Here is a 71,788-nt window from a genome sequence, read left to right as displayed (position 1 = left end):
TTGCTTGTGCTTTCTGCCCTCCAATAGACGTGTAAACTCCGACACAAGTCAGGGCTTAGAGATATGTCTGTTGTTCCCATGGCCAAGCATGCCCTTGTTGCCTCTTGTTTGGACCATAGCAATGCAGCCCAAGCCCCTTGGCTATTAGACTTGGGCTTTAATCGAGTTGCATCATTAGCAATAGGCAACAGCGCTCTTCATACTTGTCCTTTGATCTCTCCCAGTGGCTCGTTGAGTGCCTTCTGACCTGGAAGTTTCATCTCCTGGCACTAACTCTTGTCTCATTTTGGATTGCTTCACCATAGGGTCACCAAGGTAAGAAATATTCCGAAGTGGGTTAGGACTAACCAGAAGGAGTTTGAGCATCACATTCCACCACTGGTCGCCTCCACCGGTGCCACCTTCAACTCTCACTGCTGCCCAATAGCTGTCCCTCAGAAGTTCCACCACCTTTTTTCACCATTAGTGAAGCTCATCCCCTTGTGCACGTGTGACTGTTATTCCCGGAGGGTTGTTACTCCTAGATGCATCTTAACCTGGTGCATCTTGACCATGCCGCCTGGGGTGGCCCTGCTAGGAGACCGGTCTAGTGAGTGTCCCTGTCTTCCTGATGGCTTTGATACTTTCAAAGCCCCTCGCCACGTGGAAGTGTGCATCTCGGAGGGTGATGCAAGGGGCAAGGTGGCCTGCCCATCTTAACTGTTTGAAACAGTCCTGACAGAGTTCTCTGAATGCTTTTTTAAAGATTTGCCCTGAGAAAGGCCCTAAGTAATATAATCAGCCAAAATGTAATGGCCTTCCCAAGGCTAGGGTTTTGAGGGAGGCGGGAGGAATGCAGCCATGGGAACCCAGTGAGCAGTGATTTGTCATCAGGCTCTCACTTGGTTAACAGATAATTCAAATTCTGTGCTGGGATTGTCCAAACTTTCAAATGGAAATGAATTTCATTTCAGATTGAATCCCATCCTGTTGCCACTTGGACCTGCTCCGTTCGCTATTACCTTTTCGCCACCATTTCCCCCACTAGTAGCATGGAGTCCCTTTCTCTTCATGCATTGCTACCCTTTGTTCCCGGTTCACTGTGCACAGGGAAGGGCCATCACTCGCTCGGTGACAGAGCACATGCAGCTGGAAACAATAGTGGGCTAGATGGACCATTGGCTTGACTTGGTGTGTGTCTGCTTCCTACATCCCTTAGAAGTTAAGGTTTCAAAGTTTAGGTTTCATGTTTCAAGCATCCTGGTGGGTCCAGGAAATATTTCCAGAAGGCCAATGAAAGTTCAGCTTTTGGGGGAACACTCCAGAGAGCATGGACATAAGTGTTTTCCTTCTCTCTACATGTGTAATGTCTGGGGTGGATTGAATTCGGGTTCAGAGGCTATCTCGGCTATTGTGCTTCTTGCAGGTGCTGACATAAGAGCCCCAAGACTTCCTCAGAAAGAGCAGCACAATCACCCACACCTACTCTGGCCTGGGGTGGACTCAGCACAAATCATGTTTCTCATTGACTGCCTTGGCAACCTTAGCATTGGGGGGCTTTTGACAGAGAGTGCAGTCATTAAACTGGTGCCATCAATGTCTGCAGCTAGGAAATGTGGTGGTGTGGAGTTTTTCTTTACTGCCATTATCGTCAGGACTGCCCGGATGCGTGCAGCCTCCCTCCCCACGCGAATGTTCCACATAAATCATCGTATTAAACAGCGCAGAGGGCCTGTCAAGCCTTCCTTCCAATGAGCCACTTTCTCAGGGGCAACAGGAAACAAACCCTTGTAGCCCCTCATCTGACTACAGGTAAGATGGGTTGCCTCTGACCTAGACACTCCCTGGCCAAACTGTGCCCAGGAATGACATACGAGCAGGTGGTGGTGGTGGTGGTGGTTCTTGTTCTTCTTCTTGTTGTTGTTATGTTTATTTATATCCTGCCTATTCCAGAGAGTGGAACTCTAGGTGGTCAGGTTCTTCCCTCCCATTTGATGATGCTGATAAGCCCTTGGCGATGCATAAGGCCCACAGAACCAGTTCCCCCCTCCTGGCTGCCCCCCAGATCAGTTGGACTACCCTTGCATCATGCCCAGACAGCAGAGGCGTTGCAGTGTGCATGTGCGGGCTGGACACTAGTTTGTCACCAAAATGCCCTTCCAAAGGCTGCATTCCAGACAACCCGCATGGCAGCCACCGGGCAAGTTCTGGTGAGTTTCATCCCATTCCCATTCCCAGTGTGATGGCCTGAAATTGGTATGCAAAATGAGGGGAGGGCATTAGGTGAGCCTGAAGTCCTCCTCTTCCCTGAGGGAGTGTGTAGAAGGCTCGATGGTTGTGCCTTCTCACCAGCTGTAGCCCAAAATGTCCAGCAAGACCGTAGCGACTTGGCAGCAATTGCAGCTCCTTCCTTCCGCGAGATATAAGCTGCAAGGATCACATCGCTTTGCGCTCTTCTCAAGGGCAGCATGTGAACGAGCCTGGCAGCACAGGGTAGGCCGCGGAGAGCCGAATGGCTGGGGCAGGAGCAGCAAGGCCTGATGTGGCTGCGAGCCACTTTGGCTGAGCCGGAGGCAAGAGCCAGGCTCCGCCTAATCCAGCCATTTCTATTGGGGGAAACTTCACTGAACAAAATATTTGGGGAAAGTGGACATTTTAGTGTAAGGGATGATGTCAGTCCCTAGCTTTTCAGGACAGCTTCCAGGGACCCCTGCCCCTCCTGATGGCTTTTTGTTTTCCCGGAAAACCATGCTCTGTGGCTGGATCTAGTCGCCTTTTCAATCTCCCGCCATGCTCCTGGCCTGGCATCACCTGGGGCGATTGGGGGAATTAAAAAGGTGCCAAGACCCATTTGCCCATCCTGCTCAGAGGGCTGCCGCCACAACCAGGAGAGCCCACCAAGAGAGGGGCCCACCTGAGGACACTCTGCCCAGAGCCCCTTCAGAACTGGATCCTGGGGCTGCTTCAGCGCATCGCAGTGCCCTGTTGCTGGAGAGAGCAGGTTCCAGGTCTTCTAAGTCCAGTAAGTAAACCACGCACACACAGGACCTGGCATTTTTCCTGATTCAGTGCAGGGCAGCTGAGTAGGACTCACAGGGCTTGGCCTTGGGAGCACGTGCCCCTTTGTGAGCAGTACTGCACGCGTACACACACACACACACACACACACACACTCTTGCTCACACAAGGCCTATTTCAAGGGGAAAAGAGGTCGCCACTGCTCAGCGAATGTCCTTCACCATGACTGACAGCCATGCCAAGAGGAAACCCCAGTGACCATGGATCCAGGGGACACGTTTTGGAGCAACTGACTTTAATTAGCACAGGTTTTGAAGTCTGGATCAACTCGGGCTGTTCCATGTCAGCAAGAACTCCGATGCAGATCTGGGTTCTAGCCCTTTCCGTGGCTGAATGTCTGCACCGTAAGCAGGGGGTCTCAACAGCAGTGCTCGAGCAAGGCTGATCTGCTGCTCCCCCAGTGGCTGAGAGGAGGGAAAGGAGGCGGGGGGAATGGGGTATCAGAGGAGCGGGGTGGCTGCGCCCACTTCCCTGGTGCCACCTGCCCATCTCTGGCCCCATCCGCCACAGAGGACCTGAAGCAAACAGAGTCCCCATGGGAAGACGTTTCTCCTCCCCTTCCAGACATAGAGGAATGCCATACCTTCCTTCCAGCCAATGCATGGCAAAAGGAGGTGCCGTTCCGGACTCTGCAGAAGGAGGTCCCTTGGGGTGGCTTCCGGCACCCATCGCAAGGATGCTTTCCCACACCCTCCCCCAAATAGCGTTTCTTCCCAGGCATCCTCCTTCGCTTGAGCGAACCATGCTTCCTTTTCCTTTTCCTACAAATCTGGGGCACAGAGAAATTGGTAGCTTGTGTGAACCACTGATATCTAAAACCCTTTGCGCTTCAAAGAGCCTATCCTCACACCTGAGCGCACCCATCTTCAGACCTGGAAAGGTGCGTTGCCTTAGCCTGGTTCCAGGGCCAGGTGGCGGGAAGGGGACCCAGGGCAGCTGGAGGAACAAAGCTTTCTGCTGCACGAAGCCTTCTAAGTCTCTCTGTGCTGGCACAGGATCGTGCTTTGTTTTTGTTTGGCTTATACCACAAGCTCCCCATTTTATTCTGATTTTATTTTATTACTCTCCACCCTTTCCACTGGGAGGGAAAAGTCCCCAAGCCGCCCAGGATTAGGGCATTTTATGGGACTGTCTTGCCCTGCTATTGCCCCTGGAGGACTTTATTAACACCATTTACAGCTCCAGTAATAACTAAGCCCCAGTGTTCTCTGCAGAAAGAGGCTGTGGAAGAGCCATTAGTCTAGTATTCACACAGCATGGCCTAATTTTGACTGGCTACTTGCTGGCAAAGTCCAGAGGAGCAGTGCACACCCTGCCTCCTGGCAGTAAAATCCAATTAAATTAGAGATCCCACTTCACCAAAAGGCCTAAGTCTAATTTGTGTAAAGTTTCCATTAAACAATGCTGTCTGCAGAAAACATACAGTACAGCTCCCTGCTGGCACTTTAATGGGAAGAGAATTCTAACAGGAACATTATTAGATTTCCCCATTAATGCCGTGTATACATGCACACCGTCTTATAGACATGAAACATATTAGTGAGTCTGCAAACACAGTTCTTCTAAAAGCCGAGCATTACTCATGGAGACATGATTCAGGCCTCGCACTTTCGGAGATGCACAAACAACACATCCGGACAAAAACGGCATAGTGGTGGCAGTAGCGGAGTTCTACCGCTCTATCCTTAGCAGCGATCCTAAAACTTGGGCAGGATACAACATCATTTGATTATGGAAGTCTCCAGGAAATCCTTCATTGTTACAGTTTATGATGGTGATAATGCCTTGCACTTTTAAAGAAATACATACCACCAGGCAAAAAATAATACCTGGAACTTTTTCTGGCTAGACGTATGTAGATTGCGCCTTATCTGGCTTAACTGTGTGGAACAGTCAACTCTGTTACATGAAACTTAAGTGCTGCGATCTAGTAGTTGCAGAACATGCACAAAGCTTGAGAAATGCCAGGAAAGAACCTTTATTTTCTGCTGGGGAGGAATATTTTGCAGGCACAATGCAGCATCCACATTGGTCCATTGATCAGCTTTCCCTGCATTTTATTAACTACACAGACTTATGCTAGTGAGTCATATTGCATTTAATACAATTTTGGAAAGAACTGGCATGTTCTTCTTCCACCCAAGTGATGCTGAAGCCCAATCCACAAGGCAAAGGCCAAGGATACCGCTCTGGCCCTCCAGGGATCCCTCGAAGGCTGTGTCCCTTTCCCCTTTCATTCATTGGTTGGTTGGTGGTTTGCTTCTAGGATCTTGCAGTTCATTTCCCATTTTTAAAAGGCTGTAATGCCTTGGTTTCTGGCAGTCTGGGCTTTAAGCTAAAATGTCTGATATTTTTGTTATTTTGGCTGTTCTTTTTTGCCCCACCCTGTAGTGGAATGTAGCCCCCAAGACCTTCTCTGAAAGCGAATCTGGCCCTCGGGAATACAAGAAGTTTGAGGATCCTGCTGTGTTGGGGATGCGTGCGTGTGGGGATGTATCTTTATTTTTATTATTATTATTTATTAAAACATTTTTATGCCGCCCCATTCGCCGAAGCCTCGGGGCGGCTTACAACAATAAGTTAAAAAATAATTATAACATTAAATTAAAAAATATAAACATTAAATTAAAAATACAAAAATACCAATACAAAATAAGCTGCCCTGGCCAGATAAAATCCAATAATATTGACAATTAAAATGCCGCTTAAATAAAAAGGTCTTCGCCTGGCGCCGAAAAACAAATAACAAATATCTTGGGACAGCCTCCAGAGCTGTAGCCTCATGACATGACGGAGACTGGCAGAGCCACCAGAATATCATACTGGAAGGCAACAGTGAGAGTAACCTAGAAAAATGCGGATTATGCCAACGGATTCCTAACCCTTAACATGCCTGCATCTCCCTTGAAAGTAAAGGAATCTACCAGTGCTTTGCATTCATCCTTCCGACATGGCATGTATAGTATAAGCTGCATGGAAGGAGAGCTCCTGAAATGTAAGACCCTAACGTGGCCCAAGGAGATAGATGTGAAACGCTTTCAGATGTAACTTAATGGCTTCCCTAATTGTGCAACGCAGAGAACACATGGCTAATCAAGTCCATTGCGTGCCTGCTTGTGTACCTGCTGACATTATTGTTGGTGCATAGGCATGTATTACAGACTTCAAAGAGTTAATTAGCAATACTGTACATTAAATTAAGTAGCTGTCAGATGGCTCAGTCCTTGCCAGTCGGTAGCTTTAATCCTTTTAACAGTCTAAACTCCAAATGTAGTTTGCAGTTTAAATATATCCCTAAATCTTATCCTAATCCTTCCCCTTTGTCTAAGCCAAAATTTATTCTACCAGATGCGATGGATTCTTAATTAAGATATTTGCAGGGAATGATTATGGATAAATACTCCTATTTGGAAACTAAGTCAACAACAGGGCCAGAGATTACAGATAACAGAAACACAAATAACTGATGCTTTGATCAAAGTCATGACTTTATTTTATTTTTATAAGTAGAATTCCTATTCCTATTCATCCATCTGGCTCTTGGAGAGACCACTGGCATCAAATGAAACCAGCAGTCCAAGGTGCAATCCAAGGTGGGTTCAGAGAGTAAGAAAAGCTTTACAGCTCCCAGCAGTCACCGTCCCGTCCCCTCCGGCCCATCCTCACAATGCCACAGAACAACATGAGGCCCAGGATGCTGGAAAGGATGTGATGCTACAGTCAGGCTACAAACACAGTTACTGCTGCAGTTACTCACAGTGCCAGAAAGCAAACCCAACCTAGGAAAAAAGGGGAAGAGTTTCCCCTTGGAGACATTTGGTGGAAAGGTTCCCCCACTCCATTTTTCTACCCACAAATGGGCTGCAGCCACTTGGGGGGGCCATTTGTGCCCTGCTCTATTTAGAGTTTAACCGTGCAGCCCTAAATATGTCTGTTTTGACCCTGGAGGAGCCAAAGAAAGGGAGAACCACCAGCTGAAATCTGCTGTCAATCATTTGATGGGGTGGGGGGCAAGAGAAACATCCACCACTGCAGGAGAGCAATCTGTCTCCCTCAGCAGTGGTGGCAGGCACTTTTTAAAGAGGAAGCCCCTTGTTAACAACCTAAGTGTTGCATTTTGGCCTGAACGTCGTCCAAACCTTTGGTGACCTCCGGGTCAAAGGTTCCAGCTCCCATTCATCAGGCCCTTTCAGGTTAGGTGCAGTGACTGGATACAAATGGCTGCTTCCCTTTCTGCAGGCAGGACAGATGGTGCAAGATCCTGTTTGTGTGGAAACGCGATCTCTTCTCTGTTAACTTTTCAGCCTCAGAGACAAAACCGAAAACTGTTTGATGGCTGCCTGGCTCCGTAAGTAAATATTCACACTGTCCTTCTTGGCTCAGGTACTACTTAACCTAAGTGGGCCTATGGAATGCTTCCCAAGTCTGCTTTCCCAACACTCCCACTCATTTTCTTCATTCCTCTGCAAAGCACGATGGCTCCAAATCGTTCCGCTGCAACAGCATCAATATCTGCATTGTGTTGCTCATATTCGCCCATGTGCTGTAGTGGTTAGAAAGCTGGAGATTCGGCTTCGGAGATTCAAGTTCTGGTCCCCAGCCAGCATGAAGCTCACTGGGTAACACGTTGCTGGTTACTGCCATGCAGGGTTGTTGTGAGATGAAATGGAGCGGAGGAAGGTCACCTTGGGTTCCCTGCAGGAATTTAAAAAAGGCAAAATAAAGATTTTTAAAAATCAAAAATAATGAACAGAGATATTTCCACTCTTTGAAGGTCACACTTCTCGGCATGTTTCCACATAAAGCTGATCTTTCCTGTCCAAGTGAAGCCTGCACAGAAAGAACTTGTGTTTGCTCCATCTCCCACCTCTTGCTCGCTATAACTGGGTTCGCAAAAGGAGGGCCCTAGAAAGGCTGGTACCTGAGATCCTTCCTGGAGACTCGGAGGGGATCTGTTGGCAACATACAGGTATGTGAGGGGATGTCACATGGAGGTGGGTAGAGACCTGCTCTCCCCTGCAGAGGAAGGCAGGACGCGCTCCAGCGGAGCAAAGCTCAGGGAGCCAAGGTTCCATTTGGATACCAGGAAGCACTTCCTGACAGTCAGAACCCCGAGGGCGTGGAATGGGCTTCCCCGGGAGGTGGTTGAGGCCCCATCAGTGCGGGTGTTCAAGGATAGGCTGGACATGCACATGGTGGGCATGTCGTGAGCGGAGCCAGCTGGTGCTGGAGGTCAGACTAGATGGCCCGGGAGGCCCCTTCTGACGTGCTCTGTATCTATGTTTCTATGTTTCCACCACAGTACAGGATAATGGCCTAGATCAGAGGCAGTCAATTGGGTGCTCCCCAGATATTTTGGACTATCATGTCCATCAGCCAGGTCAGTGGTTTGGGATTATAGGAGTCATAGCCCAAAACATCTGGAAGAAATCAGGCTGCAAACTGGTGGGTTGGATGAACTGGCGATCTGGGACAACTTCAGTATTTTATGGGTTAGAATCAACTATCCATATTACGAAGAAGAGTGTAAGAAGAAGAAAATGTGTGTGTGTGTGTGTGTGTGTGTGTGCGCGCGCGCGGTCTTTGTGAAAACTCCTGTGGGGTGCCATCGGATACTTTTATATCCACAGACAATGATCAAGTTACCACTTTTGCATGCCTTACTCTCCGCAAAAGATCAGTTTGATAGCAGGTCGCATTTTCGCATGTTCCAAAAGGAAGATAGCCAAGAGAGTGTTGGAGCCTGAGGTGAGAGGGATGCGCTTCCAGAGCCCCCCGACATTATTCCTGCCTGGTGGCCACACACTGCCAGGAAATGCAACAAATATATCAGTCATAAATCTTTTCAACGGCCAACTGCAATGCTTGCTCGTATCCCTCCAAAGATAATTGTGAAAGGACAGAGAGATGCTTCCAGGAAGCCAACTGTGCGGCATCCAAGCAGAATGTGTGCTCCAGTGGGCTCATTAGCCCAGGCGACGCTCCGAACCTAATTAATTGCTGTGTGAATGTGCCTGAGGTTCATGTGCCTCTCTGCCCATTTTGCTTCTTCTATTGCAGCCATGCAGAGTACAGAAGCATATCTTTTGCTCTAGCTAACCACAGTTTGCCCCAGGACAAACTTTGGATAGTTTTACATATGGCTGGTCCAGACAAGCCAGCTTCAAACTGTGGTTGATCCCTGGTCCTTTGGGGAAAGCCATGCTGTTTATCCTTTCTGCATGCACATTCAGTGCAGTATTTTGGAGAATTCCAAGCTTCAGTGCCCAACATGGGTGATTTCAGGCATCATTCTACGGTTTTCAATCCATGTTAATGCACTGCCAAAGCCACTGTCAAGCTGGAATAAAGAGAGCCAGCGCTTGAAGTTGGAAACCTTCTCTCCAGCCCCCACTGATCCTTTAAGGCAAAGTCTTATACCTGCCTCAGCGAAAGAAAGGCCTACAACTTTTTTTGTAAGCCGTCCAGAGACTTTTAGTATTGGGACAGCATATAAAAACTCTAGATAAATAAAATAAATACACAAACTCTCAGCACATCACAGCCAGGGAGGCTTCTGAGGGATGCCGGGTGTGTAGGACATAATACTGTCCAAACATGCATAGGATGTACCCTTATGCGCAATAAACTCCTGTGTCTAAGAAAGAGAATGCTTCATTCCTGGACATGTCTGCTCAGAAACATTTCTACTTCCCCATGAAAATACCAGTACAATTCTATACACATCTACTCTGGAGTTCCATTAAGTTTAATGGGGCTTACTTCCAAGCAAACAGATACAAAACTGCAGCCTCAGGTTCTTCTCACTCACCCTACATAAAGTTTCCTAACATCTATTATCTCTCTGCCTGTGACATTTTCTTATCATGTAGTAGAGAATCCTGACAGCTGCATATATTTTTGAAACCTGCTTTTGTTGAAGGACATCAAAAAGGCACTTTGAGATGGCTGTGGCTCGGGGCGCTCTTTGTGTTTCACAGCCCTGCCTTCACAATGCACACATCGCAAGGGCGCCTTCTGCAATTTGTCACCCAATAAATATATGGAAATATGTAACTTGGGCCATGCAGAATGTTATCTGGACAGACAGGATCCCCGGTGGTATGTGTCTCTTACACAGGGCAGCTTCTAACATTTCAAACGTATTCCGTTTGTGACGTCCATCCCCTGCTTACCAGCCTTGTTCTACTCAGCCTGAACAGGTACGTCGTAAGTTACAGCGAACAACTCCCAGATGTTGAGAATCTGCACCTTTCTCTCCATCCAAGCACTGACCCAGCATGACCTTGCTTAGCATACACGATTGCAGCCCAGAGCCGCCGGGCTGCAGGCCAGCAGAAAAACAGATGTCAGCTACAGACACCACTCATTGATACTTTATTATTCCCATTTATTATTTATCCGGTACTTGCTCTCTGGGTCAACCAATGTTACATTACGGCGAACTCTCCAGCCATACTTCTTTTAACAAAGGCTTCTCCTAAGCATAACTATGCTTGCAGGAACCTGAAAAAGAGAATTACTCCTCCCTGCATGTCAGGCTTGGGCTTTAACTTGTTGTATTAATCAGCAACAAGATCTTTTCATTAAACTGACATTGCGAATTTATCAGGAGTCAGGGACTGCCTCTTGGGGAGGCAAGCTGATTTCTGGAATGCCCATTTCTCAAGCTTGGAATGCTTCCCTTGCAAGTTTTCCTACTGATCATGAACTGCGTTTCATCACATCACAAAATATTTTTGCGATGCCGCAATAGGGTTGTTCAGGTCCCCCGTTACTGTCCTTACAATGGAAGCCGCGGATGTTCAACGTGCTGCTTGTGGGCAAGATGTAGCAAAATGCTGAAAGTAACATCTAGCCCACAATAGCGGCATACTGAGAAAGCAGAAAGGCATGCAAGAAGACTTGTCTGTGTATGTTTTAAAAATCTTGATTAGAAGCAGTTCTTATTTCTTGGCTTGTTTTATGGGCTATTTCATGACATCGGAAATTTGGAGGTAGCAGATGCTGGTTTGTATTGGCCTCTTCTGATGGCTGGGAGATGCAGTTGTCAAGAACTGTATTATGAAGATGAAGTGGCACACAGAAGGCCCAGAGTCAAAAGATTCATGGCTTGGAGGGCATCAGCAGAGAAATGCTTCATGTTCATTAGCTATGGTTTAGTACCCACCACATTCATCCAAATTATACGTGCATAAAAATGCAAATTAAGCACGGCCCTCCAGTTCATTATGCATTTTCAAAATGGCCCATGTTATTAAAGAAGCTACTCACCTGTTCTGTGAAAAGGCAAGATGTGGCAAGGCCTGAAGAACTGAGCGAAAGTGGCTCAGCTGATTTGGAAGGAAGGTATTTCCTTTTGTTGCGCCAATGGTATCAGTGTGCACCTCCAGACAGTTTGGGTTTCAACTCCCATCAGCCCCAGTCAACATGGCCAATGCTCAGGAACAAATCATCTAGTGGTTACCAGGTTTGGAGAGGCTGCGATGGCCCAGCTTGACAGAAGGGACCCGTGTGAGAGGCAGCAGCCAGCGCTGGGCCCCTGCTCTGAGACTGCACACGTGCTCTGCATGCAGGGGGCCTCTGGCTCTGTCCCTGGCAAAGCAGTGGGCAGCAGGTGACAGGACTGGCTTCTTCAAGGGAGAGCTGCTGCCAGTCAGAGCCAGGGATAGGGCCCCAGATGGGCAAAGTCAGCTTTCAATGTACGTAACTAAGGAAGCATTTCTTCATGATTTATGGTAAGATTAGTAAAAGGAATTTTCACTATCTTTGAAAAAGTGATGGTGGAGACATGGAGTGAATCTTCTTGCGTTCGGAAGTAGGCTTCGCCCAAATTTCTTCTGCAACATAAGAGTGAAGACCATTTATCTACATCTATATCTACATGGGAGAAAACAAACAGAGCTCATCTCAAAGACACTGAAGACTAACCCAGGCCCTTGCTGAATTGCATGCACTAAAATGTTAATAGCGTGTATGAACTATGAAAACTGTAGTGTGTAAAAGTAGAAGTAGAAAAACAGAAATCCAAAAGTTTTGCACAAATGATCCTGCCACACATGGCTGTGCAAGTTGTTTTATAGCCACAGAAGTTATATCATGAGCAAGCTGCTCATAGGTGGTGGTGGTGGTTGTTGTTGTTGTTTAATAGGAAGTGATATAAACATGGATATGGAATATTTTAGTTTTTCACTTTAGAAGGAGAAACTAACCTTTAAATGCTTTTCATTGAAAGTTATGCTGCAGAAAATGCACTATTCCACTGCATTTATACCCTACCTTTTTCCTTCTTTGCAAAGAACCAAGCATGGCTTCCACAATCCCCCACTCAGCGTTATCATCATAAAAACAACCCTGTGGGTGAAGAGTGCATGATGGGCCCAAAAGTCAGCCAGTTGAGCTTCGTGGCCAAGTGGGGTCCAGAGCCCAGATCTCTCAAGTCCCAGTCCCGCAGGCTAACCACTGTGGGAGTCTTGCCAATGACCTTTGAACCCCACCTCTCCTCCAAGAAACTCCAGTCAGCATAATGGTTGTCCCTGCCCACCAGATACCACTCTGGCGAGATGTGCTGCATTTCCCTTCGCACTGTAGCAATTGTTTCTGAATTTGCATCGCTGCCTCCCAGCTGAGCACATCCAACATTTCTGCAACGTGTTCAGTGATACAACATTTTTGGTGATGCACCTCTGCTCTGTCCTGTCTTCTTCATTTTGCAATGCAGACATGGCTGAGGTTAGACTGAAAGGAAGTGACCGGCCCAAGATCACCCCCTGAGCTTTCTGAGTGACGCTGTGAAGTCAGCTTTCTCGAAAACTACCCTGACACTCCAGCCAGCTAGTGGCTGTCCGTTCAACTTGATGCTGCGGAATATCCACACTGGCGCTGCAAAGGTGTTATTCTGCATGAACTCCCGCTGTGTCCCTGGACTAGGAGTTATGCAGATTGAACATCGATAGCGGCACTCAGCAGTAAAAATGTTCCATAAATGTGATCTATGCAAGGGGACCTTAATGCCCTAATCGCCGGGCTGCGCAACAGGTTTGCTGGGCAGAGCTGTCTGCCACAGATGTCATCAAGCTAACAAACTACCTGCAATTAAGCGTTTAGAAAGATCTGCTCTGAGGTGAGCCGGGGAGAAATATGGCCCATGTGGAGATAATAGAGGTCTGTGACACGCGAGTGGTGTCAGGAGTGCTGTGCCTGAAACAGCTTTCAGCTTTCTCCACGGTGCGCCTGCCTCAAGGTACGGCAGCCACTTTCTCCGGAGGCAGATCCAGGTCTGACCCTTGCCCGTTGCTGTAAGTGCTGGCAAGCCGTTCTGGCATCAATGAAGTGCTCTTTCTCGGTCATGTAGTGCTTTTTTCAATTAACTACATTATATATTTTATTATGATTTACAGGCATGGCATTCTGTGACAAACGCTGGACTCTCTCATTTATCCTCTTTTCTGTTCACAAATCAAAGCCAACTCTAGCTGTGATGTTCTATTATAATAAGATCAGGCACAAATAGAATGTTAAAAATAAATCATTGCAGTTGGAAAAGGGAAGACTTGCTCCTTTCTGTGAATGCAAAAAGCTGCTAGAGACAGCATTGCGATGAGTTAGGGTGTCCCTCTGGGCAACATTTACCTGGACATGTGGGCCCTGCTTCAGCTGGAGAGACGGGGGCAAGAGCTAATGGCTCCAGAAGCTTTAGTCTGGTTTTATTGGTGGTTGGTAGGCAGCTCTTTGCATGGATATTTCTGTCTGGTGACCAGTGGCTGAGACAAATAGAACATTACGCCAGTGGAACTACTGGCTCTGGAATGGAATAGGCAGAGCAAGATGGGAAAAGCAGCAGGGCAAGTGTGAGCCAGAGCACAGCTGTGCCTGCCCACAGCAGCAGTGATGACGGAAGTTCAGATTCTCTCCGAAGCATTTGAGGAATCACCCTCTCCCCCTGCCCTCTGACTTTTACTGAAATCTTTCCCTCTGTCTCATCCTGTGGCATCTGGAAGTTCACAGGGGAAGCAGTCAGAACATGGCAAGAAGGAAACAGGACCTTGGACAGCTCCACATGGGCCCTGTTGGCTGGAGCTCTCTCTTACCACACCCACAGGAGGAGATTGTTCCAACTGGAGGCAAAAACCAGCTGAAGCCTCACGTCGGCTGGTGAGACCTTCTGTGTGGTCAGCTCCGCTCCTCCTGGAAGAACTAACTGGACCACTAAAGGATTCTCACCTGAGTTAGGAATTTGAGACTTCTCTGAGGCTGGGGAGATGGAGATTCTGCCCAGGACTCAGCCTCTCAGCCAAAGGAGCATGGCAGGGCTGGGCATCTGGGCAAGGAAGCCATGAATAAGGCACTGATTCTCCAACTGCTGAGGAAGTAGTCTGTGCCTTCCTCACTAGAATCCTCTGCTGGGCACTGGAAGGTCGGAGGGCTGGGGGAAACACTATGTCAGTGATCCCACCACCACCAGAACACAGATTTAATTTAGATTTGGCACAGGCAACTGCACTAAGGGACATGGACTTACTTGCTCTCAGCACCCTGTTTCCCCAGTCAGGCCCTCCAGACCACTGAAAAGGCTAGACAGTTGCGGGAGACTAAACATCAGGCAGAGACAGTTTCAATGAGAGGAGCCTTCTGTCAGCAGAAAGCAGCTCCTGGATCTGACTCAGGACCAGCATCAAAGGTAGGCTTTGCTGGGCACTTGCCAAGGCCCACACCCCTGCTGGGGACCCACTGCCAACACTTGGAGCACCTTGGCCCTGCTCTCCCTTATTTCCATTGTCTTGTTCCCGTGCAGATGGCCAACATGCAAGCATTGGGCACAAGAAGGCAGAGCAGCATCCTGCACTGGCTTTGTACTCTCCCTCTGGGCAGTTGTACAAAGTAGGTCCAGAAGGAGAAGGCCAGTGAATGGGCAGCAAGAAGGAGAAGGGAGTGCACTGAAGGCATCTTGCCCAAGGCCTTCTTCCCAAAACCTGGTGCTGGCACTTGACCCCCTGCCTTCTTTCCCAAGGACTTGGTTTTTAATTGGATAGGCAATATTTACACAAAATATGGAGAAAAGATTGGTGAGTCCTATGTTGGTGGAGCAACTCACCTATTGCAGTTTTTCTTTCCAGCTTTGTAGATACTGAACTTGATCCTCAAAGTAGGGTCACCACCATGGAGCATCGTGGATGGCTCCTGTAAAACTGAAAAGAAAGCTGCAGTGAATTAGGAGCCCACTAACACAGCCTCCCCTGCTTAGAGAGAGAGGAAGACCAGTGTTAGAAGGGATGGCGCCAGGGCAGATGTTCATAGAATCACAGAACAGCAGAGTTGGAAGGGGCCATGAAGGCCATTGGGTCCAACCCCTGCTGTTGCAGGACACCTTGTTACACCATCCCACTCAGGTGGCTGTCCAGTTTCGCTTTGAATGTCTCTAGCGTGCGAGAGCCCCCCACCTCTCGAGGCAGCTGGTTCCACTCCTATTACTCTGACAGTGAGGAAGCTTCTGATATCCCACCTGAATCTGGGTTGTTGCAGGTTGAATTGATTATTCCGTGTCCTACACTCCAGAATCAGCAAGAAGTGACCTTGACCTTCCTCTTTGTGACACCCTTTGAGGTACTTATAGGGGGATATCATGTCACCCTTCAGGCTACTCTTCTCAAGGCTGCACATGCCCAGTTCTCAGTCTCTCCTCACTGAGAACCCTGGATCATGTTTGTTGCCCTCCTCTGGCTCCTTTCTAATTTTTCTGCATCTTTTCTGCTGATGAAGACCATTTCCAGGAGCTGCAGGCCAGTGGTAGAGCACCTTTCTTGTATGTGGAAGGTCCTGAATTGAGCCCCTGGAAGTCCATGTCCAGTACCGTGTTAGCAAAAGGACGTTCGTCTGAGAGCCCTGGTAAGCCACTGCCACTCGAGTCAGGCAATGTCACACTCGGCGGGCCAACTGACTCACTCTCTGTATCAGGCACCTTGTTTGTCTTCTCAGACTTGAAACCATCTGGAGCTCAGGCAGAATCTCACAATCAAATAGGAACATTCATAGTGTATTCACAAGGAGTGGAAACGGCAAGGTGAACACTTTTCAATAGGGCAATTAATGGGTCACTTCCAACGTGTGGGATATTAGTTGGCTGTGTTTATTGCATTTAGGCTCTTCTGCCTTGTTGAGGGAGGCAGGGAGGGAGGACGGATGGAAGGGAGGGAGGATATTTTAGTGGTGTTCAGAAGAAAGACTTTCGCATTATGCATACAGCTGTTTGTAAACAGACATTTGCATCTGTATGTTTTAAACTTATATATAAAACTTGTTAAACTTACATGATAAGTAAAGTGAAATTCAAGAAATATGCTTGAATTCAGAGAGCTTCTACCAGAGAGTCTGATTGGCATATCTGTGTGAGCAGCCCTCAAGGAGGCTGGCCAGGTCAAACTGCTCTTTGACTGAAGGAGGGGTATTGTGTCAAACCACAGAAACAGAGCTGGGCTTTGACTTCCATCATTCAGCTGTGCTACAGAATTACCTTAGGCTTTTTTACCCTTTTGGGTGCCAAAAAATTGCTTTGATTTGCTTTCATGCCAAAAAGATATATTAAAAATAATTCACAGCCAGATTAATGATGGGAGGGAAAGTCATTAGAAATCAAAAAATGAGATAATTCTGCTGTAGACATGACTGATGGCAGTAAATAAATCATATTTGGCTGACATGACTTAATTAGTTGGAAATATAGTGCTTTTTTAAAGTTGCTTAGGTTAAGCTTTTAAGCTTTTGACACATAAATTCTGAGCTAAGTATCCCAGATGTCAAAGCAGGCAACTATAGCTCTTCACTTGTGTCATTTAAACATGCACACACACAATTCTGAAATCTGATTTAATCTCTGGCTGGGTGCTTTCCACAGTTTTATGGGTTATTTCAAAGCGCACCAGAGCTAGGAAGTCTAGGAACCAGGTCTTCATACCTATCAGCTGTTTACCAGCTCTTGGTAGCTCTTGTCTCAACAATGAATACACATACCATGCTCCCCTTTCTGAAGCATGAAACTTGCAAGCGCATGGATGCCTATCCTTGCAGCATCCTCTATCACAGTGGTGCAGAACCTGCAACCCATGGGCCTAATCTAGCTCAGGGATGCGCCATCTCCAGCAGGCAGAAGCTTGTCTCCGACCACTGGCCCTACCACCTTAGGCCTGCGTGCCCGCCCCTCTGCAAGCCCATATGTAAAGTTACAGTTCATAGAGCTAATAGAGAGTTAAATAATGGCTTTTGGGAAATATCGGTCCTCTTAGCAGTGTTTGAAAACATGGGCCTCTTACACTTATATTACACAACTGGCACAACTTGCACCTGTTGCCAAGTTTACTTGTCTCACTCCCAGCCCCTGCTTACAGCACACTTCACTGAATGGAAACAAGGGCATGTAGGACTGGCCAAGACTATTGACAGATTGGATGGGCTGCAAAAAAGCAGCATTGCGAGTACAGCTCAGATGCTCTGCTCGGCCTAAATCAGGAATGGACAGCTTTGGGAGGTGGCTCCCTGCCCCGGGTGACAATCAAGTTCATCTTTACCCGTTTGATGTTCTGTAGCCATGGCAGATGCTGCTCTTCCCTCAGTGTATTACTGGATTATGGCAATTCAGAGGACCACGTCAAGCCTCTCTGTTAAGTAGGGGGCCTTATGATGGTATGCTTCTGCCCACAAGTCGAGTTTTGGTATTGCATATCCCCGATTATGTCCCTCTATTTCAGTTTTTCCGAACAGATGGGTGAATGAATGGCACCTTTTCTAGAGTCGCAAGAGGCTGGAAATGACATGTGCATTTGCAAGTTCTCCCACCCACATGCAGAGTGTGGAGTATGAGTGGGACATACAGGAATAAGACCTCCTTAGGTAACCCATACACCATTTTTGTACAGTAGGATGCCCCACATGTGGGGGACTTGCTGGCATAGGAAATTCTTCTCCAAGGCTTAGCTCTCATTGCTTCATAATGCGTAGAACAAGGTGGCTGAAATGATCAGGGGCAAGATGACCACCTGCCAGGAATAGCTACAAGGCTTGGATGGGTTTTTTTTTTTTTTTTCGGTTTAGAGAAAAGGTGACTGGGAGGGGGAGACGATGGCAGAAGTTTACAAAATTTTGCACATTGTAGAGTGAGAGAAGCTTTGCTTTCTCCCTCCTAAGAAAAGAAATGAGCGCCAGCCAGCGAGGCTGATGGACACGCGATTCAGGGCTGACAAAAGGACAAACATATTCACAGTGGAAGCTGGAACTCAGTACCATAAAATGTAGAGACATACCACCAATTGGTATGGCTTTCAAAGGGGATGGGACCCAGTCATGGAGGAGAAGACAAGCAGGAGTCGCTGGCTGAGATGGCCATAGGCAGTGCCCGCCTTCAGAGATGCCATGCCACTGCATATGTCCTTATGCTTTGAGTCAAGGCCCTCCCTCTCTCTTTCTCCTAGCTGGCCACCTACACAACAGGGTCATGCTTGAACCGGCAATGAGTTAGGTTTTGCCCTGTGGAATGACAATAGCTTAGAACTGAAGGTAGCTCAGTGACTCTCCTTCAGTCAAGGGACATTTGCTTGAGCCTTCCTAGGATGATGCAATCAAAGAGAAAAGAAGACGTTCACACTAGCAGCAGGACTGAAAAATACGATTTGTTTCCCGTTAGTACCCAGAATAATTTAACTCTGAACACCAGTCGCAAGTATTACAGAGGTGCTTTCTTTGTCGGCTTCCCATAGGCACCTGGTGGGTTAATGTGGGAACAGAATGCTGGACTGAATAGACCTAATAAGTCCCTTTGAATAAGTGCAACAGCTGCACAAATGGAATATGGGGGGAAGCCGGTGACTCCTGTCTGGGCGGATCAAGTTCAGCATCATGGACAGCTCCTATAAAGCCCAAAATGAAAGCCGCAGTGGATCAGGCACCCCACTGACAAGGGCACCAGCTGCCTCCCCTGGGAATACATGCGACGATGACAAACAACCAGTTGTGTGAGATGCGGAACTGAACTGCCGCTTCACCTTTGTGTGGATCGCTGTGCCTCTGCTCCCGCAGTCCACGGAGCCCACCCAGGGGAGGGCAGCGTCGCCACCTCCCTGTGCATGGGAAGGCCCTCCAAAGCCGGCCGTGCGCTTGCAGCCGCCCTCGCGCACTTCAGCTTGTGGAGTTCCTTGAAGCTATCAATTGTACATTCCAACTGAAAGGCAATTCCGAAGCAAATCTCTTTAGTGAGGAAAATAGACTATTAACCTGCTTGTGACTTCCTGCATTAATTTACAAATCTAATGGCTGTTCATTTTTTTAAAAGGAATAATACATGAGCAGTTACTGGCCTTTGGAAAGCTATGCCAAAAGAACACTTCGGGCAGCCACTGCCTGCCTCCCAGCCTCCACGAGCACACGCAATTATGAGAGTGCCAAAGCACCTCTGCCAGCTCAGACTCTGCTCCCAGCACCATTCTTCCCCAAAACAGCCCTGGGGAGTAATCTTTGGACATTTACCCAAGCACCTTCACTGCCTGCAGAACAAGCTTGAAGACAAAACTGCTTTTTTTCAAAATATTAAAAGTGCCCATGTCGGAAGCAGCTGAATTCTTACATACCGTTAAGCAGATGATCTCCTACTAATAACAGTGGGGTAACTGCTAAAAGCAAAGTCGCTGCTGTGTCTTAATATGCTGCCAATGAGCAGTGTTTGTTTTGGGCCAAACAGTATCACCTTCCTGGGGTGAAGCAGAGAGTATATTTTATGGTGCCGGGTGGGGGTGGGGGTGGGGGGGATCATGTTCTCAGCTGCCACTGAGGGCAGGAGTAGATCTAGTGGGTTTAGAATAGATCGCATGAGGATGGACTTTGGTCGTCTAGTAGGAGAAACGTATTGATTGCAAGAATAATTCAACATTGGGACCCATTACATAGAGGGTGGTGTGGTCTCTCCCACTGGCCATCTTCAGGGTAGAGAAACTTGTAAACCATGTTGGGTTCCTTGCAAGAGGAAGAAAAGTGTGATATCAGTGCAATGCAATTGGTGATTATTGTGATGGCGATGGTGATCATGAGCTAAATAGCCAGCTGTTGGGAACACCCTTGCCCCGGATTTCCTGCATCAAGTAAGGACTCCAGGCCTGCTCCAACTCTACAGTTCTATACCAGCCATGGAAAATAGTCTTCCTTTACCCATGGCTGAAAAGTAGTTGGAAGGTATTTTAGAATGTCTCCCTACAGGCCCAGTGCCAGCCCTTCTTTTGACACTACACAGTCACTTTGATGGCTGACAGGATCTGCACTGAATTAAGTTGTCTTTGGGGATATCTGGGAAATTCGAGCGACACAAAATGTCTTGGAAGTTGCTAAGATGTTTTATGACTCTTCCCCACAACATTATTTGCACAGAGGTAGCTTGTTATTTATGAATCATCAAAAAGAGGAAATGCATCACAACAAAAGGGGGCAGTGAAAATTATATATGCTGATCTATATGCAAATCTAGACATTATTGACACGATTAAACAGAAAGAGGACATATCTCCCTGTAGTGTGGAAGGCTATGCCCAGGTGAGCTGTGTGCCTTGCTCAGTGCAGGTGCGGTTGATGGACAACCTCAAGGTCCATGTGCCCTCTTTTAAAATAGCCTTGGTTTGAACAGCGCTTCAGGTAAAGAGCATCTTCAAAACAGAGGAGTCCTGCATAGGTGAAAGTATGTGACCATCCTGTTTGCATCCGACTCAGTCAGGATTTTGTCCATGATACAGGAAGAATAAGATCATCTACTCCACTAGCCACTGTTTGCCAAACACACGTTAAGAGTGCAAGCGAGCCCGTTCTGCCCAGGACAGGTGCTGCATGGCCTACACGCAGATCACACAGACACAGTGCCAGGCCATCCTCCCACGACTCCTCGTGTTTCAGACCAACGGAGGATTATTCCCTCAAAATACCTGTAATAGTAGTTCAAAGTCTAAAGGTGGCATGTGCTCTTGGGCTTCAGAAGGGGTGGAGGTTGTGTTGACCGGTTGTGGCAAATAGAACAAAGCTGTACAGTAGCTTTTAACCTTTGATTTATCAAACAAGGCTTTGAAAATACTATGCAATCTCTCTCTCTCTCTCTCTCTCTCTCTCTCTCTCTCTCTCTCTCTCTCTCTCTCTCACACACACACACACACACACACACACACACACACACACACACGGGAACTGTTGCCTCAGACATGCACATTTCTCCTTTTGTGAAATTTCATTTTCAGCGTAGTCGCATCATCAGCTAGGGGAGGGCCAAACTAGTCGAGGGGCTTGACATGTGGCCAACCCCAGATGCCCAAACATGACACGCCAGAGACTGCGGCACAGCAATGGTCCCTGCCGGGATCGCCCCACCTCTGCGCACAGGAGGCACTGCAGGCAACACCAGAGCTGGGCCAAAGGGTTAAAACCCCTCTGCCCCCATGCCGTGGCCTAGCTCTGCCGCCTTCACATCTTGCAGGCTATTTATTTGCATGATTTTTTAAAAAACGGTCTCACACAGCAGGGCTAACTGCTGACCAGCCTCACAACTCGCTCAGCCCTAAATCTGCTTGAATACCGCCACGTGCAAGACGCAGCGTGTGTCAGTGATAGAGCTGGAGTATCTCCTTCACAGTTCCCCTGCCGTATATATTTTCATACATGTATGAATGAGCAGGGTGCTCAAATCTTACATTTCACAGCTTGAAAGTCCGTTCCAAGTTTGTGTTCCCCACTCCTTCCCCCCGCTTTCTGGATTCATCTTTATGCAAAAGGCTTCAGCTGAGAAACAGCATCCGGCATATCTTCGTGTAACAGCCGGCAGTGATGCACGGTCAAGTCGCTCAGGCGGGAGCCTGCCGGAATGCAAATGGGCGGTGGGAGTGAGCGGGCCCAGACTCCTTGCTCACAGGCTGGGGTAGCTCAGGGACCTTGCTTGGGAAAGGCACCCAGGCAATGAGTGTCCTGTCCCAAGTATCTGCCTATCGGAAAGGCAGGCGTGGGTGTCCTGTTTAAGCCAGAATTTGGTAACTGCCGATCAGGATGCACTGCAGCCAAGCAAGAAAGACTGGGCTGGGACCAAACATTACTCCCAAAATCCTTCAGGTGGATTCCATCCTCAACGTGGTTTGACTATTAAATTGGCAATGACCCAGGCCTGATCGAAACCATTGTTTTGTCATTGCAGTTATTCCTGCCACAACACACGATGCACCCTGGTTTCCATTTGCCCTATGGTTTCTGGGGTGTTTTAATCTGGAATGTGCGTAAAGATTTTTCTCCTTATTACAGTTCCCATGTGGAGTCCATGGGCACGTGTGTGCTGTCTTGAGGATAGGTTGAACAGTCCAGGAACACGGGAGGTAGTCAATTATTTTGTGGGGGTGGGAGATAATGTGCATGGCACTCCAAGGAAGTGGCCCTTTGGGGTGATGAAGAAGCTCTCCACCATTTTTATTCGTGCTCTCTGTGTATCTGCCTCCCCACCAAAGACACACGCACTCAGTCCCTCTCGTGTGTGTGTGTGTGTGTGTGTCCTTTCTGCACATCCTTGCAGTAGCAAAGAGCTGCATAAGGGCTGTGACAGGAACACTGCACATGGCACCTCCACTTTACCACTGCTTGAGCCATAAATATTCTTGCACTGGCAAAATAAATAAAATTTAGAGCAACAGCAATGCTGTGGCTGCAGGGCACCGTTTAGCAAGTCATGCTGGTGGCTCTGGGAGCCAAGCAGACATTGCTCAAAAAGGCATGTCCAGCAGCTCTTCCCATTTGTTCTCCAGAGAAGAGGCTCAAACTAAAATGGCCACATCTGGACCTTAAATGCCCCTGACACTAAAGACTTGATCCAGATCTGCGGGACCCTCTAACTTATCCTGGTGTAAAAATGTGGGACAGACATTTCACAAAACAGCAGGCTTGGCTCCTAGGCTCCTTAAAGGAAAGGTAACATTGCAGGGTAGCCTCTAATGAACTTCAAGGGGTAGCAGGTTGGAGAGGGAAAAGGATGGATGGGAAATCCCAGCATTGGCCCCTGCATTTGCACATGCCTAAGCAATCCTTGGGAACCCACTCTGTTACTGCAGAGTTGTCACACAGGAATACCCACACACATGGGTTGTTTGCGTGATCTGTGCTATTGGCACAGAGGTAATTTCTTTAGGCACATAAGACCCAAACTTAGCTGAGCAGCAGGTAGAGGGTGCAAAAGCTGGAGTACAATTGGCCAGAATGGCCATTTATTCAAAAACAGCCATGCAAAAAGAAAAAGAAAAAAAGAGGAAAAAGAAACAGAAAAAAATGTGCATTCAAGAAACTTGGGGGGAATATTTTACAACTGCAACGCAATCAGTATTTCACTATTATGGTTCATGATTCATGGTCCAAACCCATCCAAAATAGAAAGAAACGGCAACTTTCAGGTGAACCAAAGCATCCAAACTCACCAGTGATACCTTGCTGCACGGCCAGGAGGCAGTAAGCCACAGGATGTCTGCAGCAACCGCATTTTGGTACCCATTCTGGAAAATGGCCTGGAATGGCAACTTCCAAGTCAGTCAGATTCACCAGTCATACTGAACTACAATGAACTGTCAGTCTTGGATTGGTTGATCTGTGTACATTTGTCGGGGTGGGAGGAGCTGCAAGCATTGTTGTCACAGGAAACTGAAATACAAAGTAAGTATGGAGAATGAGAACTGCTTTGGCAGATGTTCTTCTCGAAAGCTGTTGCGTGATACATACAATCAATTTGTTAGCGTGTGCCACACTCTCAAAGACTTACCTTTGTGGAAGCCATATGGTCTCTTTTGAAGTAGGGCTTGTCCTCCTATATGCTTATTAATTTTATCTTTAATTATGCTTTCAACCAATTTATCTTGAGCAGCTATTAAGCTAAGCCGCCTGTAATTTCCCAAATTGGCTCTGTCTGGTTCAGAGGGTGATCTTAGGGGCATGGCACATATTCTTGCTAGATAAGTGATTTCAGATTTGAGTTCTTTAGGAATTCAATGAACACTATCTGGGCTGGGTAATGTATACACTTCTAGTTTGTCAAGAAGACTTCTGCAGAATTTCTGTGGTTTGGCGCCTCAGTCCCATCCAGGCAGATGGGATTGCTGAGTTAGGTTGATTTGGCTAGCTTGGAAGTTGGTTCACTGATTGTTCCCCTCCCCCCCAAATTCAGATTATTCCTCCAATATGGATCTGAAAAGGGAACCGTTTCTCTAACATTTGCATGACATAGAGCATCAATGCCATACGCATGACTGCTGAAATTAGTTGGCTTTGCTATTTCAGATGTACATGTTCCCCTGGAAGCTTGAACATTACTTGTATTTCTGTGTAAATATTTTGGACTTTTGCATCGGCCTTATATGGCTAGCTGTGACTGGTGAAGTTGGTTAGTTTGATTGATGGGGAAGTGTGTGCTTCATGCATTTTCTAAAATGTAGATTATGGTCCAGAACTGGTGGTGTAATATCTAGACCTTTCTCAGGTTGCTTCATAAGTCCCATCTGTCCCCTTATCAGTGGTGAATTCAGCTGAATTGGTTCACTCAGAAGCTGACATTCCAGATTACTGTCCTGAAACAGAGTATCTTACCTGGTGCTGGGGCTGGGGCTGGAGCTAGGATGTGGATTCTGTAGACGTATCATGGCTTGTTGCAGCCACTCCATCCAGTTCTGCATCACTTATAAATTTGATTAATATGGGTCACTTGGAATTTGCCTTCTGGGCTATTTTCCAAAATACAGACTATTGCCCAGAACAGGTTCCAAAACAGTGTTCTGTGGGGGTATTGTGGGTTATTGCATCCCTCCCATGTACTCATGATAGACTGGTGAATTTGGCTTTTTTTGGCTTACTCTGAAGTTGCCACTGGACTGTTGCTCAGAACAGGTATCTGAATGTGGTTTCTGTTGAAGGTTTGTGGTTCATCATAACCATACCATGCAGTTGTATGTGACTGGTTAGGTTGGCTGACTCAGAAGTTGCCAATCTGAGTGACTTAATGTACTTTTCTCCACTGCCCAGAATAACTGCTAGCATGGACCGTTCCATTCTGTTGTGCAGTATTTTGGAGCATTACAGGAATACTAATATAATTGTGCAAAAGTTTTGATCCTAAAGCATTGTTTCCAGGACTCTAACATATGCCAATGGCTTTAAAAAAATAAATAAAGGGATCATTCCGGCTTTTGCACCACCCCAGCTGCAGACTGACTCATACTTTTTGCAGGGGCTACCATGTTCTTTAGAGTTTGGACAATTTTATTTATTTATATATATATCCTGCCTTTTCCTACAAAGGGCTCAAGGCAGCTTACATCATTCTCCTCCTCCATCTTATTATATTATCCCCACAACAACCCTGTGAGGTAGGTTGGGCTGAGAGGCTGTGACCTGCCCAGTCACCCAGCTGGCTCCATGGCCGAGTGAGGACTAGAACCCGGATCGCCTGAGTCCCAGTCCCAGGCTCTTAACCACTGCACCACACTGGCTCGGGGGGAAGGACAATGGGGGTTAACAATGTCCCGATCCATTTCCTTAGGCAAAAAGTTACTGATCATCTTTCTGTAGAGGGATCTTTGAACACTACACAAGGTCTTACTTCAGTTTTCTTCTCCTTTCTTCTTACACATGCACACAATCACGTATCCTAGAAGGAAAGATGTTGGGCACGAGTCCAGAGAAGGAAAATCTACAGCAGAGGAACTGACAAATCCCAAATGCTGCTAGGTCCAGTGCTCACATACATTCCTCTTTGGGGAGGAGAGATTAGGGGAACAGGAGGCTCCCCTCGATCTGCAGAATGTTTTTAGCCTTTTGTTGTTAGTGGAGGAGCAACAGCTTCTAAAGGTTGAAACCGCATCCAGAACTCCTTCTGTGTGGGCAGAAGGCTGTTTTCAGAGCCAGACAGTCATCACGTCAAATCCATGCATACTAGCTATGTCTGGTTTGTATTCTTTTCCAGAGTAAGAGCAAGTCACTTGACTGGGACCCAAACACAGAGTGCTATGAGGCCTTTGAGATCCAGGAACCATCTAAGATGAAATACCTCTTCTGGCAGGAGCCTACCTGGACCCCTCAGTGGGCATTTGAGGTCTTCATCCAAGGGGTTCCTCTAAGGGATGCTCAGACGCCGCCAACCAGTGAGAGGGTCGTCTCAGGACTCCCCACCTTGCCAACTATGTACTTTGCCCACGGAGGTCTGGCACCAACCGTGCACTCTTCCCCGGTTGAGAGAGCCCCGTATTCACCATACTGGGACATGGATATATATTTATTTTATTTATTATTTATTAAAATACTTTTATGCCGCCCCATTCACTGAAGCCTATATCAGCTGCTTCTATCAAGCCTGGTATCTTCCCGAAACTGCTTTAGCTGCTTAAATTTTGTATCTTACAGATGTTCTATTCTGGTTATTATCTGTGATGTACAGTTTTTATGACCCATCAACAGTGTTTCAACTATTAGTCAGCACCGAAATGAAATACAGAACACGTGATGTGCCATGCTTAGCTTGTGCAACAGCCGCGCACTCTAATCTTCGCGAAACTGACAACTTCTCCTCAACGTGTGTGGGAAGAAGGCTGCTCTCTAAGCTGGAAGCTATTACAAAGCCTGAAGTTCAGGACGGCAACAGCTTTTATTTACTAAGACACTGAGAAAGAAAATGAAGTAAGCTCCATGGTTTTGGTAAAATATATTTTATTTCTTCAAAGAAATAGTATGAATCAGAATTCCATTTTCCTAGAAACCTCTGTGTAAAATTAATTTGTGTTGTACATACCACAAAATAATTCAATTTACAGTTTTTGCTTGCCATTTGTTTTCCTTTACAAGTATACTAGCCTAAGATGTACCATGTTACAGCAAACACACTCACACAAAATATTGCTAATATCTGGACATACTGCATTGCTGAATGGAACTCAGCCATAAATTAATGTCACAATGTGAAAAAAGGTCTAGCCACACCTCTCAGTTTTGACAGGGTACCCTCTAGTGAACCAACAGAATAGTGAAAGCATCGTATTGAGGTTTGAGTCAGCACTTTCTGTATCATATGATATGGTGCCCTTCATGGCTACCATAAGGTAAGGCCTTTTCAATGAATTGGTTTCATAAGACTTCCATCACATGGGCCGCTCGGCCCCGATCAGCAGCTCGCTCAAAAGTTTAGCGCTGGGACATGTTGCTCAGCTGTCTTGTTTCCCAAACGAACAGGGCTGGTAGAGACACAATGCAAATAAGGTCTGTGCAGCCGGAGGCATCAGGAGCCGAGCCCGGTCCGAGGAGGGGTGTGTGTGTGGGGGGGGGGGGGGCTTTCTGAAGTATGGAGTCTTACAGGGCACCCCTCACAGCCACACCCCCAAGGGCACTCCAAATGGGCAGGCGGGCGGGCGGGCAGCAGCGTGGCCCCGTATCAACAACCCAGCCCTAGCCATCTCCCCCTCCACCAGGAGCAGCCCATCTGCAAAGCTCGGGGTCTTTAACCAAGCCCCCTCCCAGTGCTTTGCCTGATGACAGGCATGGCTCACAGCAATATGGTGCTGCCAGCCCAACCTGCTCCTCCCCTCACGCCCACCCGCTACCGTGCGGGCTGCAGCCGCTTCCAGGGGGAGCAGGAAATTCCGGGGGGGGGGAACGTGGCTCAGCCCATCAACGGGGCACCCTGTGAGCTCTGCCTTCACTGCACCACTGACTCAGGGCAGAAGGCCACTCGGCCAAGCACCAGGCTCAGCGCTCTGCTATGGAAGCGGAGAAACCCCGCAAGGAAGCGCAGGCGAGCCAGGAAGGGGAGGCCCCATCTGGAGCAGGTGCCGTTCAGGGATGGACAATGCCAGAAAGCAGTGTGGCCGGAGCGACCCAAGGGAGCGACGTGCAGGTTCCAGTGGCTTTTCCTAGCACGCGGCTTCACCAGCAGGTGCTGCAGGAAACACCACAAGTCCCAGGATGCACCTCTGAAATTCCACACACACGTGTACACACAGTTTACACATGCACGTGCGCACACATGCGCGCACACACACACAGGGTTTGCATATAGCCCTCTGATAAACCTTGCCTTTAATCAGTTAGTAATTGATTACTTCTCAGCATAAAAAGAAATCTGACATCTACTCCAGAGCAATTCACTGTATGTATGAATTCAGAGTACTTGTGAATCTGTGCTATGCGCACACCCCAGAATTTTGACAGAGAAAGATGCAGTCCAGTTCTGTGGCACATCACCTGTTTCGGGGCAGGCGTAACCAACCCTCGTGCTCCGTCATGGGCTTGCCACAAGAAAGTGGGTGGGCAGTTTGTTCTTCTTGTTAAATGTGCCAAACTTTGGGATGTGGTGAACAACTGCAGGATGCCCAGGAGACATTTCGGCATCCCTCAGGACCCATCTGCATGGGCTGTATTGGGTATGGGGAAAAAAGCTGGTTTGCCACGAAAATTTAGCAGCAAACTTCAGCAGGACTCAGTAGCACTAAAGCAGATATACTTAGCACGTTTGCAGACAGTTTCAATTTGTCCGTTTTAGAATTCTGTATTTGCTACAGAGCACCATTAAAAAAAACCAATTTGGGGAACAGCAGAGGCAGCCGAGTTTGTCACCCCCTCCTTTAAGATATGGCACTCTTTTCATCCCAAGACAGCGTGAGGGGGGAAAATAAGAGGATTGATAGTCTGCTGCAGAATTGGTGGAATTCTTTGGTGAGCTTTGGAAAAGGGATGATACTTGCATCAACACCCAGGCTTCTCGCAATGTGACTCACTTAATGGGCTTCATCAACTGTGTGCATGTACGCACGCATACACACTCGCACACACAGTACAATGTAACACATACGCTTTCAGCTCAGTGCCAACAGCCAATTCACAGCACTGTACTTTGGGCCTAAATTCAGAGCCACTTAAGAAAGCCAAGCTCAAAAGAAAAAGAAAAAAAAGAGGGGGGTGGAAAGAGAGAGAGAGAGAGAAGGAGGTGTGACATTTAATTGTTCCAAGTAAACACTTCACATTTTTCTACAGGGCCAAGTTAAAGCCGGACAAAATATGCATAGTTCTCAGCCCAGGAAATCTGTTTACAGGGAAAGGAGATAAGAGAAACTGTAGGCATCCAGGCAGTAAACCTCAGCTTGTACAAAAGTCTCTGCAAGGAGGAAGAGCTCTAGACACCAAGGCAAACACGTCTCATATCTGGAGAGCCGGCAGCGGCAGCTGTATGGCTGGCGAGCGCATCCCTCGACACATGGGCGCCCCCACCACACCCACCGGTAGAGGCAGCTGCTACATGAAGCCGGCTCTGCACGTGTGAGTTCCATAAAACCCTTCGTAAAACCTACTTGATTACAGAGTCAATGAAAACTGGACTGTGAGTGGATTGACCTCGGAAGAGAAAGAGATGGGAGGTGCTGCCTGAAGGGCCTCGCACAAAAGAAATTTCAATATGCCTAGTACCCGTATTGGAAAAAAAATTGTGCTTTTCTCATTCTCCCTTACCCACCTGCCTTAAAAAGAAATAGCATTCCTCTTGGGAAAGCACCTGGAGGCACTTTCCAGCACAAACTGAACCAGGCAACCAAAGAACACGAGCACAGCGAGATTCAGCACTGTGGAATGTTAAGGACGACAACACAGCTATGAGCTACAGTGTGGTTAGGCAGCTTAGTGAATTAATTGCTTAGGAATTAAAAATAAATTATTATAAAATAGATTTCTGTACATTTTACATATAGACCTATCTACATATATAGGGAGAAGCAAGCGGAAAGACAGGATGAACTCTGGCAAGTGCTGCTGCGTCAGCCTCAATCCCAGCCGAAGTCGTGCCCAGTCATCTGGTAGAACTTCATGTTGAAGGGCCGGTAGAACTCGCGCAGCCGCTGCACCACCCTCTGGTCGATGTTGGGGTGGGTCCGCCCCTTCGTTTTGCCCAGGCAGTGGGGCTTGCTGCTGCCCTCGGCCTTCTTCAGGCAGGGGAAGCCCTTGGTCTTGTTGAAGTAGAAGTGCTTGTCCGTGATGATCCGCTTGAGGCCCAGGAAGTCCTGCACGCGGCCCAGCTCCCCGGCGGGGTCGCTGATGAGCCTCTCGCCGCTGACGAACAGGATCTGCCCGATGGGGAAGTACAGGAGCCAGTTCTCCAGGTGCTTGGCGTAAATGCCGATCTGGATGGCACTCCAGGAGGTGTCAATCAGGCCTGTAGTCCTGTTTTTGAAGGTCAGGCTCTCGAAGGTGGGGATGTCCGGCTTCTTGGACAGCGTCTGCGTGTAGTCCGAGATGGCTCTGGTGACCGGATCCCTCACCACCACAATGAGCTTGGTGCCCTTCGACATGGCAGAGATCCGAGCCGGGGCTTCCTTGGTGACAAAGTAGCTGGGCGTCTTCTCCATGGTGATCTGCCCATCCAGAGTTCTTGGCATCAATTCTCTGCCAAACAAGAAGAAGAAATGGCAGACTAATTAGAAAACAGAGAGGCATTAATTGCAGCAGTCTTGAACCACTCTTGGCGCTGAAAGATCTCTGACTCAGCCAAGGAGCAACAGAGCATCATTTCAGACCAAGCATACAATGAACCAAAAGGCCAAACTGTACCCCAGGGTGTGTTTTGTAATGGCATAAATTGACCTTGCTCAGATAATGTATGAGCTCCGGAAGGATGGGTACCTTCATTAATTTGTGGAAGAACTAAAAGGAGCCATTAAAGATGGTTAATACTGAAATGGAAGGTGCAGGGGGGATGTGCACAAGCCTAGTTTGTGGTTTCAAGGAAGCTGAGCTACCTCTATATTTGAGTTCTCACAGAGTGCCCAGAACCTTGGCCCTTTCGGTCAAGTTCTCTAGATCAAGAACCTATAAGATATTAAGAGATGTTATGTACCGTACATACGATGCCAAGGGAATTCTCAGATCCTCTCTCTCAATGTAATGTCTCTTTTCCCTATGAAGATAATTCTTTAGTGGTTGGATATTAAATGCTGCCACAACCACCCCCCTGCCCCAGTCTTTTATGACTGAGCTCTAAAATGTACTCAGAAGTGACCCACTGGATAATGTTGATCCGAACTGCAGGATGAGAGGATCTCATTGGTGTTGAGTGGGAGACAGGGACAGAGGGACAAGCAATGGGCTGAGAGACATGAAGATATTCTAATCAGAGCAAAGAAGTGCGGAACAGTCATCAAACTGAGCTCTTCCCCTTGGACATATACAACTCTTGCCGTGGGTTCCTATAATCACAATAATTCAGGAGAACTCTTTAACTCTTGGATTTCTACTTAACCAGAAGACTTTATTAGAACTGTGCCAGGTAAAATTTGTCCATGTTTTGGTGAAATCAGGCCCCCAGCCTAATTTCATGCAGCCCTCAGCAAAAGACCCTTCAGATGTGTGACAAAAGGGATTTGTTCTTCCCCTAGCAGCCCCACTGCAGAGGAAGAGAACAAGAAAGAGATGCCAGACCCTGGGGCCTGGCCAGTCACTGCCAGCATGCAGCCCTCACATTACTGCAAGGGAATGTGCTCTCTCTGGAGAAACAGTGCAAGTACTTTGGCCATAATTACCCACACCTACCAAGGAACTGCCATGTATTCCAAGCAAAGTGTGTGCAAAGAAGACAGGGAAGAGAAGGTCCAAGCCTGAGGCTTAGCACAGCTCATCTGCAGTTTCTTTCCTAATCCTGTTGCGTTTCATGTCATAGAAGTGGAGAATCACGCACCTGGAAGGAGCCTAGAAAGCCACTGGGTCCAACCCCCTGCTCAATGCAGTACTCAAGCCTTCCATTCTAACTCAGGGCTGGCCCTCAACTCTCTTCCGAAGGTCCCATCCTCACACCCCACCACCCCATGCATGTGAATGGAGAAAACGTACAGGGGGAGGAAGCAGCTTGTCAGGTGCCTCGGCTTGGCCTTGCAGTGGTTCCTGCCACTTTGGAGGCTCCGTATTGAGGTGACCACCTGGTCCACACTACTTCTGAAATGACGCAGGAACCCTACCCAAGTGGTGCTGTTTTCTAATTGGGGAAGCGGCTGCAGAAGGACAGCCCAGGAGTGCTTTTTGCAGGAGCACAGCACATGCCTCTTAGACCTTATCGCATTAGAGTTCCGGCTCATACAGTTCTAATCTCCCCCAAGTTCTTTTGTCTCCGAAACAGAGCCCTTAGATGCAGGAAGCAGAAGAGGTGGTTTAGTAGCACATGTTCCTTGAGAAACACCACCTCAGGCTTCTAATGTGAAAAACAGCTCAAAGACAGATACATTTACCAAGTCGGTTGACAGGTGGCCACGTGGTAATCCAATAGCTGAAAGCCCTAATGCCTTTGTGGCAGCTTTTTGTCTGCACAGAGGGATTCTCCACTAATCTGTTGACACTTCCCAATAAAGAAAATTGTGGTGTGGGGGAACTCTTGCTAGTGGAAGTGGGATGGGCAGGGAGGAGAGGCAGGGAGACGTTCTACCTGCTGCTGCTGAGTTGGGCTTACCGCCACAAGCTGCTGGGTCCCAAAATTGTGCTCTTTCTGCACCTCCTGCAAGGCCACAAGCTGCAGCAGCACAAGTGCCAGGTATCAGCACGGCAGCGATAATGCCGTTCTCGCAAGGTCGGTTTCAGCTCCGGGGCCTGGAGAGCCCCAGGGCAGGCCAGCGCTCATCAGGCCCCTCTTTCAAGGAGCCACCTCTCCACCACTGCCACCAGTTGCTCTCGCTCCTCCTCCGCCTCCTCCCTGCTACCATTTGCTTGTCCAACGGGCAGAGGGCCAGCGAGCGAGTACAGCAGGGTCGTGCACTGCCTCTCTTTCTCACCCCTACCAGTGCCTGGGCCAGGTGAAGCAGCAGCAGAAATGCCCAGGCAATCTTCCATTTAAAAAGGAAGTGGCCACAGACATCTGCATGTGGGATCTAGTAATATTTCTCCTAGTACCACAATCAAGAGTTGTTCTGTTTCATCCACACTGGAACTGCAAATTTTAAATTGCTGTCAATCATGGCACATTGAGTTGCCATATTTGCTTTTTGAAAGGGGAGACGATAGGCTCTCCATGGCAAAGAAGCTACTCTAAGTAGAGCGATGGAAGTCAAATAAATTGTATTTTAGGATTTAAAGCTGAAGATACTAAAAGAGTCTCCCTTCCTAGTTCTGTTCCCAGCAGCTTTGTACTCCCATATGCTCGCTGAGCTGGAGTGAAGGCAGAACAAACGAAATGTCTTGGATGGCATCTCCAGCTATTCCAAGAAGGGAAGAGCAGGATTTTAGGACAAATGCACAGGAGAAATAGAACCCAAGATGGCAAGATCTGAGAACTGGGCACCAGTAAGAAGCCAGTTCCTGGGGCAATATTATCTTTGTGTGGAGGGGGAAGGTCCTATGGAGGACCAGCCTTAGCTCTGCAAGCTTGTGGTGGATAGGGCAAGATAACTATTATTTCCCCTGTCATTGAGACACTTGGGGGGTTACGGCATCTCCAGGGCTGGCATAGCTCTGCACCAATTTTGTGTGAGAGGAAAATGAGGGAGGCTTGGATCCAGCAGCTTCATCACTGCCCCTGAACAACCCCTCCCCTCAAATGGCTCGTCTTGCCCACCACCACAAGCAGGACATCACACTCGGGAAGCTTCTGGTGGCAGTGCAGATGTCATCCTGGCCACGGACACCGTGACAACGGAACGGCACCTGCACAGCTTCCTGAGGCCCCTCAGTAGGCCTTTGACCGGCTGTGGAATTGCAGCCCTTGTTCTTATTTTCTCTTGAACACTAAAGACAAAATTCTGACAGATCCTGATGAAACCACCCAAGGAAAAAAGACAGTATTCTCTCAGTCACGGATCACTAGCCAAGGTACCAGCCTAGAAGGTCCATAGCAGCACTATCATCTACACAAAACTCTTACTTATGATGCGGCAGAAACTCCTATTTGTCTTCACACTCACTTGATGAGCTGCATCCTTGGTGTTCCAATTAAGGAATCGGAAAAGTGGTATCAAAGATCTCTGCCCATTGAGTCCACGAGTGGAACCAGAACTCAAAGAACTCACTCTGGCAAAAAACCAGTCGTCCAATATATTCAGTACAGTCCTGCTACCACTCTAGTCCTTGCTACAAATTGAAAGATAAAAAAAGCCAATGCTGCTGTCACCACTGCGGCCATGTCACTCGCCTTGCCTTGAAATAAGATCTTTGGATAAGTATTCACAAGAACTCAGCTAATCAATATTCTGCCTGTCAGACTGTGACTGGGAAGCAGCTAACTGGGAGTAATTATTTAATGTATGCTAGAGAAAATGGTAAGGCCCCAATTCAGGTCTGGACCACCGGACTCCAGGAGGAGGATTAAATCTCCCTGGAATTTGCTTCCCAAAATTCTGCCTTCCATTCTACACTGGGGTTTAAAGACTAGCCTCTGCTGGAATCAATGGCACCTCTTTTGCTCCAACTCTGCAGGGTGCAGCAGGGGACAGCAGCCTGGGAAGTGAACGGCTGGGAGAGGTTTCATCCTTCCCTTCCAGTGTGTGCTGGTTCTGACCTGGATGGTGCTGTGTGCAGCTACACTAATGAGAGGAAAAGCAGCGGGCGCAGTTACCTATGACACAATTCAGTCGTGTGCAGTTTGAGCCTAAAATGTTGACATTCCCCAAGATCCTTCAGAGGCAAGTAAAAGCAAGGGCCATTCTACTGCATATTAAGAACTGGGCTTTAAAGGGGAGCTCTCCATTAAATGGGGTTGAGTAGTGGGGGAGGGGGAGAGGCGGCAGCAGGGGATGATGGTGGAACCTCTGGAGGTTCAGGTCTTTAAGCGTAACTGAAATTAATGCCATGTAAATGACAGTGAGCAAAGTTGCATTTCTTCCTGCCACTTTCTAAGTGGCTGGGGAATAAAGAAACCATTACCCAAAGATTTCTGTCTGCCGTACTTCACCGGGTGTAGTTTATAACGTCTCTCTTCTGTTGTTTGAGAAAGAAATCAAAATCCTGGAAGTATTAGTGTCTTCCTGAACCAAGGATCTCAGCAGCTCAGTGAAACAAGCCAATAATTGCACTCTAAGGGGACCAGTTGCATCCCCCCAATACACACACACACACACACACACACACAAACACGAGTATGCACAAATGAGAAGGAGCAGCGGGGAAGTTTCAGCTGGCCAACTCTAGAGAACATCTCTACGCAAGGCCAGTTTTAACTTGAATAGTGAGCTGCTTTCCCGACTGTTTTGCAGCTGAGCCTAAGATGTGAGCATTCTGCAAGCTCATCACTAGCAGCACGGATAAAACATCCCTTAATTATGAACTGAGGCTTTTATTGTTTGGGACAGCAAAGCAATACCGCAGCTAAGAACCTGACTAGCCCAGGAGTTTCTGAAATAAATGTATGACCCTTAAGAATACTTTTGCAGGACAGATGCTTTTTTTTTTTTTTTTTAAAAGAATACAAAGAAAAAAAAATTGGGGGGGGGGGGGAAATCACTTCACTGCAATGAAATGCACCCGCTTTCCCCAGCCTAACACAACCCAGATGTGCTGGAACACAATTCTCATCATCCCCAGGCTGCTGAGCTGTTAGTACTACACCAGTAAGAGTTAGTCCCTGCACACTGAAGGGAACAAGTAGCTACCACAAGAAGTTTCTGGCTAGAGGCCCTGTTCCCCCTGCCCTGCAGGACCCATTGATGTCTTGATGTAGTTACGTCATTTATCAAATTGCATGCGAAGCTATGCACTTGAATAAAGATCCTGAACATGCTTTGGAATTTTCCCCTTCTCAATTCCTTTTCCAGCCTTAAGTTCAGTTTGTCCCAGACTTTGGGGCTGCATTTTGTTAAGTTCACATAAAAATGTGTGCACATGTTTGGTGCACATTTCTTCAGATACATGCCTTTTTAATGCAGTTTTGTTGAATATACACATTTGTAAAAGCAGCTTTCCTAATACATGTTGAATGTTATTTTCCACAAATATACATTTTTGCGTGCACATTTTCCTAATGTGCACATATTTGTATGCAATTTTTTACTGAAGAAATCCAGTACAAAACTTGGAGAAATGTGAATTTCAAAAGATAACTGAATTTCACCCATATTGGCTCAGATATGTGAAATCAGGTCAGTTCACATTAAAATGTGAATTAACTAATTTCTCTTGGATCTGTACTCACAATCTTAGCAGGACACAACTGGAAGTATTACAGATACTCTGGGGATTAAATTAACTAATCCATGCAGTTCAGATACCTGGGCCAGGGTGCAACTCACACTATTGCCTGCCAGTTCACAAGATCCAGTGCTAAAACAATGCACTGCCAACCTGCTGCCCTCACTATAATGGTTTCCCAGAAAAGAAAGGCTAGGCCAAAGTCCCTTTTTCTAATGCACATCTCATGCTGCAGGTTTGTGCACTGCTACTTCAAAACAAATTTCCTTCATACGAAGGTAGACCGTCTCTTCCAGCTCGGCCATTCTCAGAAAAACTCTTCTTCTAGATGTAAATCATTTGCAGCGTTTGATTGAGTGGCCCAGTTTATTTTATTCAGTTATTTTAACACACATCACCCAACTTAAAATTGCACAACAAATAAGAATGTGGGCAATGGAAACATCCCTCTGACACAAAAGAGCAGAAAAACAGAACACAGAGAAATAAAAATATTTTCCATATTTTGAAGGCAGCAGAGACTAAGAAGAGCAGTCCATTGCCTTCTGAACTTCCCCCCGAAATAGGAAGGTTGTGAGTGAGGAAGTGAGATGGGACCTGGAGATACCCAAGTAGAAGAAGTCATTCCTGGTGATCTTCTTACTTCTGCTTTGGTGGGAAAGAGTTCAGAATAAGCTCACTGCACCACATCCATGCGTGGCACATTCTGGCCACTTACGCCAGGCATGCTGAGAGAAGAGCATTCTGTAGCTGCCTGTTTGGAGACAAGGTTGCCGGGTTAGCTAGACCTTCCTTGATATATTCAGCTGCAGCATCCAAGGCCAGCCTCTTTGAGAGCCTCTTGCCTTTTTTAAATGGCAGAAAATTCCTGGCTCAGACTAATGGTATACTGTGCAGAAAACAGCTTTATGGAATAGCATCCTCACCCTTTATTGGCTTGTCACTGGCCTTTCATCTTCTTGCCAGACGGTAGTAAATCCATGCACACTTCCCAAGCTCAAACAATAATAAAGCGTAAGTGGCGGGGGCGCTATTTGGAGATATACGTCACTTGACAGATTTTGCACCGACATGGAAAGTCTTGAGATAGGTGTAAATTTATTCTAGGTTTAGGCATTAGTCTTAGGGAGGAGAAGCAGCCACTAGCCTACGGAGATCTGGAGCCATTCCAAACATTATGAAGCACACCTTGCCATGTAAATACGAACTGTGAGCAGCCCAACCCAAGGCACTGCACTGCACTACCTTGAGCATGGACATTGCACTCACTGACCACCTTCCTTCCAGGAACCCGCTCGGCTCCATGGAGCTCCCAGGCAGCCCCCCATGTGGCCCTGCTCAGACCTGCATGCAGCACGCATGGCTGGTGCATCGTGCGCTCTCAAGCGACGGCGGAGGTGCTGGGGGGACTCCATAACTGGCAATGCTCTATCGCATGGAACCTCTTACACCATTTCCTGGCCAAGCACATGGACTTACATTCTCAAGACTGTTCTGGTTGGCGTATTATGAAACTACTGTGGTGGTATCCTACATGTCTGAATGGTATGCTAGCCATGAGGCAAAGCAAGTATGGATTCCCCTCCATTGGACAGGACACTGGATTCTCTGCAAAAGCAACCAAGCACCCCCCCTTCCATCTTCCCTTTTCCAAGAAAAACCAGCTAGACAGTCTTCAATGACTCCCGCTTTTCTCCTTGCAACAGAGACAAGTGAGCCGCATGCCCCCTTCGCTCTACTCGAGGACCCTTTCGTGCTCTGTGCGAGTCCTCGAAAGCAGCCCTCCTTAGAGGTCGCAAAGGCATGGCTCCAGCCAGGGAAAAAGGAGGTCGGGGGCGGGAGGTAGGAATGGAAAATACACAGCAACAACTGGGTAGTGGTTAGATTAAAAGCTCACTGCTGTTTATGGAGCAGTTCCTTCAGACACTCTCTCATCATTATCAGGGCTTTGTTTCACATGGCTTGGCCAGAAGGGTAGTCGCATAATCTGTAGCCATTTCCTGCATGATGGGTTTTTTGGTCATGTTAAGGGAAGAGAAGGTGAAAGGGTTCTAGGAAATAATATGACTCAGCGCAGGCAGAGCCAGTGGAGGAGGCGGAGAGAAATGAAAACACTTAAGTAGCTAAGTCCATTCTACAGACAAGGCCCTTTTAAGATGTGCTGCTTTTCTGTCCTTCGGTCGTCATTCAGTTCTTTGAGGATGGCTCTCACCCCACCACCTCCCAAGTCTTTTCCCACTGGCACACCAAAGAATCACAGCCACGCCGTGTCCATTGTGGTGTCTCTCCCACCAGTCTGTATTCCTTCCATTTTATTACATGAAGTCCACCGTGCATGGAACAAAGATTACAGTAGTCTGAGTGACCTCTTTAATGTTCTCCACTGGCACTGTGGAGGCATCGGCTGAGGACTCCGGCTCCATCCGCCCAAATGGGTTGTGCATTCATTAATCCCTTTGCTCCCTGAAGTTGCATTATTCATAAGTTTCTCTCAGTTTAAGAGCTAAAAATGGGGAGGGGGAGGAGGAAAGAAAGAAAGAAGAAAGAGGAAAACCAAACCTCCAGACATCAGCAACTTTTATGCTTTGCGTATTGACTGTTCCGAAAGAAACCCACAAGTCATTTAAATGAGGAATCTAAATGAAAGCAAGACGGTGCCATTTTAGTAGCCTAAGCTGCACCCCCAACTACGTCACTCATTTTGGTTCCAACATTGTGTTGGAACTGCAGGACGTCTTGGAACAGTGCCCACTTCTGCACATACACAAGAACCCCTTGCTGCACGGCAACAGCCATCCACCCACGGAGCTTCACCCACCTGTGCGGACCAGCTCCCCATGCATGGTGGGGTGGGGGGGGGGGGAGTCACAGCTCTGCCCTGGTCTGCTGATCCAGCGCTGACCGTCCTGGTGCAAGAGGTGGGGGTGGAAGGGAGAAGGCATCCAGGCATTACTCCCCCCTCTGCCCCCGGCCCGGTTTGCCAGCACAGGCAAGGGCCATTCTGCAGCAATCATGGGAGAGTGGATACATTTAAATTCAATGAGGGCTGCTTCAAAGAAGTTAAGACTAACAGAGAAGCTTTTCAAGTGGCCAAGGAGGAATGTAAAATTAGAAGCAGCTCCAAAAAAGCAGGAGAGGCTTGGACATCATGATTAATTAGACCTTGTTTCCATGTAGCCAAATTGGTTTAATCGCTCTGGTTATGAATTTAGCTCCCCTACAATTCAGCAAAAATGGCCTTAATAGGCACGAGATTGAGAACTGCAGAAGATTCAAAGCAGAGGAAGAGGAGGAAGAGGAAGACTCCCTGCCTGAGGACAAAAGGCCACTAAGATCCACCTTTCCATAGTAGGGGTGAGGAACATGCAGACCAGCTGCTCCCAAAATTGTGCGAGAAAGAGAGAGAGAGAGAGATTTAAGGGGCATCTGCAGAAGGCACTTGGCCCCATTTTCACTCTTCAGTTGTTCCGTAGTTGCTGCAGGACGTCCAAAGGGTCCAGGCAGCAAGCGTGCACGGCCCAGAGCCTCCCCGATGCCTTGTCTGCTCTGCCAGAAGCAGGGTCGGAGCGGTACAACCTGCGGGACGATGGATGGAGCAAAATGGCCCCTGCCGCCCCCGGGTGGCCCACACCCAAGCGCACTGCTACAGGCATCTATACCAGCAGGCCAGAACAGTCTGTTTCCGTTGTAATGGGTCTACCGAAGCACTGATTGCAATTGCCGACAATGTACACATATATTCGTTTTCACACAAAGATGATCCCTGGGTTGGTACTCACAGAGGGCTTTGCCAGGATACATACCTTCGCCTCACGGGAGTGATTCACTGCCTTCGCTTGCTCGGTGCCACACCCAGGTGAATGCCTGGGAATCCTTAAAACTCAGTGGCGAGGGGGTCAAATACCAGTCATCCTCTGAGGGATGCTGCCACGTTCTGGTGGAATTCTCTCTCTGGGATCCGCCCAGAGAGTCCTGTTGGACTAACTGGTTGTGGACTATAAATGTAACAATCAATAAAATACCTTGCCAGACGACAATTCCCAGGATTATGGAGGAGGAGGGAACTTGTGGCATTTAAACTGTCCATTTCAAAAAAGAAATTGTTTGTAAAAGAGATGATGCCTTTACAAGTATGCGCTTCATTCCTATTATGTAAGAATAGATGTTGGGGGGGGGAGGCTTCTGTGTAGTAGCAACATTTCTGGAATTCCCTCCCCAGAAAGATCTACCTGACTCATATTTAATTATCTCCCTGGCACCAGGCAAAGGCCTCTTTCTTTCTCAGGCCTTTCAGCTCTTTACCCTGAGCTTTCAGTACCTTTTATCCGTATACTTTCAGTTCTCCTTTTGATGGCAGTTCTTCACCTCTGCTGCTTCAAACTGATGAATGATTCTGCTTTCGTGCGAGCCCTTCCCACCTTTTACCACAGACCAGCTTCCCGGAGTTTCATCTGTATGTCAAATGTGCTGAGAGCTCTGATGTCGTGGAGCCATGCTCTTCAGAACGCATCCCCGGAATCTATGGGGCTGTCGGGCACTTGTACAGTGGCAGTTTCCCAAACAATGTTCAAGGGAAGGTTATCAGAGCTCCTCAGTAATGATGGCTTTTTGCACGTGGGTAAGCAGTCGATACAGCAATTAAATCAGAATTCTATAAAATTATAAAATGATGATTATCACTGCCACACTCCCAATATCCCTTCCTACATCTTACACAGCTGCAGGAAAGTGACGGGCACTCTGGACTCCCCGCCAGCCACCACGTATCAAGCATGACCTGGGCCTCCCCACCGCCTTGAATCACCTGATTGCACACCTGATTGCACACCCAAAGCTGGGATGGGCAACTTGTGGTCCTCCACACCTTTGCCCACAACTCTCACTGGCTCTACCCCGTCCAGCCAATGTAAGGGATGATGGAAGTGTAGCTCTCCAGATGTTCTGCCTACAAGCTGGCTGCCCTCGTCCTAATTGCCTCCCCCCAAATGTTCTGCCTTTCATGAGGGTTCTGCGCAGATAATTTAATTCTGCGCACTATTCTGCCTTATGGCTTGCACGCCAAATCCACACATCCCTAGCAGGGATTTGATTAAGAACAATCGCCAAAGAGGTGCCCATCTCAAAATAGTGCCCATCTTATGTGGATTAGACCAGTTCAGCACAGTCTATGGCTGTGGAGAGGAGAGTTCAAATCACTGCTAATTCATGAAGCTCCCAGTAAGGCCAATTCATGGATTCAGTCCCAGCACCAGGTGCTGAATGGCAAGGCGCACAGGGGCCGTGTGCGAGGCCCAGGGAGGGTGAGGAGACCCAGGGAGCACTGCTATGGCTACCAGACATCACTGGAGGGGCACGGCATGCTTGGGATTTCCAGGTCCAGACCTCTGACTTGGGAGCTGGGAATCTACACCCTAACTGCTCTCCCCCAGGCAGATGTCAGCCTCAGAGAGGGGCTGGAAAGGGCCTCCTGGTGGGTGGGATGGAGATTGCAGCTGCCCGCCTTCCCCTCTGAAGCACCCCAACTACATAGCTGGAAATGGCCATCCAGTGGAAATGCAGAGTGTGAGGAACAAGCTGGCAAAGATCACCTCCTCCTGCTCTACCCCAAATGACCATTAGCCTCCCAGTTTGAAGGCTGGCAATCACCTTAACTGGACCGTGCCCTTGAGGGATCCACTCACAGAAAGTATCCCTCAGAGAAGCTCCCCGCGTCTCTTTTTTGGGGGTCCCTCTTCTCTCCCTCAAATGCACACACCACAGCCAACCGCACTTAGCAGGGTCCCCTGATTCCCTGTGCAGCAGGGAGCAACCTGGGGAAGGAGGAGGCGGGGAGGACCATTTCCACCAGCAGTAGATGCAGGTTAAATTTAGACCCAGCCGAAGCGTCAAAATAGCAAAAGAATGCCTTGGCTTTCTCAGCAAGCAGGCGGACTTTCTGAAAGAGCTGGCCAGAGTCTTCTTGCATCCAAGGGAATGTTTGCTTTGCGCAACAACCTGCCTTCCAACTAGCCCGCCAGCTAACAAAGCAATAGTGTGGACCTATCTCAGACTGGGGACTCCTCACGAGCCAGATACTTGCTCGTTAAGAAGCATCCACCTGCCCCCACTAATGAATGACTTGTGATGGACTCAGTGGTCTCCTTTTACCATCCTCATGCATGGACAGGATTCATGGCGTTTTGATATCTTGATCTGCAGAAGCTGAGAACTCCCACCTTGCACTGTGGGGGGAGCAAACAAGCCAGGAGCACGCAGAATGACAGGCCTGCCATGAGACACCCGAACAGCATGAAGGGCCGGACACAGAAGCCCTTGTCTGGGAAGAGCTGCTTTTGTTTCCCCCTTCAGCAGGAGGTTCCTCTTCCCCGGGGCCATTTTGTTTCAACTCCTGTGGGCTGCATTCAGCCCTGGGGCTACCCGAGCCAGCCCACCTTTTCAGCCCTTGCCTCACCACCTCCTCACAATCTGTTCTCTGTCCTCCCTCAATGAGAGCTGCCCTGCCACCTTCTCAGCCTCAGTGTGAAGAGGGAACGAGGGAGCGTTCAAACTGCACAAAAGCTGCACCTCTGCGGAGAGACCAATTACAACACCGTAGGGGGCGTGCCCCCCTGAGCACGACAGGCTGCGTGGCAGCGGCCATGTGACAGGCCTGCTATCCGCTTTTTGTCTGTGGCCCGCCTGCCTGGGAGGCACCAACACCGCTCCGGTGGCAAAGCACACAAAGGGAAAAGGCGCGCTTTCAATAGATAAGAAGCTGTTCTATTTATCCAACAGTGCTTTGGTCCACTGGACCAAGCACTCAAGGAGTGAAACAGCCGCTTAAAAGCCTTTTCTACTTCTCCCAACACAAATGGCTTCCCACCTTGGGGACACTGGGAGAGGTCAAACAGGGTCAGATGGGGAAAATTGCAGGGAGGGCTTCTTGGAATGGGTTAGGGTACCTGTAATTTTTATGACTTTCCTGAGGAGTGCATTCACATCAGCAACAGGAAAATGGAAATTCTAGTTTTCTAGTAGTAAGACTGAATGCCCAGCTTCCTAATATTCTTAAGCAGTAGTCCATCTAACCCAGAATACTCTTGTTGAAGAGAAATAAATTTCAAAGCGTGCTCTGGCTGCGACGTTAACTGTATAGGATCATGGCTTCCTTATTACCTGAAGTTTCTAATGGGCAGATATAAAAAGATTTTGCTCAAAGATTATTTTCAATTGGTCCAGCCAAGTAAACAGTTGAACTCACAGCAGTCTAGACTTGAACTCCATCCTCATCTTCAAAAAGTTGGACTTCAGTGTCTGCTCTGCTATTTTATGGATCTATGATCACCGACAGAAAAGAATGCTGGGAGTCGTCCTCCAAAACATCTCAAGGGCTCCAGGTGGGAGACGACAGAGCCAAAGGGACGGGGTATCTCCACAGTGCCCACCTGCTTATGTGACGGGCCAGTTGCAACAATGGCCCCACAGGAGGTAGCACAGAAGCAGTGATCTTCTGTCCAGCTGCAGCAATGTCAGAGGGCAGGTTCCCCAGGCACCCACAATGCAGCACATCCCCACTGCAGACCAGCGCCAGAGGAGTATTTACGATCAGCTTAATCATTAGAAATATCGAGTGCCTATCAGCTGGTGTAGCATAATGGCTAAGAGGCCAAGCTAACAATCTGGAACTTGGCAATCAGATTCCTATCTTGCTTCTGTCATGACCTGACTAAGTCGTATTAGGCAAGCCATTCTTTCTCAATCAACCCATTTGCATTATGGGGGAAATAATGACCTAAAACCATCTTGGAAGGTAAGAGCCAGTGTGGTGTATCAGTTAAGAGGGTGGGACTGAGACTTGGGTGATCTGGGTTCTAGTCCCTGCTCAGCCATGGAGCCCACGGGGTGACTTTGGGCCAGTCACAGACTCTCAGCCCAACCTAAAGAGCTGTTGTTTGGGGAATAAGACTGAAAGCAGGGGAGAATAATGTAAGCCACTTGGAGACCATTGTTTTAAAAAAGTAGGGTATAAATCTAATAAATAAACAGGTGCTGCAAGGATGCTCAGGAGGTATGAATTGAGGGAAAGGAGCAAAGCAAGCTAAGGACCGTACACACAAAAATTCTAAATAAATATATAAACTGTAGGCCATGCAGGGGGATGCAGAGCATATCAAACCAAGGCAGAGCAGGAGCCTGCGCCACTCACTGCTTTGATCCTCCAGCTACTTTTCTGCTCCATTTCTTTATTTCTTTATGTATTATATTTATCTCCCACCTTTCTTCCACTGTGGAACCCAAGGTAGCTACCTGTGGTTCCCAGGTGGTCTCCCCTCCAAACTCAGGCCAGCCTCAGACCTGCTTAGCTTCAACATGGTGGAAGCCAGACCATACTCTGAGCACCATCTTCAAAGACAATAAACATGCACACACCTTACATCTCATTGGTTTCTGCCTCTCTCCATCTCCCTTCATATCAGCCTCCTTGGCCCATGTCTTTTTTGCAGCCAGACTTTCCTGGGGCAAGTTCATCTGCAGGTTGACACCTGAAGTGCCTATGCCAAGAAGGCACTGCAGAAGAACAGGGGAGAAGAGACCCGGCTTTTAGCGGCATGCCTCTTAAGGCACATACGGTACAATCCTGGGCGTATCTGCTGTGTTTCAAGGATCTCGCTCTTTAGGGAAAGTGTGGGATTTCTGCCTGAAGCACTACAGATGATCCTGGGCTTCTAGGAGGGCTTGCATTTGGTGAACTCCCTGCAAGGGGTCACAGCACAGACGAGGCATGAGCCACCCTGAGCCACCACTCCTGGTCCACAAGGGGGGCAGAACAACAACATGGCAGAAGTTGAAAAGGTCATTCCTTAAAACTACTTTAGAGCCAGAAGGTGACCCAGACAAATGTGTGCTGCACAATAATTTGCTTCGTGCTGGAAGAAGAGGTCTAGCAAATTAATACACTCTTGATCCTCTCTGCACACTGAGCCTTAAATGCATTTTAATACAAATGGGATTGCCTTCTCCAATCTCCCGTTATTGGATTGGCGATTAGTCATACAGATAGACAGACGCTGTGTCTGCAATTGAATTAGCCTGGTCATGAACACTCGCTCCAAGGCATGCTTGGAGAGGAAGCCAATGCCACTGACTGAGGCCGTGCCCCGCACACTGAAGCCTCCGTCTGCAGTGGTGAAGGCTGACCTGAAGTTGCTGTCTGAAACCAGCAACCCCCGAGAAGCGCCGGCCTACCTCTATATCCGTAGAGAAGCATAACAGCAGCAGGGCTACTGAGCCCAAGGAGCAGGAGAACAGCGGGATGCTGCAGAGAGGCACAGTGCCCTGTGCCTGGCCCAGGCAGTGGCCACGGTGTCGGGGAGAAGGCAGAGGAGGGAGCTGCTACAACGCTTTGTGCAAACAGGACTTCTTGGAACAGCTGCTCTGGGCTGGGTCACCATCATGCTCTGGGATGGGGAGCGGCGGAGTCCTGGCAGTGGCGGGTGCGGTCACGGCCAAGACGTGGCTAGGGACCTGGACTGCCTGGGCCGAAGGTGGCCCACGTCATGCTGGGCCTTGCAGGTGGTGCTTGGGCTGAGGTGCACATCCACACGCAGGGCAGGGGGAAATGTAGCCGCGGGGTCCTGGAAGCCATCTGGAATCCTACAAGGTAGCTTTCTTTGAGATGTTACCAGTTCCATGTGCAGAGCCAGTGAGACAGGCAGAGCTGAGGGGTTTCCATGCATGGATGAGACTGTGGAAGCAGGGAGAGAGGACTGAATTTGCTTGGCACTGAGGAGCCCCTGAAACAAGCCCGCCCTGTACAGAAGGAAGAGATTCTACCTGGACTGAAATAGGGAACCCAAACGCTGGCTGTTGATATTAAAAAAACAAAACAAAACTCAGTGAAAGAGCAGCTTTTAAACTGAATCCTGGGGGGAAACTGACAGGAACTTAGGAGTGTGTGATTTCAGCTGAATAATTCCTGGGTGAACAAGTTTCTAAGCAGACAAATGGAGATGTCTTAGAACCAGTCAGTGAGCAGAATAAACTATGAGGATATGATAGCTGTCCAAGGAGAAAGGGGGCACTCCAGAGACTTTTGTGTACATAGCTCAGCAAAGATGGGAAAGTTGGTGTGTTTGGTTTGAAGGGGGAACACAGGTATGCCAGGAAGCATCCTTGCATATGAGCTCTACAGAGTTCTGGCGAATGGGGCAGGATATAAATCAAATAAATGAATAGATGAATAAGGACAGACCAACGGATGGACAGGGAACAGAAGAGCCGGACAAGTGTTACTGTAAGAGTGCTCAACTAGAAAACTCAAAAGGGAAGGACTCCTCCACAGATTTATGGATGTTGGTAATACTAGGGATGTGAAGGCAGACACATCATGAAGAAAATGGAAAGCTCCCACTCTCTCACAGCACTAGAACCCAGGCTCGAAAACAATACGTCTCGCCTCAAAGTATGTGGGAATGGCCGCCAACCTGAAGGCTTCAGAAGAGGAGCAGGCGCATTCTGGAAGGAGACCATGGCTTTCGCTGGCAACTTGTCATGGCAGCGCCGGAGCACCTCCAGGACCGGAAGCAGCTGGTTGGCTGCTGTGGGAAGCAAGCTGTTCGCTCTGGCAGGGTTTTGCTTGCATCAACAAGCCTACGCAGAGCTCAAGGAGTGTCCACATACTAAAAAGATGTCCTCAGGTTTGGAAACGACAGAGGAGGTCTGTGCAAACTAGCGCGGCTGCCCACAATCGAAGCAAAGATGCACTGAGTGCATTCAGGGGTGAGTGGGGAGAGTCCAGGGATCTGGAAGCGGAGCAGCTGGCTCTGAAAGGGCAGCCAACATGCTGCCCTCTCTTTGGGGAGACGGGGAGGCTCTGGTTTCAGGAGAAGCAGGATTCAGGCGGTGCTCCTGGCTTAAGTTGCGAGACATCATCAAGGTACCTTTAAAACAGAGTGACTGAGGCATGAAGGTGCTCTCTGCTGTAGGTATATATAATTTCTAATTACATAGATAAGTTTTAATGAAAGACTCTGCATTTCCAGCTCAGTAATTTGACAGGGGCAGAGCAAGGTTGTAATTAAGAAAGGCTCCCCGCTCTCCACCATTATTAAGGAACTCGCTCTCCATCAGGATGCGTTCATTGATTCCTCTTGGCTTACCGGAAGCTGCTGCTGCTTACAGAGTAGCAATTGCTCTTTGGAGTGCTAGGAAGAGAATCTGAATCTTGTCGGTGCCCCCCTGTAATCTTAATCATTCAAGTTCACAGGCATGCCTGGGTAGCAACATGTCATTAGCAGCAGCCGTACGGAGTCAATGTGATTCATTTACGCAGATGTTTTGGATGCTACCCTGGCCAGCAAGATGCTGTCATTCTGCACTGCGGGTTCATCCCTACCAGAGCCCCGAGCCGGCACAGCATCCAACACCTTTTGGGCGCGGTTGGGGGGAACTCATGAGAATAGGGCTTCCATGAGTTCCCCCCAACCTGCAGCAAACAGCTTCTTCAAGATGGAAACTATTCAAGCATTGCCCTTGTGTGGGATTAGACTGCACCATGTTTAGCTCCCCCCGACCACCACCACCAATTGATTGCCTTCTTTAGGAAATATAGGAAAAGTTTTACTATTCTTTCCTCCCTTTAGCTGGAAGGTCTATTACTGCCATGGGAAATTAGGCTCACATTGTTCCCTGTATAGAGATGAGACAACTAGGAATATACAGATTTTGTTAAATCCATTCCATCTGTGTTTTGCCGAGTGTCAGATAGCTTTCATTCCACCGTCCACTTATTAAAGGACTCCACTTTTTGTACGAGAGTTTTATGGGCAAATGCACAAAAGCACATTCATTATGTACACTGGTAAACACATAGCTGCAGTAATGCAACTGGCAGATTAACACACTCTCCCACCCAACTTTATGTAATGTTTCACAAATCCACAGAATCAGCACAACTCAGAAAAGCCTGGCCTGCTACAGAATTTGCAGGTTGGGTTCACACTCATCCAGCTTGTAATTGTGGATTCCTCTAACAGCACTCAAGTACTTTATTCCTTCATGAAGATATAAATCGCCTGGAGTCATCCACATCAGCCTTTCCCAACCTAAAGATCCCCGGATCTTGATGGAGTCCAATTCCCATGAGCTCCAGCCAGCACGGTCTATGGCTAAGGATGTTGGGGAGCATAGTCCAACACCTGGGGCTCCCACTTTGGGAAAGGCTTCCCTGGACCTCCCTCCTGAGCAGAAACAAAAGTCAGTGCTGGCTGTACAATCCCTGGAAATGGAGACATCCGAGTTTTAATATAGCTGTGCTGAGGTAACACCAAGATGGAGCAGCAAAGAAGAGCGCATGGCTCTAGCTCAAAAGAGGAAGGATTTGAGGTACCATGCTGGCCATATTCCAGACTAGGGGAAGGATCTAATACTTTTGAGTTTTCACTCTAAAAAACTCCCCCTGCAAAAGCATTCCTCAGATGAAAGCGGAGGAACTTCAAAGAGACTTGTTCTCCATCCCAGTCCGGAAAGCCGCTGCATTCAAAGCCTTGTGTGCAGGTCAATATATTTCCCATGTCCAAATTTTTAAACATCACATTCTCGCCATCCCAATGTAAGTTAAGTTAGAGTGGAACTGCCATCTTCTTAGAGATGATTATTATTTGGTGGGAAGGGTTTACTCCTGCCCTGGCACAGCCCAGTTAAAATTTTGGCTTTCTCCATTGTTGCACAGGATGCTTCCATTCCCCCTCCAAGAGAAAGGGGGCATAAACCTGTCCCATGGAGTCAAAGTGGGTACTAAGCAGTATCCACTGCCATGGCGCCAGAACAGGGAACATCACTTCCCTCCCAACCATAGTTCCCACCAGCTGCTGCATCTGGAGCAAACAGCACTCGACCACCCAGGAGGTCTCTTGCCCTGCTGCTCCCTGGAGGGAGCTCTCAATCCCACCGTATTTTTGCATTTAACATCAAGTTCTGCTACAATTTCAACTCCAGGAAGTTCACAAAGGCTTTTAAGCAGCGATGTTAAAATCGCAGAGAAAAGAGGCCACGTGCAATTACAAGCATGCCATCAACCATGCCCTCTCTACCAAGTGAGAAAGAAAACTGAGGGGAATGCATTATAATTGAGTTCAAACAATGCTATGGCACTAACTGAAAGAGGGAGAGAGAAGCACCCACAGGAGCAGTTTGAGATGCACCTACTAGTTTCCAAGAAATGAACAATAGCCCTTAATACTTTGGGAATTAGTTGTGCACAGATGCATTCATTGCACCGTGCAGCCAATGACCCAGAGGTACAAATCTGGCCCTCCGAGGTTCCCCAGATGACCATGCTACCTTCTCTTGGCCAGACCTCTTTTTCCTGGCCACTGATAGATTGGTGGCTCACCAGTTTTTTCAGTTTTTGCCCTTCTGTAAAAGAATGAAATGCCTCAGCAAGGCTTAGTCCCTGGCAGGAAGCGGTTTTGGCCTCACCGTTTTTGCCCCGGCCAACGACAGAACATAGTCCTCCAAGAGGTCACCCCTCTGGCTGATGGAGGCTAGAGGCTCCTGAGCTTCAAGTGAGACATATTTGTTGAGCCCTCAATATCTTTCGTTTTTGCAGGATAGGGTGTCAAAATGTTTTGCACATTTGTATTACTGGGAGGAAGAAGCTGAGTGGTCTGAAAAAAGCAGAATGCATACAAAGGGGATTGGTTCATACCCCTTCCATCTGTATCGGCTTCTCTGTGATTGCTGCAAGAGAAGGGTGAAAGCTTAAAACCAGGGGTAAGCAACCTGGGCCCCTCCATACTGAATGAACTACAACTCCCATAAGTCCAAAGCAAGATAACTAATGACCAGTGATTACAGCAGTGGCATTCCAAAATATCTGGAAGATACTAGATTGCCTACGACTAGTTTGTCCGTAAGCAAACTGAATAACTCTTAGTGAACATTTGTAATATTTTGCTGCAGCAAAGAAACCCAGCCAGTAGTTGCACCACAGAAGAGCACTTGCAAAACTCACGCTGCGGCAAAGATGCCCCTTCCTCACGGGTCTTTGATGCCCCGACAGTGCTATGGGCAGCCTTGCAGAAAGGTAAGAGGCCCCTGCCCCTGTCAGCTTACACCAAGGCCCAAAGTGACATGCTAGGGTGCCCCATGCAGCCCACTTGATCAAAGCTGGCTTCCCCTTTTGACAGCTCTTGCCACCCCACCCCCACTCCCACCCCCCTGCAGCTAAGAGATCAGCCAAACACCATGCAGATGAAGGTTAAGCTGGTTAGTGACGAGAAGACCTATAAATGGAAGGAGGTCAGTATTGTCTCAAACAGCTCTGTGTCAAAAATATTATTTTGAACAAGCCAATTTCAGAAGAGAGGACAATGCCAGCGGGTCAGTTCCCACCTCCCTCCCTGATCCACCTGTCGCCCAACTTCCTTCCTTCGGACAGCCACCTGAGTGTTGGCCTTCCTGACCAAAGGGATGCTTTGAGCGATCCTTCCCCACCACGCGGCCCTGGAGATGCACTGTCTCCAGCAATGGGAGTTACAGTCCAGCACATCTGAAGGCCCCGAGCTGAGAATGCTGCTTTAAGCAATAGCAAGCTCAGCTGTTAGCAGACGCTAGTCTCTGTGTCCCACCATTGCTGTGAACAGACAGTGCAACGCATGGCAAAGGCCCATTCCGGCCCACGTGGTTCATTTCCCCCCAAACCAGCAACCTCTTTTCTCTGAATCCAGCACTTCCCCTTCCACTCTAATATTTCACACCCTCCCAAGAAGATTCCTAAAGTTTGTCTGGTCAGAACCAAGTAAGTCGGGCATAAACAACAGCAGATTGTGAGATGGTGAGAACAGCAGAACGTATTGTGGACGCAACATCTGCAGGTACCATCTTGAAGCAGTGCTGGGCTGGGCTGGGGAGTTGTTTTGCACAGTGTGCTGCATGGTGGCTTGCTATGGATGTTGTAATAAGAAAGTAACCTTGTTCGGACTTTACCTGGGATTAGTTGCCCAGGACCACAGCTCATATATGCATAAGTGAAAATAAAACCCAGGCCACAGTCCTGTAAGTTGCTTGTCCTACTATTCTAATCTAACAAAGTAATTTGCAGGATAATCGAAGAATTTTCCCTTTCTCTCCAAGGATAATTGGAGTGAGGATCAAGGACTATACCAAGCAGAAGACGAACACAGGCTAGTAGAAGCTGCTGTAGCCATTTGGAGACCTGGGGCACAAAATGCAAATGCTAATTCCCACAGTGGTAATAATAAAATTGCCGCTTTGCTGCCCCTTAATGCTGTGCCAAAATCTACTGCCTGAAGGAGGCTGCCCCACCCTGCAGAGCGGTATGGCTGGGCCTCCATTACAGCCATCCTGGTACAGACCGTCTAGCAACAGTCACCCGTCGCCACTAATTTCTCAAGTTCAGGGATCCTGTTTGGGAAACACAGCTTGGATTTTAGGTTCATACCGATGTGGCATCATGACTACACTCAATGTATCTCTTGCACTAAGAGCAAGACTTTCACTGTAAAATATACACACACACAACAAATCAGAGCGTTGATGGTTGAGTGCTTAGATTTTCAGAAGGCAATGAAATCACACCATCCGTATTTTGGCCATATTCTTTCCCTAAACCCTCCTTCATCCAAAGAAATACACGTATCCCACAATGAAAACAAAAAGTTCATTTGAACTTTTGGTAGTCGGTAAGTGCTAAAAGAAAAGTTGCTTTTGGATTCATAGTTACTGCAAGATTAAGATGAAAACACTGGAATGACCACATCGCAATGTAAAGAAATGGGGTTAGCCTTAAAATCTAATTACATATGCAGGCATGATGTATTTCTGATTGAGCAAAACTTAAGATGGTTTTTAGGCAGCTTTCAAGGATGACATAAAATATAAAATACAAAAAATATAAAAATGAACAGAGGAACTGTAAATATACAATACAAAAAACAAAACAAAAACAAACATATTAATACCGTAAAACCTATTGCTCAGGGATTAGTGGATGTCCTGAAAAAAAATCTGAAGAGCTGGAAAGAAGGTTTCTGAGAAACCCCTAATGGATACTGACTCCATGAAGAAATCCATGTAATATTTCAGCGTTGAGGATTTTGTTCAAATGGGATTGCTTCTTGGAGGACTGTTTCAGAGGACGTTGCCATTTAACTGTGTGGTTGTTGGTTGTTACTGGAGGGGTGGAGTCAAAATGCACACACATGCATACTCACACACACATGTTGACAGCCAGCGGTCTGTAGCATTCAGTCACTACAACAAGCCAATGCCGCACCCCTGAGTTTTTTGATCTACTGGAAACACACTGTTCAAAGTAGACAATTTGCCACACAACAAAACAACCAGATTATCATACAGGAAGCTGCTGAACAACAAGCCTCGCCGTTGGTTCATCTGGCTCAGAACTGCCAACACTGACTGGCACTTATTTTCCATTTCTAAATTCTCTATCATATATATAGGATAGAAAATGAGAGGGTTGGGCAGAGGGAGAGGGAGAGGGAGAGAGATCTGCCAAGGCAGATCCAACACATTAAATCCTGGAAAGAGCATCCCATGTTAATCACATTGAGTACTGCAGAACTGAGCACTGCGCATGGAAACATCAGACGCAATCGCACCAGAGCTCTTCAATCATTTCAGACACCATGCAGTGACAACAGGTAGCAGCCGATAGCCTTGGTTGCTTTCCAACCCTGTAATTAGGCTACAGGAATAAATGGGACCTGGTATTTGTTGTGCTTTGAGGCCATATGGTTAACTATCCAGCAGAGCTCTGGCCTATTTATTATCCCCTTAACTCATTGATCACAAGTACTCTTGACAAAAGGGCAAGGACTCGGGAGGAAGGAGCGCTGTTGTCTTTCACGCTAACTAGCAGAGGCTGCAGAGTAGGAGTTCTAGGCCCTAATCAAGTCAAGGCTTGACGCTCTCTGTCCATCACCCCCCCACACTCCCCAAAGGGCTGCTTTGCAATGTCAGCATTTCATGCAGTTACCAGGTTGACAAGGTGTGTGTGCGTGTGCACATTCCTGGTTGCAGCCAGTATTTTCAAAGCACGAGCATCTTATGCTCAGAGATGCAAGATGGGCATGAATTCGAAGGGTCCCAGGGACGAAAGGGCTTCTATGCAACACCTGCCCCCAACAGCTTCCCAGACAATTGTAAGACCTTTTAAAATAAAATGCGCCCAATGCCATAGACCTTATGGAAACCAATTAGGATGGCTTCTTGCAGCTGTGGAGGACTCCATAACATTTGAACCGCTGAGGAAGCTGAAGGCACTAAGGAACATTTCTTGAACACAGTTGCGTGTACTTGAGAACATGTTTTCAAACTGTACATAACATACACGGCCAGATTTGCTCAGCAGAGCCACTGGAAAGGTCCCAAGGAGACAGTCACTTCCCTTTCTGAGTCGGCCAAATGGTAATGATTGTTTCTCCTTTTAAGAGTTGGGCTTCGGAAAAGGCAGACTCAAGGAACTCTTGAGCTTCAGCATTATGCACACTAAGTCTCACAGTTCTCACAGTAATTCTTTTACACTCCTCAGCAATTCTGAATTCCTCCAACTGCCACAAAGGCCACCACGACACAGACTTGTGGGTGGATTCGCCAACCACACATGCCCGCTCCAGCGCATGATCAACTTGGGGGTGGGGGAAATCAACAACTCAACAGGTGAGGCTGTGAAACCTGATCAGGGAAGACAAAGCAGCTCCCATCAGTGGCGTGCTGGGAAGAACGCATCACTTGTGCCGTATCAGGAGACATGCTTGAAACAGTAGTGCAATGAAATCTCAGCAACACGAATAATCTTTGCCATCTGTTTGAACAACTCAATGCTCCTGCTGCAGTCTGAACGAGCCTCCCACAGAAACACAAGGGCCTTGCTGATGGATCACAAGAGCCCGTCCCTCCTTTGGGGGCCATTTTCTTCATAACTTCATGCTGCGCTGAAGACATTGTGATTTGGGGCCTGCTGGAAAATCAAACTGTAAGGCATTCTATGCCTTGCAGAGCCAAGGAAAAAGGGAAAGGGAGACCCCCATCTTGAATTGTGTTCGGCTCTTGTGTCCAAAGAGAGTTTTCATTCAAGAGGCCTTAAGTATATTCTGAAGTAGAAGTGAAGAGCCCCTGAAGCTGATGTAGCATGAAATCAGATACAAAACTTTGCTCTACGGTTTGTTTGGGGCAACAGAGTTGGACAAAGTTTGGAATGTTAATGCAGAGTTTGTTATTTTACTATATCATTAAAAGCAACAACACAGAATTAAGACTGGCTTTTTTTCCTCTTTTTTGAAAGCAGCTTTTTTGAAACATGGGGGTTTATCAAAAATTCTCCATTACTTGCTGTAGTTCCCTCTTAGCGCTTTCTTTCCTTCCAAGTACAACTCAGGATATGTATACGGCACTTCAATCGCTCATGGACCCATATGTTATCCAAGCATCAAACCCAGAGGAAGTCCAGGAGTTCATATTGCCAGATTTCAAGGGGGTTATCTATGGTGAGCCATGCTAGCATCTTATCAATCTGATTCCTTAGTCATTTTAACCCAATACATTCAAAACAGAGAGAGGCTTCAGAGTTAACCTCGTCAGCATCCATAAATCCAGGGGAAATGAGTGCATATACAGCTAAAAGAGCCCTTAGCTCAACCTACTGGCTGAGCTTACAAGCCATAAGCTTGAAGTATGGAAAGAGAAGCCTGCACAAAACTCCCAGGAAACAAACTTCTGTCCGTGCCATCAGAAGTGTGAAAATAGGAAGTACCCTACCCAAATCTGGGGGGCTGGGAAAGAAGACGAATTGGTCCTAACGTGCCGAGAATCCCAGTCCTAGCTGCAAAAGCCGTACACATTAGGAAGCGGGGCGAAGGGGGTAGTCCTCCCCATCCCAAATGAATGCTTACCTCCCACTCAGGAATTTCACTCTTACCGAGTGGACTAGTTTAGTACACCAGGTATTTCTAAGCCACAGGGGACACCACCACCGCAGGCCATTTGAAGTGGAGAACAATGAGCTCGTTCCATTCTCACCCACATATGTGTTGATTAACGCAGGAGCCATATGGACAATTTATTACAACAAGGATGGTTTGAAGGCAGACAGGATCAATTCCAGTTACTGCAAAACAGCATCTAACATTTGACCAAGACTGCCAGAATACATTATGCCACTTATTGTTTTGCCATTTGGCAGTTCTCAGGAGACCTCGTCTTTTTCACTCGTGGAGATTCAGGCCTCAGCGTGGTGGACGACGCTGGTGCAGCCACCCATTTCTGCTGCAATTAGCAGCAGAAATGCAATCTTCCAGAACTGCAATTAGCAAGCACTAAGGAGAGCACCAAGGGTCGCAACTTAGAAGCTATGCGTGCAGTGACAAGAGTCCAGTGCAAGAACTCTAGTGAAGAAAATAGTGTATTATACACTATCATGTGCGGAGCCATGTAGAGCTGCATGTGAACTTTTTCCCACTGAACTAACTTGTGTTCACAAATTTAAGAAGTTAGCAGATCATACACATGGTCTGCAAAATCATTTGCCCATTTGCCAATATCACGGGCCCCAAATGAAAACAGAGTAACAGTGAGAACAGTCAAAATGGAAAGTATTTTAACACTCCAGGAAAACGTTTCTGAAGGCTGTAAACAAGTGATAGCATCCTTTAAGCTGGGCTGCAAAAAAGGGCCATTTTCTTCCACTTGGCTTTTGTGCACAGCAATTCTGGAGGAGCCGCCAAAGAGGAAAAATACCATGAACTGCACTGCTTGTAGCTATTTAGCATTAATAGCTGGATCTAGTTTCCTTTCCATCCTGGTGAAACATTTCCACTAAAAGCCGCTAAACAGAAAGAGTAGGTTAAAAATTACTTTCCATAGATCTTCACTTCAGCTATATCAGACTGCCATTTTGGAGGAGTGTGATTGCAGCTGACAGATTTGCTGGAATCCAGCTTTACCCCTGCAAACTGAAGTTTGCTAAGATACAAGAACTCCTTTCCAATTATGCATTATTCACTGGGGAAAATATTATTCTCACTATTGAAAAAAAAAATCTGCAGACAAATCCCTCCATACGCGCTCGCGTGTGTTTTTAGTGCATGTTTTCAGTTTGTTGTTGTTGTTGTTTGCTCTCTCCAGGGCAGGAATATTAGGATAGGCTTATTGCCCACACCAGAAGATAATGATTTTTAAAAAATATGGGACATAAGATTTTATTTTACAAACTGTTGAATATTCATCCTAGTTGGCTCCATATTTGTCATTCCTTTCACTTTGATAGTTTTGTATTGCATATGAAAAATAAAGGGAGAGGCAGCAATTAATCAGTTAACTGATTTGGACTAATTTTGGGGGCAACTGGCAGACCTGGTCATCCAACGAATGTGTGCAAAGCGCTGAAATGTCTCCCTTGAACAGAAATTACTTTGAGTGCCAAACCCTAGCTTTACCATACAGATACAGCTAGAAGGGGTATAATCTTGTTTCCAACTTTCAGCAGTAAGCGAGCTTTAAAAGCTGCCAAAGAACCAGAATGCTTTTTGATGCCAAGTATTCAAAAGGGGAGCAGTAGTGCTCACAGGCAAGTTTGAGTCTAGATCAGACTTAGAACCAAATGCACGTACCTAGTTCAATTCAGTGTGTGTGAGCTGGTTTCTAACTTAACTAGGCTGTTGGATCCATCTGCCCGGTTTTTGGTACATAAGGGGTGCTAACTGAAGTATACTTATGCTGACTTAGTCCCTGGTTAACACCACGGGACTTATTTCTGAGTACAGCAGCACAGAAATTGTGCTGCAAGGCCATGATCTCAACACAGGAACTGGACAGTGCAATCCCATATGTACTCGGGGGTCCAGTGCAGCCTACTCCCACGAACATGCGAACAGGATTGCAGCCTAAATCCCAAAAGATTTAAGTCTGAGAAAACACACTTGGGATTGTGGTGCAAGAGCTTCATGCCAAGATGTTCCAGAATTCCACAGGCCTTAATATGTTACTCAGTGTTCTGAAATCATACACAATAGATTTTCCACTTCATGCTAATCTTTGAACTAATGCCTTTTGGGGCCCCAAATGTATAATCAGGAAATTGCTAGTTTCCAGAATTATTTTCTGCAAAAAGAAAACTACTCACATGTTTGCTGAAATGACCTTAGACTATAATAGATACATTAATTAGAAAGAAGCATTTTATTGGAGTGAATCATCGTTAATATATATAAGTGTGGTTGAGCTACTGCGAGCCGTCCCATTCCCAAAGCAAAGCACTCCTTTAAATATTGACTTTTTCCACTTACTGGAACTACGAATCCTATTTGTAATTAGTTGTTTTCCCATCCTTTAGAGAGGAAGGATTCATTAACCATTTTACAGTCTAGTTTGGCCAGCTAATTTAATGCAGAACTCTCAAGATGCTTTAACATCATTTTGCTAACAAAACCATGACAGTTCTTTAGTTAGCAGTCTGCAGGCTCCCATTTTTAATGTACTCTGCGGCAGCAAATGGAACTTCTAACACTGCAAATTTTGAACTCCTTCACTATCTTCTCTGTTCTGGGAAATAGAAGTCTCATTTTACCTAGGCTCAACTAAAATTGTTTGTTTTGACTATGGTTCAGTTTTGTTTAAGCAAAAGAAGAAATGTTGCTGATGTTTGGATCGCAAGCATATTCACAGAAAAGCTGATGGTTAAAGAAGCTCGAATTCATCACTCTCTCACTCTCTCTCTCACACACACACACAAACATCTGTTGCGACCCTGCATTCAGAACAAATACTGGTTATTTATAACAACTTTCCTCAAAAGCTCTAGCTAATTCAGAATCAATAAAAATCAGAAAAAATAGAAACTTTACAATCAACCTGAATAGAAAATCTTGGGACAATTTTTCTCAAATGTTAGTTCTTCTAGAGGCTAGTAAAATGTGTTGCTTGATGTGGGATTGTTAACTAAGCAACACACACCCCCTCTGTCTGGTCAATTTTCAACCCAAAGCAATATTTCCTGCAGAATTTTTGTTGTGCCTTATAATTCAGAAATTGTTTGAATAAAGGTAACAAATGCAATAAAATGAATTATAATTATAAACAAAGTTAGATTCATGTCTGTGATGATTATTTTCAAACTGTATTAATGTCAGGCAGTCCTTCTTGCAACAGAAACTCTTATTGAAACGAAATGTTTCGGTATGTCAACAGAATTAGCAAGAACTAGCCCATATTGCAGTGGTGGGTTTAGGTGATTATCACCCCCACTCCTTTCTTTCACAGTCAGGCCTTTGATAAAATATAATGTTCTAAACTGGTGTCCTGATTCTAAAGAATAACTCAAAACAGAATTGATTATGAATAGATTTAATGAATAGAATGTTTTAGATATTTAGCAGAACCTAAAAGTTTCAACTCTTCTCCCATTTCAATGGCCACATACATTTTCTATAAAATAAAGAGGAGGAGAACCTTGTAAGCTGCTTTTGGTTCCTTGCAAGAGAGAAAAGTGGAGTATACATGCAATATAACAATAAAGATAATATCATTACTACTACAGTGCTTAGTTTGGAGGAAAATCCATCTACGAACACAGAAAGACAGGATGGGTGTCTTATAAAATGTGTTTTATTATCAGCCTAGTTTTATTTATTTTTTAAGCAGCAGCCATTTAGAGTCAGAATACAATTCTTAAGTTTTTACCAGTACATTGAAGTTTTTACTAACAGTGAAACATTCTGGTTCTATGAAGGTACACATTCCAACACATTAGATAAAGCAAGTTCTGAAACTGCTCTGACATTGCAGAGAAAAAACTAAACAGCATTCAGTGTAGATTGGCAAAATTATTCCAGTTTTTAGTAATGAGATTGTTCAATGAAACTTCAGGCTGCATTCGTATACACTGCAACTGCAGCCTAGTAAGACCCCAAGGGGACTTACTTTTGAACAGACATTGTAGGACGTCAGTGTTCCTTCCGTTCATTCAGACTTTTACTCCCAGTGCTCATTCATTGAGGGGAGGGGATAAAACTTTGACAAAGTCTTGTTTACAGCAGTAGATTATGCTATTGACTGAATGCCCTTTCCTGGCCTTTCATGGTGCAGGGGTGCAGACTGCAATTAGAATACACATGTAATTGATCGCAAGGGTTGAAATCAAACATTTTAAGACCAGAATCATTGATCTGCACATCAGGATCTCTTGTTAGTTTCAGAGCTCTCCATTTTTCTATATGCCACTTATGTATCATGGCTGTGCTCACAAATCCTAGTCCCTGACTTCGCCAGCTTACTTTTTAAAAGTTTGCATATACTTAGTATATGCCTAAAGAAATAATTTGTTTGCATAGCCAGGCAATTATTTTCTCTTCCATATAAGTTATTCCCCATTTAAAGCAGCAGCAGATTGACTCAACTGACTAGTTGGCTCTTAATTAGGGAACTGCTGCAATTCTACCACGTAAACCCATGATTAAAATACGCACCCAAAAATACATTTCAGCACATTTTATCTTTTGTTTATGGGCAACATTGTTCCAGCTGCCATTAGCATAGCATCAATTCAGTCTGGGTACTGTATATAATCCTCCCTTGGTTGACAGTGCTTCTGGGCACAGAAATTTCTCTTTGAAAGAGACATGCTGAATTTCGCCTCTCTCAAGGAACTCAGTTGGCTGGGGAGGGAGAAAAAGGGAGTTAAATGTTCATTATAAGGACACGCAACAGTATTCTACTGGAACAATACCAGACAGGAAGTATGCATGATACATGGGGAGCCTGAGGAGTGAACTGCCTGCACATAACCCCTTACTGCCTCAAAAATGCCAAAATGACCTTCCAGCAGTCTTCCCTGCTCCGGTCCCTGTTTTGCCACTTTCCAGCCAGGGGCATCTTTTCCACTGGACTTCCACCAGCTGCAGCTATTCCATATCCTTCGTATCCACACAAACTGCAAACTTTTCAGTTTGCGCAATATGCATGTTTCCACAGAAATGACACTGAATTATACCACAGTTAGCTCTGGAAAATCTGTGACATTCTCAGTCAATCACGGCAAGGATATGAAAATCAGCTCAACAGCCTATTCCACAGCCATGCAAGATGCAACAGTGCACCTTTGAGAAGCTCTATGAAGCTGGACTTCAGTGGGACTTAATCAGCACATCAATAGGAATTAATTCAGTTCCTTTAGGAGGGTTGTGAAGTAACTGGAGAATGGTAAAACCCAATGTAGACAGCACTCTCCCCTACACACACAACTTCATCACATTAACACTTTTTAGCTGCCTGGCTTATGAAAACCGCACATCCTGCTGCCTGCTTCAACATCTGGCTTCCTAGATATTATGCTTATGAAGGCATATGAGAGCAAGAGACATGTCAGACGGATTTATCACTGATGGTCAGACCACTTAAGCAGCAGCACTGAGAGTTTAAATGGGACTTGTCATCTCTGCCCACCCCCATCTCTGAAGCGAGTTGGAAACTTCCTCTAGTTCAGCCTTAAGCCATATGTCATGGTTCCCATCTCTCTGACAGCTCTGCTCATTAGCTACAAGTTGCACTTTGGGGAGGATCTTTGAAAAAGCGTCTTGTCCAGGAGGACAGTCTGAGATCCTGGCTCTGCAAGATCAGAACAAAAGCTAAACAAGAGCTAAATAAAAATAGCACTGTGCTTGTAGCACCAGAATTGTGGGATTGACAAAAGAGCTGAGGAGAAAGGGGCCAAGAAGGCTGCTAGTGGGCTTAGGAGGCTGCATAGATCTATGAATAATGGGCTCGATCCTCCGTTACAAAAGCAGTTGTGCCTGTTTTGCCACAGCTGAAATTTGACTGCAATGGGCAAAATGCAGTGATTTCACTTTAGTGTGTTTTGTATCATTTAGTTTTAATTTTACTTTAAACAACAATCCTGCCTTAAATAAAAAACTGAGATTTTCTTCTTCCTTCGAAGAAATACTGTGATTCCTAGATATAACTTGCCAGCTTTGTAAAAGCCAATGCTGTTGCTGGTTTGCTCTTAGCAAAATGTTTCCTTCTTTCGAGTTGTTTTCATCCACTAATTCAGAGCTGTAGGCTTCAAAGCAGGAGCTCTTCTGAGCATCTAATGCAACACGGGTTCAGGTTGGTTGCTTCGGTGTGTTTAGATAAGCTCTCCATCCATTTTGCACTACACACTTGTTGTAAACTACCCAGAAAGTTTCAGCTACAGTAGGTACATTAACAAAATTAATAAATAATATTACTAAAAGGGCCACCTTCCACTGAGGAAGGCTAGGGAGCTGCACGACTGACCAAGGGGCAAGGAATGCAAAATTAAATTATTTTTAACACAGCAGATAAGAGAGCCTTAAGACATGGCCACTGCACAAATCCAAGTGGATAGTGACAGCAGGCTGCCTATTTTTTCCAATCTACGGACACATGTTGAATACTTCCTTTAGGGCGCCCTACACAAGATCTCGGTCGGGCCTCTTCACAGATCGACAGTTTCTGCCTACTTTGGACGCCTTCCCAAGGCAAAAAGAAAAACCCTCTCTGCACTGCAAGCCTGGGTGCAGGATTCCCTTTTTTCCAGCCCGCCACTGCGAGGAACGGCTTCTCTCCACCTGAGGTTCCACATCCGGCGCAGAGTGCTGCAAAGAGCAGCCTCACACTTACCGGGGAGCATCGCTCCCGTTTCGCTCTCCCGACATCCGACGGGGGAGACTGTCACCTGCCGTCGAAGCCTCTTCATAGCGCAGTCCACCCAGTCGCGCCTGCCCCGGACCGTTACCCCGCGCAGCAGCAGCAGCGCGGCCCCCGCGCCCAGGGAACGCGGGCCCGCTCTCACGCTCACGCGGAAGCGATTCGGCCTACTTCGGGCCCCGTTCTGACGTCGCCACTTCTCATCACGGTTTAGAAGCCTTAGACAAAAGGGGACCCCGAAAGCCACGCCGCAAGCGAAGGGCAGGGCGAGAAAGGCGCGCGGCCGCAAGGGCCAAGGGCGCCCCGCACTGAACCGCGCGCGCGGGCCAGAGCCCGGCCCAGGGACGCGCCGGCCACTGCACGGCTAGGAGGCCGGGCGCAAGCGGCTCCTGCGAGCGTCCCGACGCTTACTGCGGAGGCCGCTCTCCTCTTGCAATCCCAGCGTTCACTTCAGCCCTGCTCGAGAGACGAGAGACGACAGCCGCAGCAGCAGCGCGCCGCGCTTCCCCAGTTCCGAACGGGCCAGCCGAGACCTGCACCGCTCCCGCGCGCCCAACAGAGCTCTCTGGCTCCCCGCGCAGCCGGGCGCCACTCGCCCGGGCGCGCTGGAGCCGAGTCCGAGCAAGGCCGGAGCAGACCACCAGCGTTTGCATCGGACTGCGTGCATAAGGGGAAGGGAGCTGGGGAGCAAGTCTTCGGCCATCTGCACGGCTGGCCTGTGAGTTGGGACGGGACGGGGCTGCCTTTCTGAAGCGGGATCTCCCCCCAACCCCGAGGAATTGATCTGGGCAGCCGAGAGTCACCCCATAGACCATTAGGGGAGCGGGCACTTGATGCCCGGCGGTCCGAAGCGTCCCCGCTCGGAAGAGGATCCCCGATGGTGACTTCAGGATTGCGTGCGTGAGGGCAGGGGCAGCTTCGTCTTGAAACGGGACAGGGAATGCCTGAGTGCCCTCCGTCCTCCGGCCAAGCGCCTGCGCTCCTGTTCGCTTCCCCTTCCGTAAGGGACTCGAGCCTTGTTCGACGGGCATCCCTCACTTCGAGGCGAGAAGCGTAGGCAGAGAAGAGAAAAGAAAAGAAAGCGGCCCCAAGCACAGGGAAACTCTGACAAGTGAAGCCTCAGTCCGTTACCTAGACAGTCCAGGTGGCATTTAGCAGCGGTGCACACATGTAACTGACGAGCGCAACCGAGGGCCCTTTAGCGGGGCTCGGTCGGTGAAGCCCTACTCACCGACATCCTGGGGGTTGTGTGCGCGGGAGGGGACGAGTGCGTGTGGCGGAGGGGCGGGGGTGAGAGGCGATTTCTAAGCCCCAACTTTGGAAGGATAGGCGGGCTGGACAGAGAGAAGTGGACAGGCCAGGCTCACTATCTCGGCCATGCTACCCAGGCTCTCAGAAGGCCCGTGAAAGGGGGATCTTTCGTTAATTCGCCGCCGACCCCCGCCTGGTCTTCCCCACCTCGTAGGAAGCCCCGGGAGGCAACGGCCGCTCTCCTTCCTCTTGCAGTTTAACTCGCCTCCCCGCGAAGCTAACGCGCCGGCCCACCAGCCCTCCCAGGCCAGGCGTACCTGTACCAGGTTAGTCCCCGCTCGTAATTGCGATCGAAGAAGTGGGGCTCGGCGCCCACCGCCCGCACGTCCGGGTGGACCCGCAAGAACTCGAGCAGCGCCCGGGTGCCGCCCTTCTTTACGCCGATGATCACCGCCTGGGGCAGCCGCTTGGTGCCGGCGCCGTTCAGGAAGCTGGAAATGGGGCTGGGGGAGTCCGGGGCCGCCCCGTCGCCGCCGTCGTCCTCGTCGTCCTCGTCGGTGTCCGGATCCAGGCTCAGCTGGCCCTTGGAGGTCGGCGGCCGCAGCAGCAGCAACTTGGGGGCCGCGGGGCTGTGCGCGCGCCGGGCGGGGGCCGAGGAGCCCAGGAGCAGCAGCCCCGGCGTGGCGGCGGCGCACGACCCGGCGGCGCACGAGTACACCATGCAGAGCCACAAGGCGAGCATAGTGAAGAGCAGCAGCAGCAGCAGCAGCAGCAGCCTCCTTCGCCCCGGCGGGAGGAGCAGCGGCGGCGGCGAGGCAGGGGCGCCGGGGGCATCGGGGAGACGGCAGCCGATCAGGCGCAGCTGGCCCATAGGCGGCAGCCCGCGGGCGGGAGCCCCGGCACCATGGCTCACGGGGCCCAGCCGGCGCGACTCGGCAAGGGCGGCAGCAGCGGCTCAACAGCGCGGCATCGCCCGCCCGCTCGCCTGCTCCCTCCCCGCGATCAAGCCAGCGAGTGGCGACCGCCCCGGCGCGCCTTTGCCTGCCAGGCTGGAGCACCGGAGGGCGGAGAACAGGCGCGCCTGACTGGCACCCCTCCGAGCCTATAAGAGGCGCCCGCCGCATGGTAATTAGCCCCCCTTTTGTTGATCAAAGGCAGCCAATGGCGGGCCAGTTCTCCCCTGGAGGGCGGGGAGCGAGGAACTGCGGGAGGCGATTAGCCATTCTTATTGGCTAATGAGCCGTTAAAGAGCCGGGGGCGGTGAAAAGGTTATAGACAGACGAGGCCGGCAGGCGTTTGGAGATGTGCGGCGGCAGCGGCGGCGGCGGCCTCTCCGCCGAGCTCGCTTTCCCATCCGCGCTGCGAAGAGCCCCATTCCAGCGCTGGCGACCCTGCCGGGTTCTGTCCTGGGCGAGGAAAGCCAAGGTGGCCGGGCAGGGCTTGCTCGTGGGCCCGCCCGGGGAGGCGCATGACAGCCGCAGGCTCTGGGACTTGACGGGGCCACGTGGACCAGCGCCGCGGCGCAGCGTTTGCTCCAGTGAACCCAAAGGCGCGGGCTGGGAGAAGAGGTTTCTGGCCCGTGCCCGCCGCTCCCGCTCGAATCCCCTCGTAGCTGGAAGCAGGGCGCTTGGTGGCGGGAAATGCCAGGGAACTTAGTGGGACTGAATGCCGCGCGCAGTGGGGCAGGTTTGGGAGCTGGGAGCGCACATCTGCCCCGCGTGACCTCCCTGCTCTCCACCGCCGGGCTTCCGAGTGCTCACGGCGAGTGCTGGCATTCCCTTCACTGGACAAGGCACTGGTGAAAGGGAATCTGAGGCGTGGGGACTCGGGAGGCCGCCTTGGAAGGAGTCGCGCTCGTGGGCATTCCTGCCGCTCTGTGCTGGCGGCACTGGTGGCCTTCCGGGCTTGCAGACGTGGGCTTTGCCAGCCCTACCTGGAAAGGCCGGAGTTCGAACCCGCGGCACGAGTGGGCTGCACCACCGCTCCTGATCTCAACTTGGGCGCGCAATTGTGCTCTTATGGGGGTGGTTCCATTGGGTCGAATCCAACGTTGGACCTACTTACGTCTGTGTGTGTATTTATAAGTATATACATGGGAGAGCCAGTGTAAGAGTGTAGGACTGGGACTCAGGCAATCCAGGTTCTAGCCCGCACTCCGCCCTGCAGCCAATTGGGTGACTTTAGGCCAATGCAGATGCTCAGCCCAACCTACCTCACAGGGATGTTGTTGTAGGGATTAGATAGGAAGAGGAGGAGAATGATGCAAGCCCCTTTGAGTTCTTTGTATGAAAAAGGCGGGAAATAAATCTAAAAAAATCAATCAATTCACATGTAGCGAATACGCGTAAAGTGGCCGTGATGCAAGCTTAGTTCATATTAGCGGGTCTGCTTTAGGCAGGGCTAACACTGGAGACGTGGCAGCGTGGCAGGGCATGCGTTCGTCTGATTTGCTCAAAGCTTCCCGGGCGTTGATTTCTACCACGTGGCTACCAGGCTCTTGCTCCGCCTCGCCCTGTCACGCCTCCAAACCGCAACGCCTCTTCGCCTCCCGCAATCCGCAGCTCCGGCTCCCCGCACCCTGTAGACATACCGCCGCTCAGAAACGGAGACCTCCTCTGTCGAGGATCAGGCCCTCCCCCTCCCCGTCGCTCCACAGGCCCTCTCCGTGCCTCATCTCTCGAATCACTTCGAAGCTTCCTGTTTCAGCTTGTCCTTTTTTACAGCAGAGCCAATAATAATAGTAGTAGTAGTAGTAGTAGTAGTAGTAGTAGTAGTAGTAGTAGTAGTTGCTGCTGCTGCTGCTGCTGACTGGCAAATAGGGTGTTCTTGCTAACATAGAGATCAAAGCGCCATTTGAAATCCGTTCAAAGCCTTTCTGCTAGAAGATGAAGACAATTACGAAGTAATGAGCCCAGAGTATGAGACAACTTAAAGCCAAGCAGCACAATGTTTTATGTTTGACTACTCAAAAGTAAGTCCCATTGAATTGAACGGGTTTATTCCCAGGTCAGTGGACGCAAGTTTGCACGGCTAGAATTAAAGCCCATTCCAGTCCTGAAAGCCTGTCCCATCTATGGGAATGGGTCTTCTTTCCGCCCTTCGGATAGATGGCTCAAAGAGACGTTTCCCCAAGAAACCCTGCAGCCCTCTCGGCCCCTTCTTACTTTACCGTGAGAAGGCCCTTTCCCTTCCCTCTCCAGATTCAGAGCTGCTTCCACCGGAGAGCATCGGGTGGGATGCTCGGGAAGGGCAGCGCCACTTCCTTCGTTCCTCCTTCCTCCGTTTGCCCCTCGTTCATTCCCCGCCGCCCCCCCCCCCCCACGGGGTCGTTCCTGCCCACATGGGCAGGGAGAGGGAGAGGCGGGCTTGTGCACCCAGGGCAGAGCTGCTGCTCCGCCGGGCCCTCGGGGGTCCCGACGTCCTGCTCCGAGCGGAGGGAGTGAAGCGGCCCCGATGCAGAGAGGGGCCCTGCCGCACCGTCGGCTCCCGCCCGGGCTCCTGGCGCTGGCTTCGGGGAGGAGCGGGCGCTCCGAGCGTCTCTTCTTGCTGCGGCTCCCGCTGCACCGCACGCAGCCGTGTCGCATCCCCGGCGGCTCCTCAGAGAGGGCGGCTCTGCCTGGCATCCTGCGGGAGGAAGGGAAGATCCCTCCCCGGAGGGAACGGAGCCCTTCTTGGCGCGCAAGGTCCTCCGAGGCAGGGAAAGAGGAGCGCGCCGTGAGGCTTGCCTGGGAATCCGGATCGCAAAACCAAGGATCTCCTAGCTCTGCGTGGGTCACGATCCCACCTCCGAAGGAGGCGGAGATGACACTGGTGGCGTCTCAATTCACGCTTCTCGGAATATTTTCCCACGTGACGCTACTTAGAGCTGCAAGCTTAAGGTCAGGTATATAGAGGTAAAATCCAACTGAAATCATCGGGCACATGTATGTGGGAAAGAGCGTAAGAACGCGAGTGTACCTGCTTCCCCCCGGCCCCGCGCACTCAAGGCGCGCACCAAACGCCTCGGAGTCTCTCTCACTCCCTTTGCGCCGTACACCCAACCTGCTCCGGTTTGCTAGAATGCAGGAGAGAAATTACATGGACAGTCTCCCGTGACTTGAGTTATACACGTGCATAAAAGCAACGTGTTGTTTCCCTTAACAAGATAGAGTAAAATAAAGGGAAACCCCATCTCTCTTATTGGTGTACAGGTGTACCCGATTTCTGATTGAACACTAAAACGAGCCACCAGTAAATCAAATGTATACTTTTCTAACATGGGTCTGAAAAATAACTGTGCCCATGTCGTCTGAAAGCGCATTCCCACAACTTCCTGCTGGGTACAGATTCCGATGTTTCCTTCAGGTAAGGTGTTTCCAAGGGTTTGCTTCTTTCTGCTTGAATGCCAAGTCCCCAGGTTTCGAATGCTGGACCGGGACTCCCATCCACGCACTTTTAGAATACACCCCACTGAACTTAACAGGGCTAACTCACGAGTAGACATGAATAGGATTTCACTGTTGGTCCTGAACTGAAACACGAAGGTCCCGATCCTCCAGTGCAAGTCGATTCAGAACAAGTGGATCGGAGAAGTGGATCGAAGTAGGAATCAATCCATCATGACTCGGAAGCAAAGGACACCGAATTCTAAACGGATTCGCTCCTGTATATGTCTAAAACTGAAGACCCCGTTAACAAGGAAGAGGGTCTGCAGGGAACTATAGATTAAATTAATTTCTGCGTATTGTTACTCTTGCTATGATATATGAGTATCATATGTGAATTTGAAATGAACGAAATGGAAGAAATATCAGAACACTGGGAGTCTTGCAATTTTTTAATACGTGGCCCCCTTTGATGTGAAGCGTATTACTCTGGCACGTCGGAGTTAGCCACTCCAGAGCTTGTAAAACCGGCAAATAACACTTTCCAAAGTGCCGATGCAATAGGATGTCCTTTATCTTCTGAAACTGTTTCAGCGGAGTTTACTTTCCCCATCTTTCTCGGTCATGTCCAAGAAGCCCCAGTTCTTCGCATCTTCACTTGTCGGTTACAATAAGGGGGTTGATGCATTCTTCTTGCGAATGAAGAAAACAAAACTTTATTCAGCATTACATAGGAAATAGTAGGAAGATAGCAATTCCTCGTTGAACTCATCAGAACTCACTTTCGGGAATACAGGGTTAGGATCCTGCTTCGATGCTATTACTACCTAGGAGTAAACCTCATTGACCCGCACTGGGGTTTACTTCCGAGGAGACACGTAAAGGCCCCCACGGCAATTACACTCAGGCCAGTGGCTGAGGATCTCGCGGCCAGCGGCGCCCAGATTTTGCCACGTTTCCTCATAAATGAGCTCCTGCCGGTTTGCGGGGTGGGTGTTGTTCTCGCTTGCTCCTTCTGCTTGGCGGGCGAAGCCAGGGGGGTTTCGGACGCCCTCACATCGAGACGCGCCTCTCCAGAGAGTGGACTAGCCTGGCGCTCCGCAGCACCCGAAACTTTCCGGAGTTTGAAGAGAGAGAGGCACCGAAACGTGGACCAGTGGAGGGAAAGCGGCCCTGCGCGGACTTTCTGGGCTGCTGTTGCGCTGCGGTGAGACAGGGGACAAGGCAGACCTGGATCGGCTGCGAGCGGCAAGGATTTGTGATGTCCAAGTATTTCACAGTAACAACAAGACCCCCCCCCCCCCCCGCGCGCACACGCAGACACACAAAAATGCAGCCGAAGAGAGGTTGGGTCGGAGAGGCGGCCGCGTTTTGCGCGGCCCGTTTTGCGCGCTGTCCGCGCAGCGCCGGTAGTCGAAGCGAACTCGTGCGCTCAGGATCCTTTGCATCGAAGCGCACTGTTTGCGCCCGGCTTCGGTTGGTGGATCTGGGCGGCTCAGGCATGGGGGAAGGAAAGCGGGCCCCGCAAGCCCGAAGCGCGGCGGGAGCGGGAGGAAGGGGAGAGAGAGGCGCTGCGACGCAGCATCGTGGCGCAAGTCGGATCTAGAATTCGGATCGAAACAAGGACTGCCTTTCTGCACCGACTCCAAGGGCAACGGAGTGCTGCAGCGAGGCGCGGAGCCTCAGGGGGGCAACAGGCACGCTGCGACCTGCCGGCCCACCGAAGGCCGCTCCCCTGAGCCGAGGTCTGGGACACGTTCAGGTTGCGTCCTAGTTCACACGAAGTGAAAACTGCCTAGATCCGACTCGCCTTCCCTATTCTTCCAACTCCATCAAAAGTTCCTCCGCGACTGGGCTCAGTTTCCCCCTGGAACGGATCCGGGGCAAAATATCGATCTCGGTCCCTTTCTTATTACATCTGGGATAGAATCGAAGGAAACTGATCATCCAGTTCTGATTAAAAGCAACTACAACAATACACCGTTTCTTTCCTTCTCACTGTAAGGAGCATGTGGAAAGGGGCGTGATTTTGTTTGTGTGAACACGCAGGGAGAGAAAGACTCGAGAGGGCTGAAGCAGTCGGGATAAGATATTCCAGTTATCTTGGATCCGAATTTTCCGTTCTAATTTTTGCATGTAGGAGAAGTGATGGGGTTCACAAGGTTGAAGAAGGAAATGCCCCCCCCCCCATTCTCTTAGGGTGGGAGGTTTCTGGCCGCATCACCGAATCTGCGGGGGGGGGCGGGGGAGGAGGGGCGACTTTCTAATTGAATTGACAAAGCTGGTAATTGTGAACAGATACTCTCTCCCGGTACATTTTAGCCCTTTCTAAATGTCTTTGGAACAATCTCAGGATTTCAAACTTGGAAAGAAATGAAAACAATGCGCACCGGAGTTAAGAAAACGATCCCCGACCGGCTCCTTCTTCTCCCCGCGCTACCGCCCACGCCCGTCTCCGAGAGCGCGCATCCATCTCTCGCTCAGCTTCACTCCCTCCTCGCGGTGCCCCAAGGTCTTCCTCACTTTCACATTAGCGACGATCCGAAACGCATCGGCCCATCCCAAAGCCGATTGATCTCAATGGGCCTGGCTCCCGCCCAGTGGCGATCGGAGTGCAACTCGGATGTCCACCCCCGGACTCCCACCCCCTGCTTTTTTACCCATTTCTCAGCAAGAAAATGGCCTGCTGAGAAGAGAAGGCATTTCCCCGGTTCTTTTGCAGGATGGAAGAGATTTGTCTTTCATTGTCTAGTTCTCCGTTTCTCAGGAATCTGACAATAATCCTCTTTTAAAAATGCTGCGGGCGGGGGGACGTCTCCACTCAAAGACCACAAGGGACTTAATAGCTCCGGAGGATCAGGACTCATTAAGATCCTTTCACGGAGCAGGAGAACAAGGAGCGAGACTGAATCCCCGGGGCCAGAGCTGCCCCGCTCTGCCAGTCCTAAGGGCATCGCATCTCCTCCTCCGTCCCCTTCGGGGGCAGACTTCTCAGGCCCTCAGAAAGCAGAGCAAGAAAGCCATCTCAGCTCGGAAATGTATTAGGACGAACCGAACTGGCACCGAAGGGGCGAGCGGGGGAGTTCGAGAACTTGCACACACTTTTGTGAGACTTTCCGACTTCTTGGGGTTTCCTCAGGAAGCATTTCATGAGGTTCTTGTTCTGCCTCCCCATGGAAAAGAAACACCGCAAAAAAGTGTATCTGGAGCACGTATAAGTGCTGGTTTTCCAAAGTGTTTCTGAGCATTGGCGTATGTGCAGAAGTGCACCCGTGGAGAGGAGAGCTGAGCGGGGGTTGATTGGGTTCCCCCCGGGTGCCGGACAGGCGTGGATGGAGAAGGCGGGCTGACCGAGGCTCCGTTCCGTGGACGCTGCTTACCAGCCGCGTGTACATCTGAACGTGTGTTTGACTGGAAGTCAGTTCCCAACCAAAGTCCGACCAAAGGGAACTCCTAAGAAGGAGTGATCCTAAGCATCATTCAGTTGCAGGAAAGTCCAGCTGACTTCGCTGTTGATTCCTCCATTGCCAGTGCGGGTGGCATTGCAGCTTTCAGTTGGGCGGGTAAGTCAACAGCACAGTAGCTGTGTTGCCTACTGAGTCGAGTCCTGGACCAGGACCAGGACTTCGGAGACCCGGGTCCTACTCGCTGCTCGGCCAGGAAACTAATGGGATGACTTGGATCAGTCATTGATGCTCAGCCTAACCCACCTCAGAGGGTTGCTTTGAGGATAAAAATGGAGAGGTGGTGGAGGATCCTTTAAGTTGCCTTGGGTTGCTTGTGGGGAGAAAGGTAGGTTATAAAGAGGACCTAGAAGAATCATAGAATCGTAGAAGAGTTGGAAGGGGCCATGAAGGCCATTAGGTCCAACCCCTGCTGTTGCAGGACACCACGTTACCCCATCCCACTCAGAGGGCTGTCCAGTTTCGCTTTGAATGTCTCTGGTGTGGGAGAGCCCCCAACCTCTCCAGGCGGCTGGTTCCATTCTCGTATTGCTCTGACAGTGAGGAAGCTTTTCCTGGTGCCCAGCCCGAATCTGGGTTGTCGCAACTTGAACTGATTCTTCCGTGTCCTACATCAGCAAGAAGAGCTCTTGACCTTCCTCTTTGCGACAGCCTTTGAGGTACTTGCAGAGGGATACCATGTCCGCCCTCAGCCTTCTCTTCTCAAGGCTGGGCATGCCAGTTCTCTGAGTCCCTCCTCGGAAACGAGTCACCCGTATTGCCGCTGGCTTTTCCTTACTCCTAAGTAAACGTGCACGGAGTTGCGGCCCC

The 71,788-nt window shown here is 48.6% G+C and overlaps 1 protein-coding gene across 1 annotated transcript; it reads right to left on the bottom strand.

The window, feature by feature from the left end:
* Positions 1-26,770: 26,770 nt before the first annotated feature.
* On the bottom strand, positions 26,771-64,143 carry LOC123035632 (heparan sulfate glucosamine 3-O-sulfotransferase 3B1-like). Its single transcript, XM_044454039.1, has 2 exons — positions 63,468-64,143; positions 26,771-30,501 (listed from the first exon to the last, which is right to left on the bottom strand). Exons 1-2 carry the CDS (start codon positions 64,019-64,021, stop codon positions 29,883-29,885), a joined length of 1,173 nt encoding a protein of 390 aa, XP_044309974.1. The 5' UTR covers positions 64,022-64,143; the 3' UTR covers positions 26,771-29,882.
* Between the last annotated feature and the right edge of the window lie 7,645 nt (positions 64,144-71,788).

The sequence above is a fragment of the Varanus komodoensis genome, unplaced genomic scaffold (genome assembly GCF_004798865.1).
Source record: "Varanus komodoensis strain SLA01 unplaced genomic scaffold, ASM479886v1 scaffold7_1, whole genome shotgun sequence".
Lineage (NCBI taxonomy): Eukaryota > Metazoa > Chordata > Lepidosauria > Squamata > Varanidae > Varanus > Varanus komodoensis.
This window is presented reverse-complemented; position numbering and strand designations above follow the sequence as displayed.

Coding starts and splice junctions, on each gene's coding strand:
- LOC123035632 (XM_044454039.1), bottom strand. CDS start 64,021: ATGGGCCAGCTGCGCCTGATCGGCTGCCGTCTCCCCGATGCCCCCGGC. Junction 30,502..63,467: donor CGGGGACTAACCTGGTACAG/GTACGCCTGGCC, acceptor CTTGTTTGGCAG/AGAATTGATGCCAAGAACTC.